The sequence below is a fragment of the Pseudophryne corroboree genome (genome assembly GCF_028390025.1).
Source record: "Pseudophryne corroboree isolate aPseCor3 chromosome 3 unlocalized genomic scaffold, aPseCor3.hap2 SUPER_3_unloc_73, whole genome shotgun sequence".
Lineage (NCBI taxonomy): Eukaryota > Metazoa > Chordata > Amphibia > Anura > Myobatrachidae > Pseudophryne > Pseudophryne corroboree.
In genome coordinates, this window is record NW_026967567.1 from 131,357 (window position 1) to 195,220 (window position 63,864).

Below are 63,864 nucleotides of genomic sequence, written 5' to 3' on the forward strand. Positions count from 1 at the left end.
AAAACACTCCAGTTCGGAAGATTTCACTCAGGTCCTGTTCAACTGGATCTTCTCGCATAGTGATCCGGCTCTCTCATCTACAAATTCATCAGATGGTGCGCTTGTCTCCAGGGACAGAGTATCACTACTCTTGTGGCTCCACATACACAATCTCACTGCGGGAAAAAGGTTCGGAGTCTGGAATTGGATCATTCTGATGACGGACGCAAGTCTCAAAGGTTGGGGAGCAGTGGTCCAACATTGTCAGTTTCAGGGTCCATGTTCAGACCGAGAAAGATTACTGTTAACCAGTGTCCTGGAACTCAGGGCAATTTACAACGCTCTGCGTCAGGCAGTTCACTTGCTCCTGTTTCAGACTGTTCAGGTTCAGTCGGACAACGCGACGGAATTCGCATACATCAACAAACAAGGATGGACTCAAAGTCGCATGGCCATGCGAGAGGTTGCTCGAATCCTCAATTGGGCCGAACATCACCACGTGATATTGTTGGTTGTCTTCATTCCAGGAGTGCACAACTGGAAAGCAGATTATCTCAGTCGGCAGAATTTTTCTCCAGGAGAATGGACCTTACATCCAGAAGTGTTCCAGATGTTAGTCTAGGTGGTGTTACCCAAAGGTGGATCTAATGGCTTCTAGCCATAATCATCAGACAGTTATGTGTCTAGAACAAGAGATCCAAAGACAGTTGCAGTGGATGCCCTCACCTTAGCGTGGCCGTATAGCCTTGTGTATCTATTTCCGTTTCTCCTGCTTCCTCGGTGGATCAAACGAGAGTTCACGACCGTCATACTAGTGGTGCCTCGTTGGCCTCGGAGAGTGTGGTTCTCGGATCTCCATGGTCTACTTGCAGATGATCCCTGGCTGATTCCGCTACGTCCAGACCTACTACAGCAGGGGTTGTTCCTTTACCCCGATTTAGCGTGGCTGCGTTTTACGGGGTGGCTGTTGAGACCACTTTCAAGACGAGAGGGCATTCCACAGTTGGTTATACCAACCATGTTACGTGCTAGGAAGCCAGTTTCAGCAGCTCATTATCACAGGATTTGGCGAGCGGTTGGTGTGAAGCTAGGATGTTTCCGACATATTCTTACAAGTTATCCCATCTTTTGCTCTTTTTACAGACGTGGTTAGATGGAGGACTACGTTTAACAACACTAATGGTGCAGGTCTCTGTCTTGTCAGTTTTCTTTCAAAGGTGTTTGGCTCTTTTGCCAACAGTTCACAATTTCCTGCAAGGTGTCCTTAGAGTTCAACTTCCATTCATTCCACCTACAGCTCCATGGGACTTGAATCTAGTTTTGTATGTTTTTGCAGTCAAGTTTTGAACCCTTGCAACACGTGGATGTTAAGTTTATAACTTGGAAAACAGTATTTCTCTTAGCCTTAGCATCGGCAAGGCGTGTTGTACAATTGGGTGCCTTGTCATGCAAGCCACTGTATCTGGTATTTCATACTGACAGAGCGGAACTTTGGACAAATCCTGCTTTTCTTCCACAGGTAGTATCTTCTTTCACATCAGACAGCTCTTCCGCCCAAGGGGGAAACTTTGTTACATCCCAAGAGTACTCCAGTGACCCCTAGTGGATTAGAAAGAAAACAGGATTTTGATACCAGATAAATCCTTTTCGTTGCACCCACAGGGGGCACTGGACACCCACCCAGAGCAGTTTCACCTGGCTGGTGGTAAGTTCAATAGTTCTTATGGTAACACATTTTCACCGACTTGTTCAAATGTTAAGGTGATTGTTATCTATTGTCGTGTCAACTTTATAATTGTCCGTTATGTTATAATGTTATATGTAATTCTCCGTTGTTCATCCTCTCTGTCGCTCCTATTTGGCTCAGCAAAAAAAACACTAAGGCATCTTGGGAGTATAGAGGGGGAAGGAGGGTTACACATTTACATTTTTAAATGTGCCTATCCCTGCTATCGCACCGTCCATATCCCAAGAGTACTCCAGTGCCCCCTGTGGATTCAAAGAAAAGGATTTATCTGGTAAGTACCAAAATCCTATTATCTATAGTAATAGTACAGGGACATGACTGTGGAGGTGAGGCGATATTTACAGTGATATTTATGTCTCCCCCATTTCACAGAGGTGTGAAGAAGACATCTGGTGAGCGTGAGACACCTAGCAGCCATGCTTATGTGTCAGGAGGACTGAGCAGGTCCCAGAGCCCCATCACGGTGCCTCCACCTCACTCACTGATACATGAGAGACACAGTGACCAGAAGATCCAGGAACTCACCAACAAGATCATTCCACTGCTGACTGGAAAGGTGACTGCTGGGAATGGGGCATTATACAGTAACACCAGGAGATGTGTCTGGTTGATGACTGGAGAGGTGGCTGCTGGGAATGGAACATTGTACAGTAACACCAGGAGATGTGTCTGGTTGATGACTGGAGAGGTGACTGCTGGGAATGGGGCATTATACAGTAACACCAAGGGATGTGTCTGGGTGATGACTGGAGAGGTGACTGCCGGGAATGAGGCATTATACAGTAACACTGTGGGATGTGTCTGGGTGATGACTGGAGAGGTGACTGCTGGGAATGGGGCATTATACAGTAACACCAGGGGTCGTGTCTGGGTGATGACTGGAGAGGTGACTGCCGGGAATGGGACATTATACAGTAACACCAGGGGATGTGTCTGGGTGATGACTGGAGAGGTGACTGCTGGGATTGGGACATTATACAGTAACACCAATGTATGTGTCTGGGTGATGACTGGAGAGGTGACTGCTAGGAATGGGGCATTATACAGTAACACCAGGGGATGTGTCTGGGTGATGACTGCAGAGATGACTGCTGGGAATGGGACATTATACAGTAACACCGGGGGACGTGTCTGGGTGATGACTGGAGAGGTGACTGCTGGTAATGGGGCATTATACAGTAACACCAGGGGATGTGTCTGGGTGATGACTGGAGAGGTGAGTGTTGGGAATGGGACATTATACAGTAACACCAGGGGATGTGTCTGGGTGATGATTGGAGAGGTGACTGCTGGTAATGGGGCATTATACAGAAACACTAGGGAATGTGTCTGGGTGATGACTGGAGAGGTGACTGCCGGAAATGGGACATTATACAGTAACACCGGGGGACATGTCTGGGTGATGATTGGAGAGGTGACTGGGAATGGGACATTATACAGTAACACCAGTGGATGTGTTTGGGTGATGACTTGAGAGGTGACTGCTGGAAATGGGACATTATACAGTAACTCCGGGGGACGTGTCTGGGAGATGACTGGAGAGGTGACTGCTGGGTATTGGACATTATACAGTAACACCAGGGCACGTGTCTGGGTGATGACTGGAGAGGTAACTGCTGGGAATGGGAAATTATACAGTAACAACAGGGGATGTGTCTGGGTGATGTCTGTATCACTGTTTGTGTCAGGTGCCTATAAGGTGTCAGCATGTCACTGTCTATGTCTCCATGCAGGAGGAGGAGTATATAGAGGAACACAGGGGTCTGTACAAGGACGTGATGATGGAGAATCACCGGCCCCTCATATCACTGGGTAAGAGGAGACTGTCATGTATTGTACAGGGGAGAGCAGGTATGGGGGCCCCTATATACACACATCACCTGATAATCACATATATACACTGTACTCAGTCACTGTGTGTCTCCTATAGATGGGCCCAGTAACAGAGATACCCCAGAGAGATGTCCCCGTCCTCTGTATTCCCAGGATTGTACAGAGTAGAATCGCAGGATCCCACAGGAGGATCAGGTAGGTGGGATTTAGGGTCTCACCAATATACCAAAGTGACTGTCACTATATGATCTGTAGAGGAGCTGTGTGTATTATACACTGATATTATACTGTTTCACCTCAGTTTAATCTGACTGTATGCAAATGTCATTATAATGTTTTTTGTTTTCTAGGTACAACATCTGTCTGATATTAAAACAGAAAATATAAAGGGAGAGGAAGAGACATATATGACTGATATAAAGGCAGAAGATATAGAGGGAGAAGAAGAGACGTATGTGACTGATATAAAGGCAGAAGATATAGAGGGAGAAGAAGAGACATATGTGACTGATATGAAGGCAGAAGATACAGAGGGAGAAGAAGAGACGTATGTGACTGAAATAAAGGCAGAAGATACAGAGGGAGAAGAAGAGACGTATGTGACTGATATAAAGGCAGAAGATATAGAGAGAGAAGAAGAGACGTATGTGAATGATATAAAGGCAGAAGATATAGAGGGAGAAGAAGAGACGTATGTGAGGGGTGATCAGCAGTGTAAGGAGGAGGAGATCCCTACAGATATCAGCACAGGTGAGTAATAAACACTTATTACAGAAGTCACATATTCTCATTGCTCAGTCACTACAGCAATCTCTTATCCTACACCCTCCTCCGCCATCAGCCCTGTTCTCAGTTGGGTGTTTCTAACACAAGGCTATCCATGACAAACATCACATGAAGAGCGTTATTACACACATCACTATAATGTTATTAGAAGTAACAAGCAGAAGTTTATTATTAGTGATTATATATAAATGTGTATATATGTATGTATATAATATAATTAGTATTGTTTTTTGTGGAGTGCCTAATTTATATTCATTTTGTTAGATGATGCAGGTATGAAATATTTCCTGCTAAACAGTAGACCTGAGATCACCAAATACAATTCGTATAAGATTCAGAAATAAAATGAAATTTGAATCTAGAACTCCAAGTAAAACAGAGTAAAAGCTTATCACAAGTACATATCTGTATAATCAGAAGACAAGCGTTTTGCACTTGTTGTCACCCTTGCATGGGTGGGCTTGTTCTCATCCACTCCAATTCACTCTAAATCCAAATTGCGTGTCATCCAACGCGTTTCGTCAATAGTGACTTCTTCAGGGGAGTTCTCTGTTAAAGGCTTTATTCTCAAATATCAGTGTAGACTTGAAATAATTGTGTAACCTTCAGATGGTAATTGTGGACTTGTTCATGATGAACACATTCCTAATTACTTGTGAATAATAGTTCCTGCTTTGTGCAGTTCTGAAGTTATGACTTTAGGGAATGTAATGGCCACATCCAATATTGCTCAATCTAAGGTCTCCCAGTAGCCTTACTACATACATAAATGTGTCTTGCACTCACTCTATTAACTAACAATAATAAACAGTGGAGTTTTAGTTCTTGTATTGCTCAGTGCATTTAAGCCTGCAGCCCCCGACAAGGGACCCCACTATACTGCAGGTGCTACTCTATTGCTCAAAATAATGACCATAAAAACAGCTATCGCATTAGTGTTACACTTTAGGTTTGCTCTCAGCAGCGGAACATTTGCCGAAAGGCTTGGATTGGTTTTCAGAGCACCAGTCTGACGTGTCACCACATCTCACGTGGCCCTCCAATTCACCAGATCTGGGACTGTGGGACTGTTTGGCTGGGTCTGGCATTGTACTGTTGGTGCAGTTCCTGATGCGTTTGGAATGATTGGTGGTTGCTAGGCGCCCTAAATGCCTGTGGTCCCGATTTGTCGTGATCTGCTTTCGCCCACTGTTCTGCCGCTGAGATTCTTGGTGTCCATGCTTCTTCCACTGTAGATGGATACTACTCACTGTCTACAAGGGATCACCAACAAACAAATGCCGGTCTCGGCCACAACCAATGGCTCCCTTTTGCCAGTCGCATCACGTGCACGACCCATGGTTCCATCTGAAAAAGAAACAATATCTTTTGCATTGTATCAATACATCAGACATTCACAATGATCATCCAGTAGTTGTAGTGTCACCATCTACACGCATGTGCACATCAGTTTTTTGTTTGGTGCGGCAGGAGCCAGACCACGGTCAGAGGGCTGCTGTTTTTTAGCAGCCATAAGTTTTCTTATTTCTCATATGTCCTAGAGGATGCTGGGGTCACTTCAGAACCTTGGGGTATAGACGGATCTGCAGGAGACATGGGCACTTTAAGACTTTTCCAGAGTGTGAACTGGCTCCTCCCTCTATGCCCCTCCTCCAGACCTCAGTTTAGAATCTGTGCCCAGGCAGACTGGATGCACTCCAGGGAAGCTCTACTGAGTTTCTCGGGAAAAGACTTATGTTAGGTTTTTTATTTTCAGGGAGCACTGCTGGCAACAGCCTCCCTGCTTCGTGGGACCTAGAGGAGGAAGTAGGAACCAACTTCTGGGAGTTTCATGGCTCTGCTTCTAAGCTGACAGGACACCATTAGCTCCTGAGGGGTACTGAACGCTAGCTGCAGCTATGTGCTCACTCCCACAGCCTGCCGTCACCCCCCTTACAGCGCCAGAAGTCAGAAGACAGGTGAGTGTAAGAGGAAAAGACTCTTCAACATCGGGACGGCTAGAAAGGTACCGCGCAGCGGATGGGAGCGCTGCGCGCCATGCTCCCACACACACAGGTACTGCAGGGCGTAAGGGGTGGGGGCGCCCTGGGTAGCATGAACCCTTATAGGACTGGCAGATTAGGGGCATAAGTTGCTGCGGCACAGTCCTACCCCCGCCAGTATAAACATGAGTCTAAGTCTGAGTGAAAGTGCGCCATTACGGGGGAGGGGCTTCTTCCTCAGACAGCCAGCACACTGCTCAGCAACATTTTCTCTCCCTCCAGGCTGCAGAGAAGACCGTTGTTCCCCCTCCACTGCTGAAACAAGTATCAGGGTGCAAAACGGGGGGCGCAGTGAAATTTGGTGCTATGTACATGTGTAATTATAAAAGCTCTGCAGCTCTGTAGGCATTTTGTGTTTCACAGACAATTTATTACTGGCGCTGAGTTGTGATCTGGCAATTCCTTCTGTATCCCTCTGACAGATGTTACTGTGGGTCTGTCCCCTATAAGCCCCGGAGTGTCTGTGGTGTGGTGTACATGTGTGTGGCATGTCTGAGGCAGGGAGTTCTTCCCCGGAGGAAACCATTATGGGGACACAGAGTGGTAATGTGGTGGCGCTACCGGCACACCATGAGCCTGAATGGGTGAAAGAATTACGTGATAGTGTGAATCATATCAGTAAGAGATTGGATAAGTCTGAGTCTCATGCAGAAACATGGAGAAAGTCTGTGGAAGATGTGATTTGTCAAAACTCTGTTTTCATCCACAGGGGATCCCTCTGGGTCCCATAAGAGGTCATTTGCTCAGGTTATACAGACCGACACAGACGCTGATTCCTGTGTCGACACTGGTGATTCCAGGTCAATAGATCCAAAATTAGCTAAAAACATTCAGTACATGATTGTGGCTATAAAGGAGGTGTTAGAGGTTACGGAGATCCCTTCTTTACCTCAGCAGAAGGTTTACCTTTATAAAGAAAAGAAAACTAATGTCACGTTTCCTCCTTCCCATGAACTGAACACTCTCTTTGAGGGTGTCTGGGCAAACCCTGAAAAGAAATTTCAGATCCCCAAAAGAATTCAGGCTACTTATCCTTTCCCGGTAGAGGACAGGACAAAGTGGGAGTCACCCCCCCATTTTAGACAGGGCCCTGTCACGGTTAACAAATAAGGTGATTCTCCCTGCACCTGGGACGGCTGCTCTCAAGGAGCCGGCAGAACGCAAGTTGGAGACTACATTAAAGTTTATTTATGTGGCCAATGGGACGCTACTCAGGCCTACCATTGCCTGTGTGTGGGTGAGTAGTGCTATTGAAAAGTGGTCAGATAACTTGTCTTCTGAAATTGACACTATAGATAGAGACGAGGTCCTCCTTACGTTGGGTCATAAAAAAGATGCTGCAGCATACATGCGTGAAGCTATGAGAGATATTGGCCTCTTGGGATCAAGAGCATCTACCATGGCAGTCTCGGCACGGAGGGCATTGTGGATTCGCCAGTGGAATGCTGACGCAGATTCCAAAAGAAATATGGAGTCCCTCCCGTATAATGGAGAGGCCTTGTTTGGTGATGGGCTAGATGCTTTCGTTTCTGCGGCTACCGCAGATAAATCAACTTTTTTGCCTTATGCTCCTACGCCGGCAAAGAAACCTCATCACTTTCAGATGCAGTGCTTTCGGCCCAATAGATACAAAAAGGCTAAAGGTGCCCCTTTCTTGGCAGGTAGAGGAAGGGGACGAGGAAAAAGGTCCTCAGCGTCCCCAGGATCACAGGAGCAGAAATCACCTGCTTCTGCCAAGTCTACAACATGACGCTGGGGCTCCCTTGCGGGAGTCCGTTCGGGTGGGGGCACGTCTGCAGCTTTTCAGTCAGTTCAGCCTAGACCCGTGGGTCTTACAAATTGTGTCCCACGGGTACAAACTGGAGTTTCAAGGCGTTCCCCCGCGTCGCTTTTTCAAATCGGCCTTACCAGTTTCTCTCCCCGACAGGAAGGTGGTAACTGCAGCAATACAAAAATTGTGCCAGGATCAAGTCATTGTCCTGGTTCCCCTCTCACAACAGGGAGAAGGTTTTTATTCAAGCCTCTTCGTAGTTCCGAAGCCGGACGGCTCGGTCAGACCGATCCTGAACCTAAAATCTCTGAATCTATACCTGAAAAGGTTCAAATTCAAGTTAGAATCTGAGAGCAGTGATCTCCAGTCTGGAGGAAGGGGATTTCATGGTATCAGTGGACATAAAAGATGCCTACTTACATGTTCCCATTTATCCTCCGCATCAAGCTTATCTGAGATTCGCAGTACAGGATTGTCATTACCAATTTCAGACGTTGCCGTTTGGACTCTCCACGGCACCGAGGGTCTTCACCAAGGTGATGGCGGAGATGATGGTCCTCCTTCGTCAGAAAGGAGTCATTCTAATTCCTTACCTGGACGATCTCCTAATAAAATCGAGGTCCAGGGAACGGTTGGTGCAGAACATTGCACTCTCCCCGACGTGCTTCAACAACACGGTTGGATCATAAACATTCCAAAATCATAATTGGAACCTACAACAAAGTTATCCTTTCTGGGAATGATTCTGGACACAGAAGTACAGAGGGTATTTCTTCCAGTGGAAAAGGCTCTGTAAATCCAGAAAATGGTCAAACAAATTTTGAAACCGACAAGAGTGTCAATTCATCAATGCATTTGGTTGTTGGGAAAGATGGTAGCGGCCTTCGAGGCCTTGCAGTTTGGACGATTCCATACCAGGGTATTCCAGTGGGATCTGTTGGACAAGTAGTCCGGATCCCATCTACACATGCACCAGAGGATAATCCTGTCATCAAAAGCCAGAATTTCGCTCCTGTGGTGGCTACACAGTGCTCACCTACTGCAGGGTCACAGGTTCGGGATTCAGGACTGGGTCCTGGTAACCACGGATGCAAGTCTCCGAGGCTGGGGGGCAGTCACACGGAGTAAGCTTCCAAGGAAGATGGTCAAGTCAGGAAACTTGTCTTCACATAAATGTTCTGGAGTTGAGAGCCATTTACAATGGCCTTCTACAAGCGGAGCATCTTCTTCAAGATCTACCCGTACAGATCCATTCTGACAATGTAACAGCAGTGGCGTACATAAACTACATAAACAGTCAGGGCAGAATGAAAAGCAGAGTGGCGATGGCAGAGGCGACAAGAATCCTCCTCTGGGCGGAAAAACATGCAAGCGCTCTGTCTGCAATTTTCTTTCCGGGAGTGGACAACTGGGAAGCAGACTTCCTCAGCAGACACGATCTCCATCCAGGAGAATGGGGCCTCCACCCACACGTCTTCACAGAGGTGGCAGATCTTTGGTGAGTCCCTCAAGTAGACATGAGGATGGCATCTCGCCTCAACAAGAAGCTTCAGAGATATTATTCCAGGTCGAGTGACCCTCAAGCAATAGCAGTGGATGCACTGGTGACACAGTGGGTGTTTCAGTCGGTGTATGTCTTCCCTCCACTTCCACTGATTCCAAAAGTTCTCAAGATTGTAAGAAGAACAAGGGTTCGGGCGATCCTCATTTTCCCAGACTGGCCAAGGAGAACTTGGTATCCAGATCTTCAAGAGTTACTCATAGAAGATCCTCGACCTCTTCCTCTTCGCGAGGACCTGCTACAGCAGGGGCCGTGCGTGTATCAAGACTTATCGAGGCTACGTTTGACGGCATGGCTGTTGAACGCCAGATCTTAGCCCGAAAGGGTATTCCAGAAAAAGTCATTCCAACTTTCATTTGGGCCAGGAAAGGAGTAACGTCTAAACATTACCACCGTATTTGGAGAAAATATGTATCTTGGTGTGAATCCAAGAAGGCTCCAATGGAAGAGTTTCACTTGGGACGTTTTTCTCCTATTTCTACAGGCGGGTGTGGATGCGGGTCTGAAATTGGGCTCCATTAAGGTCCAGATTTCGGCCTTATCAATTTTCTTTCAGAAACAATTGGCCTCCCTTCCAGAAGTTCAGACGTTCGTGAAGGGGTTTTGCACAATCAACTTCCATTTGTGCCTCCAGTGGCACCGTGGGATCTTAACGTGGTGTTGCAGTTCCTTCAATCACATTGATTTGAACCTCTACAGGAGATAGTTAAAATTTCTCACTTGGAAAGTGGTCATACTGTTGGCCTTAGCATCCGCAAGGCGGGTGTCTGAGTTAGCGGCCTTGTCTCACAAGAGCCCTTACTTGATCTTCCATGAAGATAGGGCGGAGTTAAGAACTCGGCAGCAATTTCTTCCGAAGGTGGTTTCCTCTTTCCATATAAACCAGCCTATTGTGGTGCCAGTGGCTACTGACACCTTCTCTGCATCAAAGTCCCTAGATGGGGTCAGGGCTTTGAAAATGTATGTCGCAAGGACAGCTCAAATTCGGAAAACAGAAGCTCTGTTTGTCCTGTATGCTCCCAACAAGATTGGGTATCCTGCTTCTAAGCAGACCATTGCGCGCTGGATCAGCGGTACGATTCAGCACGCTCATTCCACGGCAGGATTGCCGTTACCGAATTCCGTGAATGCCCATTCTACTAGAAAGGTGGGCTCTTCCTGGGCAGCTGTCCGGGGTGTCTCGGCGTTGCAACTTTGCCGAGCGGCTACTTGGTCGGGGGCAAACACGTTTGCCAAGTTTTACAGGTTTGATACCTTGGCCGATGATGACCTCAAGTTTGATCAATCAGTGTTGCAGGGTCATCCGCACTTTCCCGCCCATTCTGGAACTTTGTTATAACCCCATGGTTCTGAATTGACCCCAGCATCCTCTAGGACGTATGAGAAAATAGGATTTTAATACCTACCGGTAAATCCTTTTCTCCTAGTCCGTAGAGGATGCTGGGCGCCCGGTCCAGTGCGTACTTTACCTGCAGTTGTTAGTTGTTGTTACACAAGAGTTGTGTTACATTTCTTTTCAGCATGTTGCTGTGCATTTGTTCATGACGTTGACATGTGTAACGTTGAATGCCCTGTTGTACGGCATGGTTGAAGTGTGAGCTGGTATGACTCTCACCGTTAACTTTACAATAAATCCTTTCCTCGAAATGTCCGTATCCCTAGGCACAGTTCCTATACTGAGGTTTGGAGGAGGGGCATAGAGGGAGGAGCCAGTTCACACTCTGGAAAAGTCTTAAAGTGCCCATGTTTCCTGCGGATCAGTCTATACCCCATGGTTCTGAAGTGACCTCATCATCCTCTATGGACTAGGAGAAAAGGATTTACCGGTAGGTATTAAAATCTTATTTTTATTTTTATAGTATTACTATTTTTTTTGAGTGATCTTTGTAAAAAGCATCTTATATGCACCTTAGAGTCGCTCCAACAACTCCCCGCTGGGTCGAGACAACGCTTACCCACGTGTACAGTGAGGCAGGCAGAGGTTCTGGTGAACCTTCATGAGCTACTTTGCACAGACATTATCCAATGTAGCTGAGCAGTTTATACCAGCTCCTATACCAGTGATAGGTTTCCCTAATAACCCTTACATGCAACATTCATTCTGAGGTTTATACACATAGGGAATTGTCAGCCTCTCAAAAAAGCAGGCTGAAAGGCTGGTGGTAAGTAAATCACATAGACATGATACAACATCTTCACAGTCTACACATGTTTTAGATTTAGATTCGTTGGAGGATGAGGACTCATTGCACTTCGGAAGGTCTCAGCTCAGTGAACATATCATCTGAGCTAATTAGTGCTATGTAAGTCATTCTATCCTTAGAAGAGGCAGCAGAGCCTGTGTTAAAAACTAGGCAACTGTGTTTAAACATCCCAAAACAGCTGATGGAAATTTTTTGTTTACGCCCAGCAGGAAGTTAGAATTCCAAGAAATGGAATTCCAATTATCCTCGCCCAGCTGGGGAATGTTTAAAAAAAAAAAAAAGGGGAGGTGGCTCCCAAAGTAGATTCGCAAGTCTTAGATTGGTGCAAAAATCTACATTACTTGTATTTTCAACATCAATAAATGATGTCATGGGGGGTGTGACTGGAAAGGCCGCAGGAAGCAGGATAAAGGAGCTCCTGCTTATATAGGTCCTTTCTGCCTTTTACAGCTGTCCTACGGGCTCTTTCGGGACCTTTCTTGCCCCTCTGTGTGTTTTGTAGGTTGCGGAGCCGGGGAGCCATTCATTTGGATTTTGCAGGTTGCGGCGCACTCCCGGATCCGAAGCCGCGGACTGAAGTTGTGCAGTGATCCCACCACGGACCAGACCTCAGCGAGGTAGCGCTGCTACTGACCGAGGGCTGTGCGCCCTGTCCACTCTTGTGCCTAGCCGTGCTGTTGGAGCCGTGTGGAGAGGCTGACTGGAGATCAGCGGTGAGCGCGGCTGGAAACACAGAGCGGAGTTGCTCTTCCGGCATCTGATGCGGTGCATACTACGGGGATTGGTGGCCTCAGCAGGGACGCGTCAGGTTAGTCAGCTCACCTGCCCGCAGCCTGCCTTCTCCTACTGTCCGGCCGTTGAAGCCCTGAATCGTGGCAGCGGGGGAATACATGGAGCACTTGCCTGTCATCTCTCCAGCAGTGTCCCAGCATCTCCCCTCTCCTCGTAACCCATGGTGCTACGGGGGAAATCTGGTGGAGCTGTGAATTATAGAGGACATACAGGTGTGGTTCCTGTGCAGCCAAATACGCTACCCTGTGCCCCTGCATCCTAGTACCCTCTCCTCTCCTGCCTTATTACTGACCTGGTTCACCCACCATAGCCGGCCAGTTTCTTCTGATTTGGGCTTCCCTGCCAGAAGTGGCCATCTTAAAAACTGGCATATAGCCACATGCCCTCCTGAAACCAGCCGCTTCTCTGGGAGCTACAGACACTGACAGCCCATGATCAGTGCCCTTCACTACAGCCTTAGTGATTTATGGCAGGGACTTCTGCCGCTGCAGCCCTACCTGGGCAGTAAGTGGTCGCCTGAACTGCTTTTATTATTATTATTGCCTGGCCTCCACTCCTGCTCTGTTGACTCCCTCTGGTGGCAGACTGTGCTGACTACATACTCCATACTGTTTGACTGCTGCTGGGGTTTTTTTCCCTCCTGCTCCCCTCAATCCCCGTAAGATCCAATTAGAGCTCTTGGGGCATCAGTATAGCTACGGCGTAACAGTCCATGTGTCCAGGACAGTAGCAGGCTACAGTTGCTGGCTCCTATAAATTACTTTACCGCTCAAGGATGGCATCTTCTTGCTATTACCCATAAACAACTGACCTCACAATGTTTCTGTAACCGATGGCCACTGGGGGTCTATGCTCACTGTTGTCTCCCTATTTCCACACTTTAATACTTCTGCTATGTCGCTACTGGCCTCCTGACCTTGTTCTCTAATCTCTGTAATGTTATGCTGAAGAATGGGCAGAACTGGAAAATCATCTCATAAGAAAGCTAAACCTCGTCCTTAACAGGAAACCTCTCAACTAACATTGAGCCCCAGTCCTGATCATTCAGAATCTCCTCCCATTCCGTCTTCTCCAAGTCCTTCCATGATGGCTTAAACCCATTGTTTAAACCCATGGCAAGCCAGGTGGGCTCTCTTCTTCTCTCGGTTCTCCTTTAAACTATTAACCGCCCAGGAACCTTAAATTGAAGAGCAGATGCACTTTCTCGTTCTTTTCAAACGGATGATTCACTCAACTCCTCTGAGAAACAATTTATTCTGAATCCGGCTTCATTTGCTTCAACTCGTACTGTTCCTCTACCTCCTCCGGGGAGAACTTTTGTAGCACCAAAATTTTGCAGGAAATTGCTTACTTGGGCTCATTCTTCATCTTTCATGGGTCATACCGGTGGTCTTAAGACTCTCAAGTTCATTCAGCGATTCTACTGGTAGCCTCATCTTAAAACAGATGTCTTTGAATTTGTCGCAGCCTGTTCCAAGTGTGTTCAACAAAAAAGTCCACGAACATCTCCCTCGGGTCTTCTTCATCCACTTTCAACACCTCAAAAGCCTTGGACTCGCATCTTTATGGATTTCATAACCGATTTGACAGTCTCCAGAAGGCACAACACCATTTGTGTCATTGTGGAATGATTTTCGAAGATGGCTCACTTCATACCCCTCACCGGTCTTCCCTCTGCTCCTCGGCTATCCAAATTGTTTTTCTCATAGATTTTTCATTTGCATGGCCTTCCACAGGAAATAGTTTCTGATCGGGGTCCTCAATTCCTCGCCAAGTTCTGGAAAGCTCTCGGCTCTGTCCTAGGAATCAAGTTGAACTTCTCTTCAGCCCACCATCCCCAAACTGACGGACAGACTGAAAGAGTCAACCAAGATCTGGAAACTTTCTTACGGATGTTCATGTCCCCTGCTCAGGAAGACTGGATGGATTACCTCCCATTTGCTGAGTTTGCATACAATAACCTATATCATTCTTCTACCAATTCCACTCCTTTCTTCATTAACTATAGTTTTCATCCACGAGTTCCTTCCTTCTAATCTCTCCCACCTCTTGAGGTTCCTGCTGCTGAATCCGCTCTTCGTCAGTTCACTAAGATTTGGAGTCAAATTCATAAGGCGCTACTTAAGACTTCCCAGAAATAAAAGACCTATGATGATTGGAAACATACGGCTGGGAGATCGTGTTTGGATATCCACCAGAGACCTCAGACTCAAAGTTCCTACCAAAAAGTTTGCTCCAAGATTCATCGGTCCGTATCCTATTACGAGTGTTGTATCCTGTTTCTTACAAGGTGAAACTGCCTCCCTATTTGAAAATTCCCAATGCCTTCCACATTTCTCTGCTAAAGCCTCTTGTACTAAATCATTTTCGGGCATCTTTCCCTTAACCTCCCAAGGTTCAAGCTGCTCAAAATGAGGAATTTGAGGTTCATAAGTTTCTTGACTTCCGCAAGAGGTATGGTCGCCTCCAGTATCTCATAGATTGGAGAGGATATGGTCCAGAGGAAAGATCTTGGGTGGCTGCAGAGGATGTTCATGCTCCAAGACTTGAGTTTTGCCTTTCATGCCAAGAATCCCACTAAGCAGCGTGGGTGTTCGGAGACCACCCTAAAAAGGGGGGTACTGTCAGCATCTGGAGTCTTACCACCGGTTCTGGTCCCTGCGGCCTTCCTCTTAGCTGGCTGGTGTCGCTGCGATGGATAGGAGCTACAGCAGCAAGGTCTTCCGGTGCGGCTGCTGGGTGTCTGGAGGCCAGGGTCCGGGTCCTGGGGAGCGGAGCATGGCAGCCGGAGGTGTCTGTTTCCAAGTGTCCTGTTACTGGAGTGCGGCGTCTGGGAGGCTGAGGCCAGAGGTAATGGCTGTGTGCTGGTACCACATGTGTCCTCTGTGCAGGGAGCCACCATGTTGGAGACCAATCCAAGTCAATAGGTATCCCAGTTCGCTTCCAGCCAATCTGGTACAGGCTTCCCTTCTAAAAAGGGGTTAATGCTTAGCTATGTTGCCAGTACTTCAAGTTACTTGCTGCTGTAAGGTGCCCTGCGCTCTGCGCTTCCAGGTTAACCTCTGGTATCCTGGTTCTGTTGTGTCCGCCTGGTGGTCAGTTCTGTTATTGCAGTCCTTTGCTCCCAGTCCACCTGCTCTTGTGGTTTAACCACTGGGCCCTCTATCTTGTAGAGGGTCTCTGTTTGCTGATGGTGCTCACAGCAATCCTCTCTTCAGCATTGTTTAAAAATCACAAGTCACTTCTTCATTCAATATTCTTCAGCATCGTTTACAAGTCACTAACCTTTCGTCTTTCAGAATTCACTCAGACTTCTCTCCGAGTCGTTGTGTATGATTGAGGTCTCAAAACTGACTTCCTCTTTCTTCAGTGTATCATTCTCGGTCATTGACCTCATTGCCTACCCCTCTACATCTTCGGGCCTAAGTCTTCAATCCATGAGTAAGAACTACATTCAGCCACCTCGTTTCCTTCCTTTGCCGATAGCTGCTCCCTCAGTCAATTATCAGTCGTCAGATCCCCAACTCAAGCCAAGTGTGACATGGAAGAAGGGGAATTCCTGGTTTCTCTGGATATTAAGGATGCGTATCTTCACATCCCAATATGGCCACCTCTTCAGGCTTACCTCAGGTTTGCACTGCAGGACAGTCACTACCAGGTCCAGGCCTTGCCTTTCGGTCTATCAACTGCACTGAGGGTGTTATCAGGGGTGATAGCAGAGATGTTGCTACAACTCCGCAAGCAGGAAGTGAACATTGGGGGTAATTCCAAGTTGATCGCAGCAAGATTTTTTTTAGCAGTTATGCAAAACCATGTGCACTGCAGGGGAGGCAGATATAACATGTGCAGAGAGAGTTAGATTTGGGTGTAGTGTATTCAATCTGCAATCTAATTTGCAGTGTAAAAATAAAGCAGACAGTATTTACCCTGCACAGAAACAAAATAACACACCCAAATCTAACTCTCTCTGCACATGTTATATCTGCCTCCCCTGCAGTGCACATGGTTTTGCCCAACTGCTAAAAAATTTCCTGCTGCGATCAACTTGGAATTACCCCCCATTGTTCCATACTTGGACAATCTCATAATAGCTATATTCAGAGTACAGTTGATGGAAAAGATCAGCCTTCAAACACGACTACTCACGGATCATGGGTGGATTCTCAATCTGCAGAAATCCCACCTAAAACCTAGGCAGATGCTTCAGTTCCTGGTAATGATATTGGACACGGTGTCTCAGAAGGTGTTCCTTCCTATGGACAAGGCAAAGATAATTCAGATGATGGTATGTTCCATTTTGAAGCTGAACAAAATCTTGGTACATCTTTGCATAAGCTTACTGGGAAAGATAATGGCCTCCTACGACGCATTTCGGTAAGGAAGACTCCATGCATGATTATTCCAGCTGGATCTGCTGGACAAATGGTCTGGGTCACATCTGCACATACGCCAGATGATATGCCTTTCACCAAACGCCAGGATTTCCCTCTTATGGTGGTTGCTGATCTCCCTCCTGGAGGGTCGACACTTCAGAATTCAGGATTGGATTCTGTTGACAACGGATGCAAGCCTCCATGGTTGGGGTGCAGTGACCCTAGGGGTTCGGTTCCAATGAAGGTGGTCTGATCAAGAGGTTTCCCTTCCGATAAAAGTTTTGGAACTCAGGGTGATTTACAATGCCCTTCTGCTGACCTCTTTTATATCCTACAGTATCAGGCCATACAGGTATGGTTGGAAAACACACCAACTGTGGCATACATAAACCAACAAGGAGGTCCAAACAGTAGAGCTGCAATGAGGGAGGTGTCACAGATACTCCTCTGGGTGGAGCGGAATCCCAAGGCCATTTCCGCTATATTAATTCTGGGAGTAGACAAATTGGGGAGCAGACTTCCTCAGTAGACAAGATCTGCACCTCGGGGGAATGGGGCCTCTACCCGCAAGTGTTTCAGCAGATATTTCATTGGTGGGGCTACCCGCAAATCGACTTGTTGGTTTCTCAGCTTACCAAGAAGCTTCTGCGTTACTGTTCTGGGACGAGGGATCCACAGGCCGCAGCAGTGGACGCTCTGGCGACACCGTGGATTTACCGGTTGGTGTACTTATTTCCTCCAGGTCCTGTAATTCCAAGAGTTCTCAAAGGACTTAAAGGGACAGGGTTCAGGCAATTCTGATTGCACCAGACTGGCCCCGCAGGGCCTGGTATGTAGACATTCTAGCCTTATTACTCGTAGGCCCCTGGCCTCTGCCAATTCAGGATGATCATCTTACGCAAGAGCCGTTTGTCTATCCAGACTTACCACGGCTACGTTTGATGCAATGGAAGTATATTGGGAGGATTTTTGCCAGGAAAGAGATACCGGGCAAGGTTATCTCGACTATGCTCCAAGCCAGCCAGATGGTCGCATCAAAACATTACCATCGCATATGGAAGAAATGTGTCTCTTGGTGTGAGGGTCAACAGTATTCTGCTGTGGATTTTCATCTGGGACATTTCTTGCACTTCCTGCAGGCTGTTGTCGATGTGGGCCTACGTTTAGGCTCCATAAAAGTTAAAATCTCAGCCTTGTCTTCTTTTCTTCCAGGGAAGTAGAATATAGTGGTACTATATAAATAGAAGGTAGTTTCACCTCCAGGCAAATGCTTCAATTTAGTGTAGTGACCCCGGTCCAGCTGTCAGGACACTTATTTATATTAAACCTTATTGAAGGCAGAAGGCAAAGCATGTGATGGCCACGCACCAGGATGCAAAATGGCAGTCATCTCCCTCCCCAATATCACCGCTGGGCTCCGGTGACTGTGGGCAGCCCATTCTGTCCCCAGCAGTAGCGGGAGCTACGCACCTGTGTTACCTGGAGAGCAAGTACTCCCGTCTGAGCCAAAAGCTCCTTCAAGTCAGGTATCCGGAGCGTGCAGGAAAGTCTGGGCGCACATAGCCCCAGAATACAGCCCATGGCTTCATAGGCGTCACTAGGCTGCAGTAGTGAACGGTGCCCAGAGTGAGCGGCTTTAGGGCAGTAGGAGTGGGGGACTTAATAGATTGGGTCTTGGTCCCAGCGGCGGCTGAGAGCTATCAGGTAGGGTAGATAAGAAGCCACTTAGTGAGGAGAGCTCCAGAAAGCACGTCTGGATGGACCAAGCCCCTCTTATTTATTATTTTATATACTAACAGGGGTGACAGGTGTGGTACATCCCTGCAAAGGCAGATCTAGTCTCTTTCTCATCAGACTCTGCTGTCTTCCCTGCACTCTCACTCAGATGTTCACTGCTGCCAGTAGCACACGTATGAGAAGCAGAAGTATGGCGGCAGCTGTATAGATTCTGATATGTAATTCTCTATATCATGCCTACCGTGCACACATCATCTTTATTACTATTGAGAACATAGAGGTAAAACACTGATGATAGGGATGTAAAAATAGGATTTTAATTACCTACCAGTAAATCCTTTTCTCATAGTCTGTAGAGGATGCTGGGGTCCATTTAGTACCATGGGGTGTAGACGGGTCCTTTGAGACCCACTGGCACTTTAAGAGTTTAATAGTGTAGGCTGGCCCCTCCCTGTATGCCCCTCCTACCAGACTCAGTCTAGAAACTGTGCCCGAGGAGACGGACATACTTCGAGAGAAGGAAATACACAGATAGTGGTGAGATTCACACCAGCTCACACATAACAAAAAGCCAAACTAACCAACTTGGAACAATTCAGCAATGACTGATCCAACAATACTGAAGCAGGTAACAATGCAGTAATACGAAGCACAGACGGGCACCCAGCATCCTCTATGGACTACGAGAAAAGGGTTTATCGGTAGGTAATTAAAATCCTATTTTCTCTTAAGTCCTAGAGGATGCTGGGATCCATTTAGTACCATGGGGATGTACCAAAGCTCCCAGGAGTGAGAGTGATGAGGTTCCTGCAGAACTGATTGACCAAACTTGAGGTCCTCAGAGGCCAAAGTATAGAACTTGTAAAACCTAGCAAACGTGTTCGACCGTGACCAAGTAGCTTCTCGGCAAAGCTGAATAGCCAAGACACCCTGGGCAGCTGACCAGGAAGAACCCACTTTACGGGTAGAGTGGGCCTGAACAGATTTTGGAATTGTCAATACTGCCGTGGAATAAGCATGCTGGATAGTAAGCCTGATCGAGCATGAAATTGTCTGCTTAGAAGCAGGACACCCAATCTTGTTGGGATCATAAAGTACAAATAGTGCGTACGACTTCCTGTGATGAGTAGTTCTCTTCACATAGATTTTCAAAGCCTGCACGACATCCACGGACTTTGAGGTAATTGAGGTGTCAGTAGCCACTGGCACCACAATAGTTTGGTTGATATGAAAAGCCGACACAACCTTAGGGAGAAATTGCTGACGCATTCTGAGCTCAGCTCTATCCTCATGGAAAATCAAGTAGGGGCTCTTGTGCAAAAATGCCCCCAATTCTGACAGACATCTGGCAGAAGCCAAGGCCAACAACGTGACCACCTTCCAAGAAAGAAATTTTACGTCCACCTCCTGTAAAGGTTCGAACCAATCCGATTGCAAAAACTGCAGCACCACTTTAAGATTCCAAGGTGCCATAAGAGGCACAAAGGGTGGTTGTATGTGCAGCATTCCTTTCAAGAAAGTCTGAACCTCTGGGATAGCAGCCAATTGTTTCTGGAAGAAAATAGACAAGGCCGAAATCTGGAACTTGATGGAGCCTAAGCGTAGGCCAACATCCACACCCGCTTTCAGAAAGAGGAGAAAATGTCCCAGTTGAAACTCCACCGTAGGAAACTTCTTGGATTCACACCAAAACACATACTTTTTCCAAATCCGATGTTAATGCTTAGATGTTACCCCCTTCCTAGCTTGGATCAGAGTAGGAATAACTTTATTCGGAATGCCTTTCCAAGGTAAGATCTGGCATTCAACCTCCATGCCGTCAAACGTAGCCACGGTAAGTCGTGATAGGCGAATGTCCCCTGCAGTAGAAGGTACTCGCGAAGAGGAAGAAGCCTCGGAAGATCCGCGTGCCAAGCCTGCCTTGGCCAGTCCAGAGCAATGAGGATCGCCGGAACTGTTTATCTTTTTATTAGTTTGAGAATCCTTGGGATGAGTGGAAGTGGAGAGAACACATATACTGACTGGAACACCCATGGAGTCACCAGGGCATCCACCGCCACTACCTGTGGGTCTTGTGACCTGGAACAGTACCTCCGAAGTGCCTTGTTGAGGCGAGAGGCCATCATTTCTATCTGAGGTACACCCCATTGGCGTGTTACCTCTGTGATTACCTCCGGGTGGAGGCCCCATTCTCCTGGAAGGAGATCGTGTCTACTGAGCAATGAAGATCGCCTACAGCGCCAGCGCGTGTCTTTCTGCCCAGGGTAGGATTCTTGTTACCTCTGACATTGCAGCCCTGCTCTTCATTCCACCCTGCCTGTTTATGTAGGACACCGCTGTGACGTTGACTGACTGAACCTGCATGGCTCGATATTGCAGAAGATGAGCCACTTTTAGAAGGCCATTGTATATGGCTCTTAGTTCCAGAATGTTTATTGGAAGGACCGATTCCTGGCTTGACCACTTTCCTTGGAAGTTTTCCCCCTGGGTGACTGCTCTCCAACCTTTGAGGCTTGCATCTGTGGTTAGAAGAATCCAATTCTGAATCCCGAACCTGCGGCCCTCGAGCAGGTGAGAAGTTTGCAGCCACCAGAGTAGTGAAATTCTGGCATTCGGCGACAGACATATCCGTTGGTGCATGTGAAGATGCGATCCCGACCACTTGTCCAAGAGAATCCAGCTGGATGAAGCGTGCATGGAATCTTCCGTATTGTAGAGCCTCGTAGGAGGATACCATCTTCCCCAGAAGGCAAATGCACCGATGAACCGATACCCAGGGAGGTTTCAAGACATCCCGGACCATTGATTGGATCACCAAAGCTTTCTCCACCGGTAAAAACACCCCCTGCACTTCCGTGTCGAGTATCATCCCCAGGAAGGGCAGTCTCCTTGTCGGTTCCAAATGTGACTTTGGAAGGTTCAGGATCCACCCATGATCCCAGAGTAGTTGAGTTGAGAGCGAAATATTCTGCAACAGCTTCTCCTTGAAAGATGCCTCTATCAGCAGATCATCCAGATATGGAATTATGTTCACTCCCTGTTTGCGTAGGAGTAGCATCATCTCCGCCATGACCTTGGTAAACACCTTCGGTGCTGTGGAGAGGCCAAATGGCAATGTTTGGAACGGATAGTGACAGTCCTGTAGTGCAAACCATAGATAGGCCTGGTAAGGTGGCCAGATCAGAATGTGAAGGTACACATCCTTGATATTCAGGGATACTAGGAATTCCCCCTCCTCCAGACCTGAGATCACCGCTCTCAGAGACTCCATCTTGAATTGGAAAACCCTCAAGTAGGGGTTCAACGCCTTCAGGTTCAATATAGGCCTTACCGAACCGCCCGGTTTTGGTACCACAAACAGGTTTGAGTAATAACCCTTGATTTTTGGGTGAGGTGGAACTGGAACAATAACATTTGTTCGTACCAATTTTTGAATGGCTTCCTGTAGAATAGCACTTTCTGTCTGCGAACCTGGTAAGCCTGATTTGAAGAATCTGTGAGGTGGGAGTTGCTGAAACTCCAGTCTGTACCCCTGGGTAACAATATCTGTCACCCAGGGGTCTAGGCATGATGACGCCCAGTCGTGACTGAAATCTTTTAGTCTCACTACCGCCTGTCTGATCTCCAGGCTGAGAGGTCCACCATCATGCTGAATATTTGGAGGAAGCTGAACCTGGATTCTGTCCCTGGGAACCTGTTGGTGCAGGTTTTTTGGATCTTCCCCGACCTCCTGTAAAGAACGTGGGAGGGGGTTTGGATTTTTTAAATTTTGCGGTCCGAAAGGACTGCAGTGTAGGTGTAGGATAAGATTTTCTACCTGGGGCTGCTGCGGAGGGAAGAAATGTTGTCTTACCGGCAGTCGCCGTGGAAATCCACGAATCCAATGCGTCCCCAAATAGTGCCTGACCTGTGAATGGCATGTTCTCCACACTTTTCTTGGATACTGCATCCGCAGTCCATTGGCGCAGCCAGAGTCCTCTGCGTGCCGAGACAGCCATGGAAGTAGCAGGCCAATGTCCTTCATGGCCTCCACCATGAAACCTGCAGAATCCTGTATGTGACGTAAAAACAAGTCAATGTCACTCCTGTCTATAGTATCTAAGTCCTCTAGTAAGGTGCCTGACCACTTTACTATGGCTTTAGAAATCCATGCACAAGCAATAGTGGGCCTTAAAGCCACGCTTGTAGTAGTGTATAGTGATTTGAGCGTAGTCTTAATCTTGCGGTCAGCCGGCTCCTTTATGGCGGTTGAACCAGGGACAGGTAAAACCACCTTTTTAGACAGCGTAGATACAGAAGCATCTACTATAGGTGGGTTTTCCCACTTCTTCCTGTCCTCTTCAGGGAAAGGGAAAGCAATGAGAATTCTTTTAGGGATCTGGGATTTTTTCTCTGGGTTTTCCCAAGATTTTTCAAACAAGGAGTTTTAACTCCTTAGTACAGGGGTGGGGAACCTTTTTTCTACCAAGGGCCATTTGGATATTTAGAAAATCCTTAGGGGGCCATACAAAAATTATCAACTTAAAAATTAGCCTGCCTACAGTCATTTGTTATGCCTCAGCAGATATAACCCCAGTCACTTGTTATACCCCATTAGATATGCCCCCCGTCACTTGTTATACCCCATTAGATATGCCCCCCACCACTTGTTATGCCCAATTAGATTTGCCCCCAGTCAGTTGTTTTGCCCCATTAGATATGCCCACTGTCAGTTGTTTTGGCTCATTAGATATTCCCCATTAGATACTCCCCTGTAGTTATGCCCTTAGTAGTGCCGCTTACACACACACATTAAAAGAAAGAAAAAATAGGATTTTGGTACCTACCAGGTAAATCCTTTTCTTTGAATCCATAGGGGGCACTGGAGTACTCTTGGGATATGGACGGCTTCCACCGGAAGAAGGCACTGAATAAATTAATTTTTGAGACTACTCCTCCCCTCCATATCCTGCAGCACTTCAGTGTTTTTTACTGAGCCGAACAGGATCGATAGAGAGATTGACAAAAGGAGAATTACATATAGTCTCACAGACAACAATAAAGTTGACACAACGTAACAGACAACTAAACAGTTGACACCATAACTGATTAACCCTTGTTAAATTTAAACTAGTCGTGAAAGTGTGTTACCATAAGAACCACTGGACTCCTAAAACAGGTAAACTGCTCTGGGTGGGCGTCCAGTGCCCCCTATGGATTCAAAGAAAAGGATTTACCTGGTAGGTACCAAAATCCTATTTTCTTTTTCATCCACTAGGGGTCACTGGAGTACTCTTGGGATGTACCAAAGTCTCCTCCGTGGCGGGAGAGCTGTTTGGCACCTGTAACACTAAACGGCCAAAGCTAGATGCTGCTGCCGCGAACGTATCAAACTTGTAAAAGCGCACAAACATGTGCACTGACGACCAAGTAGCCGCACGGCAAAGCTGTGTCGTAGAAGCCCCACGACTCGCTGCCCATGACGTCCCCACAGAACGTGTGGAATGAGCTGTTACTGAAGTAGGTGGCTGTAACTTAGCATAAAGGTAAGCCTGACGTATAGTCAGTTTGATCCATCTGGATAAGGTCTGCTTAGAGGCTGGCCAACCCCTCTTAGCTGCGTCATAGAGAACAAACAACGTATCTGTCTTACGCACAGTAGACGTTCGGGAAACATAGATACGCAATGCGCGAACCACATCCAACGTTCCAGAGTCTCCTGTTAACACAGGAACTACTATTGGTTGATTGATGTGAAAAGACGACACTACCTTTGGTAGAAAAGCGGGATTCGTCCGAAGTTCCGCTCTGTCATCATGAAAAATTAAATACGGTGACTTGCATGACAAGGCACCCAAATCTGAAACACGCTTAGCCGAAGCTAAGGCTAAAAGAAAAATCGTTTTCCAAGTGAGAAATTTAATATCCACTTGTTGTAAGGGTTCAAAGTAATCGGACTGTAAGAAATCTAAAACCAGATTCAAGTCCCATGGTGCTGTAGGTGGAATGAAAGGAGGCTGTATCCTCTTTACACCCTGTAGAAACGTATGTATTGACTGCAACGAGGCCAATTTCCTTTGAAAATAAATTGACAACGCAGATACCTGCACCTTTAATGTGGAAAGACGTAGTCCTCCATCTAACCCCATTTGTAAAAATAACAAAAGACGGGATAATTTAAAAGACGATGTCGGAAATTTCCGAGCTTCACACCAACCTATATAAGTACGCCAAATTCTATAATAATGAGCTGCCGTAACCGGCTTCCTAGCTCGTACCATGGTTGGTATAACAGACTCAGGAATGCCCTCTTTCCTTAAGATGGCCTTTTCAACAGCCACCCCGTCAAACGCAGCCGCGCTAAATCGGGGTAAAGGAACGGACCCTGTTGTAACAGGTCCGGACGTAGTGGGAGTGGCCACGGATCGTCTGCGAGTAACCCGAGGAGATCCGAGAACCAAGCCCTCCGAGGCCAATGAGGCGCTATTAGAATGACTGTGACGAACCCTCTCTTGATCCGTTTTAGCACCAACGGGAGCAGCGGAAACGGTGGAAACAGATACACAAGGCTGTATGGCCACGTGGCTGTGAGAGCATCCACCGCCACTGCCCCTGGATCTCTTGTTCTGGACACATATCTTGACACCTGATGATTGTGGCGGGATGCCATTAGATCCACCTGAGGGTAACCCCACTTCTGGATCAACATCTGAAATACTTCTGGATTCAATGCCCACTCTCCTGGATGAAAATCCCGACGACTGAGAAAATCTGCCTCCCAGTTGTCCACTCCAGGAATGAACACTGCCGATAATATCACCTGGTGATATTCGGCCCATCTGAGGATCCGAGCTACTTCCCGCATAGCCATGCGGCTTCTCGTTCCTCCTTGTTTGTTTATATATGCGACTGCCGTCGCGTTGTCTGACTGCACCTGAACAGTCTGAAAACGAAACATGTACACCGCTTGTCTTAGAGCATTGTAAATCGCCCTGAGTTCCAGAACATTTATGGATAGCGATCTTTCGTGATCCGCCCAGAGGCCCTGGAGCCGATAACTCTGAACTACAGCTCCCCAACCTCTGAGACTTGCGTCTGTTGTCAGAATTATCCAATTCGCGACGCCGAATCGTCTCCCTGCAGATAGATTGTGTATTTTTAACCACCAGAGAAGAGACACCCTGACTTGTGGTGACAACCTCACCCTGTGGTGCAGCTGCAGATGTGATCCCGACCACTGTGCTAACACCTCCAGTTGAAACGGACGTGAGTGAAATCTTCCGAACTGAAGTGCTTCGAAAGCCGCCACCATTGTGCCTAGAAGGCGAATGCACAAATGTACTGAGACTGTGCGTGGCTTGAGCACTAATTGCACCAGATGACGAATGCCCTGTACTTTCTGTTGTGGCAGGTAAACCCTTTGTTTTACTGTATCGAGAATCATCCCTAGGAATTGAAGTCGTTGACACGGAATTAGATGTGATTTCTTTAAACTGACTATCCAACCGTGCTGAACTAGTACATTGTACGTTAGTAAGGCATGTTGGAGAAGCAATTGTTGCGACGGAGCCTTTATGAGTAGATCGTCTAAATACGGAACAATTATTACCCCTAGGGACCTGAGATGAGCTGTCATCACGGACATTACCTTGGTGAATACCCGAGGCGCTGATGAGAGGCCAAACGGTAGAGCCTGAAATTGGTAATGGTCTCGTCTTATCGCAAACCTTAAGAAACTCTGGTGAGGTGGCCAAATCGGAATGTGCAAATACGCATCCTTGAGATCTAGTGCAATCATGAATTCCTGTGGCTCTAACCCTGCAATTACTGACCTGAGAGATTCCATCTTGAATCTGTGGTAAGTGACGTAATGATTGAGACCTTTTAGGTTCAATATTGGCCTGACTGAGCCATCTGGTTTTGGTACCAGAAACAGACTGGAATAATAACCCTGCCCCTGTTCCTGCACAGGGACCGGAATTATCACTGCAGCATTCAGCAGAGACTGAATGGCAACCTGCAGAACTGCTTTCTTGTCGTCCGACACAGGCAGTCCTGTCGTGAAAAATCTTCCTGTCGGAAGATAATCGAACTCTATTTTGTAACCCTCTAATACTAAATTGCGGATCCACCCATCTGTGGACGTCTGCAGCCACGCCCCCTGAAAGCTCTGAAGGCGTGCTCCCACAATTGGAGATCCGAGATGGGCTGGGAGCCCGTCATGCCACTGGTTTGTTAGTGGTCTTGGTGTCTTGACGACGTGCATTGGATTGTCGGGCACTACGTCCCCGACCTCTTCTGCCCGGCGTGACTGCTCCTCCCTGCCCACGAAAGGGCTGAGTTCTAAAGGATTTGAACGCCGGACCAGAATATTTCCGTTTAGGTATAGTTGTAGGCGATGGAAGAAAAACAGACTTCCCTCCAGTAGCCTCAGAAATCCATTTGTCCAATTCAGGACCAAAAAGTTTCTCGCCATCATAAGGCAATGCCTCTATACCTTTTTTAACCTCCGTCTCCGCCTGCCACGAACGCAGCCAAAGTGCTCGTCGTACTGTGACTAGCGATGAGGACAGGCGAGAAGTAAGCTGACAGACGTCAGTAGAAGCTGTACATAGATATTCAGCAGCTTCCCAGATTTGATCCGCGAGAAGTATAAGATGATCATCTTGCAGAGCCGACTTGAGCTCTTTTATCCATACCATTAAAGCTTTAGTAACCCAAATGCCAACCAACCCAGGTCTTAACAGCACTCCAGATGCTGTGTACATGGACCTTAGCATAGCCTCTATTTTACGATCTGCAGGGTCTTTAAGCGTAGTAGCAGTTGGGACTGGTATGGTTAACTTCCTCGTAAGTTTAGATACGGATGAATCCACCAAAGGTGGGTTCTCCCATGTAGCTGTCATGGCCTCTGGAAACGGGTAACTCGATTTAAATCTACGAGGAATAGAAAACCGTTTGTCCGGATTTTTCCGTGACTCCAGTAACATTTTATTAAGAGATTCCGAGATAGGGAAACACATCGGAGATCTCTGTCGTTTAGTAAAGACTACCTCATCATTCGTCAGTGGCTCCTCAGTTTCCGTAAACTCCAGCGACTGACGAACTGCTCTGATGAGATTGTCAATACCTGGGCTGTCAAAGTCGTCACCTTCTGACTGTTGTTCTATTTCGCCCTCCTCGTACTCCTGTTCAGTGAGGTCTAGTATCCCAGAGACAGGAAAATTAGTAGGAAAAGGAAACTTATCTTTTCCACTCAAGGTGGACTTATGACCAGTTTGAGACTCCCCAGGTAACTCAAATGGTCTCATCTTAAACTCAGATCTTGCCGCCTCTCTTTCTTCACGAGAGGCGGCCAGTTCTGATTGTAAACCAACTAATACATCTGCAAGTAAAGCCCATGGCGGGTCCTGAGATGCCTTTACTTCTGGAATGGAAATCGTATTTATGGCTGTATTAACAACACATGCTGTACATGTGGTGGATCCATCAGGCAACACACTCTTACAGACATGACATGACAAATGTTTCTTAGATTTTGCTGGTGTCTTACTCATTATGAAGACAGACAATACAAACTCCACACAGACAGACTGCACGACTCAGTAATAACACCAAAGTTCCTGGTATATTCTAGGCAAGTGCAGTGCCTGCCAGAAATACGAAAACTGACCCCAAAATTCCTCTAGTACCACTCTTAGCCGAGATGTAAAAATAGGAAACCTGGAACAGACAGGAGAACATTCAAACATATTAAGCATTTCTTGCACTGCCAAATACTGTTAAAGTCTCCCCCCCCCCCCACTCCCACGACCTCCGTGTACAGCACCGGGTCTGGGCCTGTGGAAGTTTTGCAAAGGGCCGTGTGAGCGGCCTGTCTGTAGACCCCGGACAACGGAACTCCTCGGCTGCTGCGGGCGGATGGCGGAAGCAGAGAGCGTGCTGCATGGAGCCGTGGAGCGGCCCATGCACACGTGCTCCCGCCCGCCACACACAGCATAACGGCGTGTCTGTGTAGCCAAGCAGCGCTGCTGCTGCGCAGGGAGCAGCGGTCTTTTAGGATGCTGGGAGCCGGAGAGTGAGAGCGCGCCGCATGGACCGTGAAGCGGCCCATGTACACGCGCTCCGGGCAGCGGTGAGTACCCAACAATCCCCAACAGTGGAGCGGCAGCAAGCGCTGACCGCCCCAACCCAACATACCTGGACCGTGACAAAAGTCTATGACGGGGCCTTCATCCAAGCTCCGTCCAGCTTTCCTGCAGGCAGCCTGCAAGTGGAGTGAGGGAGCTCTTTACAGAGAGGTCCGACACTCACGGCTACTCAGCCGCTTCCACTGTCCCTGACCCACGCCTGTTAGAAGGGGGGAAAGGACGTGGAAATTGAAGAAAAAAAAAAACTTAGAAAAAAATTCCAATACTTTGTGGATGAGCTCCACTATGCCTTCTAACTGTGTCGAGCACAGAAAAAACACTGAAGTGCTGCAGGATATGGAGGGGAGGAGTAGTCTCAAAAATTAATTTATTCAGTGCCTTCTTCCGGTGGAAGCCGTCCATATCCCAAGAGTACTCCAGTGACCCCTAGTGGATGAAAAAGAAAAACCCCACAATACTCACCAGCCCTGCTCCTGCTTCCGGACCGCTGCCCTCCCTCTCCTCGAAACTATGGGAGAGATTTCATGACGTCTCTCCCATAACGCCGCACAGCCACACATGTACACTGCCTGCGACAGAAGCTGGAGCTCAGGCGTGAGCTCCGGCCGTGGAGCCGGGCGCCCGCTGGTGGTAAAATCTCAGCGAGCGCTCGGCATCTCCTCTCGTTTAGGTGAGCCTGGCTGGGCCGGATCAAGTGGCTTTGAGGGCCTTATACGGCCCTTGGGCCTGAGGATCCCCACCCCTGCCTTAGAAGCAGGGAAGGTAAGCGAGGATTTCTTATTTACTGTAAAATAAGATTCCTCTACTTGTTCCGGAACCTTCTCAGAAATATGCAAAACATCCCTAATGGCTTCAATCATTAGCTGCACCCCTTTAGCAAGGGATGTATCCCCCCCTGCATATCCTCATCACCGTCCCCTGTATCAGAGTCGGTATCAGTGTCAGTTTGCATTATCTGGGCAAGTGTACATTTTTTGGGGTATGTAGGTGGGGTTTTAGATGAAGTAGTGGGAGCTGAATACTTCATACCCACTACAGATTGTCTCAAAAACTGCGTCTCTTTCTCAGTATGTGACATCCTTGTTGAAATCTGGGATATCATTCCCCTTAAAGAATCCACCCATGGGGGTTTGGATTCAGAAGGCTGAGACAGCACATTGCAGTCCTGAGTACATGGAATAGACTCCTCAGGAGAATATACACACTCTGCAGCACAGGACACAGAGTCCTTAGACATAATAGGAGCCAGCCACACAGCGCCCCTGTAGGCAGTTATGATAAAAGCCCGGCGCTGACTAACCTTAATAGGGAGGGCAGCGCTCCCTGTCAGTGTCCTAGTTCCTATAATCTGCAGGGAGAAAATGGCGCTGGTAAGTGCTGGATCCAATCTGAGAGGAAGCCCCGCCCCTTGTAATGGCGCGCGGCTTCCCGCACTAATTGTTTATACTGGCCTGAGGATTTTAGTGATAACAGTGGGATTAGCGCCTGTTAGCTGCGTGACCAGTGTAGAGTTTATCCGCGCTGGCTCAGGACGCCCTTCAAAGCGCCTACACTGTGTGTTGCTGAGCCTTCCTGGAGTGCAGCCTGTCAGAGCTGCGCTTCCACCCTTGTGCCAGCAACCCACTAACCGGGACGCCAGCGCTGTACTCACCACTTTCTTCTGGCTTTGTTAGGGGTTGGCGGCCATGCTGCGGGAGTGAGCAGTTGCCTCGTGGACTTGCGATCAGCAACCTCAGGAGCTCAGTGTCCTGTCAGCGGAGTAGAGAACCATTAACTCTTCAGGAAGTTGGTTTCTACCCCCCCCCCCCCTGCTCCCCCTAAGTCCCACAAAGCAGGGAGACTGTTGCCAGCAGCCTTCCTGTAACCTAAATAACTCTAGAAAATAAAAAAACTAAGAAAACTCCTAGGAGCTCCCCTAGCTGTGACCGGCTACTCCCGGCACATTTTCTAAACGGAGTCTGGTAGGAGGGGCATAAAGGGAGGGTCCAGCTCACACTATTAAACTCTTAAAGTGCCAGTGGCTCCCAAAGGACCCATCTATACCCCATGGTACTAAATGGACTCGAGTGTCCTCTAGGACGTAAGAGAAAGTTGATTATAACCTAGCAGATGATGATGATGATTACAGGATATCATATGGTGTATTGCATGTAAAGTACCTTGTTCCACACCTACTCTGCTGTAGCAATATACCTTATATAAGGATGAGTAACACATGTACAGGCTTACCAGCGTATGAGCACACACATAAAGGAATGCTACCTTACCAATGCTTCCAGGAGTAACGTTAGGAGACATTTCTCTGATCCATCAGCTCATATGACTGATATTATTGTTCATCTAGAATCTCCAATTCATACGATATGTTCCCCATCCATTGTTCTACATTGGTGCTGACATAGGACTTGGCGAGTGACTATATCTCCATTTATACTTCATGGTTAGTTACCAGTACAAGAGAGAGATATATCTAAGTCTTATTATAATATTACATTTGTTATTGTGAGTGTTCTCAGGAGGGTGGACACAATGATAATCTGAGACACAATATTATAAAGCCTTCATTAAAAATTATGTTTTATTATACACACACATTTACAATTAAGTGTCCCAGAGAGTCGTCTTCTCATATTGTTTACAAGATTAATATTGTTACAGAAAATGTCACATTTCCATAATGTATTTTATTTCCAGCAGGTGGACACACAAGCAGGAATATCTCAGAAGGACATCTAATGTTATCCCCGGATTGTGACATAAAAGATAATGACAGTAGACAGGATTCTCCAGGAGATAATCCTATTACCCCAATCATACATCCAGCTTTATCAGCTGCTCCCTCTGATCCTGGGAAATGTTCTCCTCATCACTCTGATATTGGTGCATCTGATACAGCTCTGAGAGTAGATACAGTGTTTCCGTGTTCTATAGATGCCAAATGTTTTACACAGAACACAAAGCCTATTAACCCACACACAGGTAAGGTAGGTGAAAGGCCACTGATATGTTCTGAGTGTGGGAAATGTTTTACATACAAATCACATCTTGTTAAACATCAGAGAAGGCACACAGGTGAGAAGCCATTTTTTTGCTCTGAGTGCTGGAAATGTTTTGCACACAAATCAGATCTTGTTAGACATCACAGAAGTCACACAGGTGAGAAGCTGGTTTCTTGCTATGAGTGTGGGAAATGTTGTGCAAGTAAATCACACCTTGTAATACATAAGAGAGTACACACAGGTGAGAAGCCATTTCCATGTTCTGAGTGTGGGAAATGTTTTGCACACAAATCAGATATTGTTGTACATAACAGAAGTCACACAGGTGAGAAACCATTTTCTTGCTCTGAGTGTGGGAAATGTTTTACACAAAAATCGCAACTTGTTATACATCAGAGACATCACACAGGTGAGAATCTATTTATTTGCTCTGAGTGTGGGAAATGTTTTGCACATAAACCAGATCTTGTTATACATCAGAGAAGTCACACAGGGGAGAAGCCATTTTCTTGCTCTGAGTGCAAGAAAAGTTTTACCCGGAATTCTCAACTTGTTAGACATCAGAGAAGTCACACAGGTGAGAAGCCATTTCCATGTTCTGAGTGTGGGAAATGTTTTGCACACAAATCAGATCTTGTTGTACATAACAGAAGTCACACAAGTGAGAAACCATTTTCTTGCTCTGAGTGTGGGAAATGTTGTGCAAGTAAATCACATCTTGTAATACATAAGAGAGTACACACAGGTGAGAAGCCATTTCCATGTTCTGAGTGTGGGAAATGTTTTGCGCGGAAATCACAACTTGTTATACATCAGAGACATCACACAGGTGAGAAGCCATTTTCTTGCCCTGAGTGCAAGAAATGTTTTACACGGAATTCTCAACTTGTTAGACATCAGAGAAGTCACACAGGTGAGAAGCCATTTCCATGTTCTGAGTGTGGGAAACGTTTTGCACACAAATCAGATCTTGTTATACATCACAGAAGTCACACAGGTGAGAAGCCATTTTCTTGCTCTGAGTGTGGGAAATGTTGTGCAAGTAAATCACATCTTGTAATACATAAGAGAGTACACACAGGTGAGAAGTCATTTCCATGTTCTGAGTGTGGGAAATGTTTTGCGCGGAAATCACAACTTGTTATACATCAGAGACATCACACAGGTGAGAAGCCATTTTCTTGCCCTGAGTGCAAGAAAAGTTTTACCCGGAATTCTCAACTTGTTAGACATCAGAGAAGTCACACAGGTGAGAAGGCATTTCCATGTTCTGAGTGTGGGAAATGTTTTGCGCGGAAAACAGATCTTGTTATACATCACAGAAGTCACACAGGTGAGAAGCCATTTTCTTGCCCTGAGTGCAAGAAATGTTTTACACAGAATTCTCAACTAGTTACACATCAGAGAAGTCACACAGGTGAGAAGCCATTTCCATGTTCTGAGTGTGGGAAATGTTTTGCACACAAATCCAGTCTTGTTGCACATCAGAGAAGTCACACAGGTGAGAAGCCATTTTCTTGCTCTGAATGTGAGAAATGTTTTTCACAGAAATCAAATCTTATTAAACATCAGGAAAGTCACACAGGTGAGGGCCATTTCCATACTCTGAGAAATAAATCACTCTTGTTGCACACAATAGACCACTCAAGTGAGTAATCATTTTATTCTTCTGGATTATACTGATCATTGCCATGGAATGTTCTTCAAGGTTCTTATGCTATCTCCCATGCTTTTTGCAATATACATGATACCGCAGGGTGAAACAAAGAGATGTCATGTACTTGTCTACCACTGCTATGCAGATGACCTGTCTTTTGCTCCGAGTACTGAGAACTTAGTACCAATCCTAAATGGTTGTCTAGCTGAGCTCCAGGTGTGGGTGATGCCAGTTGGCTGTGACTCAGTCCTGGGAAACATGTCCTTATGATTGAAGCTCACCAACAAAGGGCAGGGCTACAGCGTTGCAAACCAACCAGACATACGCTTTGCGGTTCAGAGTTACAAAATGCTGATCCTGTGCGGAATCTTTGTGTCCTGGATGGTGGAGTGACACTTAGACATCAGTTATCAGCCACAATCAGATCCTCATCTGAGGAACATAGCCAGACTCCAGCACTTATTTCCCTCAGAAGATCTACCTAGTCATACATGCACTTGTATCATCACACATAGACTACTGCAATGTCCTCTACTTTGGTCTCCCAGCAGAAGAATTGCACCGCTTGTAGCTTGTACAGAATGCAGCAGCCAGGCTGTTACCTAACCAGCCCGTTCCTGCCACATAACACCCATTCTCTGCTCCCTTCACCGGCTGCCTGTAATATGGTGACTATTACATAATCTTATATGGGTGATTTTGCAAAGAAGCAAAAAAGAAGGGGCTAGTTGATATGTCTCTCTGGGGCACACTTTGTAAATTAATCAAAAAACAGTAGTGTGAAACATGAAATATGTATAAATCTTTAAAACGTAACTTTTAATAAATTATTCAGACGTCCAAATTTGATTATTTATGTGAAAAAATCTTTACTGTATAGGACAGCAAGGTAAGTTAAAACAAGTATTAAATAATGTGTAGAAGACGATATAGTAATTATATGTCACTCGCTTATTGAATGTGGGTGACAGAAAATTTGTCTGTACACCCTCTGGATTCTAGGCGAGTATTTATTGTTAGACATATGTCCACTGCGAAAATAAAGAGTTCTCGTTATCTCTATGAGTTTTTAATTGAAAGTACTGTATGTTTTCGTATGAGAGATACAAGAAGAAGAACCCGGCATATGGATGGTCGGACTCCTTTTGAGATGATCAACTGGACTGCGTATTCTTGCAGTGTAAGTTGATGTGTGGGTTCTGCTGGACAATGAAAGGTATATACCTTGGTGGAACTACAGTACCCAGTATTCCCAGAGGGTCACCCTTTCTGGTACTGACCGGGCCCAATGCTGCTTGGCTTCCAAGATCAGACGAGATCGGGCAGATCCAGCATGGTATGACTGTAGATGGTACGGTAGACACCTTTCAGCATATGGATTGAATGGTATTGGAGATAAGGTGTGATTCCATAGGAAGGGAATACAAATTGATTTGATACTTGCCAACTGATATTTGGCCAATTGGTGGCCCACTATGGACCAAGGATTGGATGATTGGGTGAATTACTGATAGAAATACCAGTATGGCCTGGATTAATAATTAGATAAGTACAAGGAAGGTGTCTAGGCAGCCCAGTGTCTAAGTAAAAAGAATGAAAAAGCAGATAAACTTGTTTTAAACACAGCACATAAGTTGCAGAAGGTAACTTCCTTTTGATACTGCAAATTGTAAATAATTATCACAGTATCATACTGCCAACAGATGTGTTTGTTGTGGAATCAACCACTTGAGCTGCGAAATGACAGTTACAATTGTTTTTAATACACCACATAAGTTGCAAAATGTTGCTTCCTTTAAATACTGAAAATTGCAAATTGCAAATAGTTATCACTGTAACAGACTTCAGACAGATGTATTTGTTATGAGATCGACCGTATGAGCTGCAAGAAGCAGCTGGATTCTATCACATATTCATCTAATTGTTTTTGTCACAGTGCCAAATCAATGAAGGAAATAGATTATGTATATAAATAGGAAATCACAGTTTATCACACGTAACTTCCTTTAAATACTGCTAGTTGCAGAATACAAACAATTATTACAGTAACAAACTGCAAGCAGATGTATTTGTTGTAAGATCCACTATATGGGCTGCAAGAAGCAGCAGAATTCTATCACATTCATATCTCATTGTTTTGTTATAATATAATAGTGTACAGAATAGGAAATCACAATTTGTCTCAATAACCTGATGTTGAGCAATTTACCAAAAAAATGACTCTGGTCTCAACAAGGAAAGAAACACATTTTTTAAAATTTGGGACCAGCAGAAAACAGTATAAGAACAGCTGGTGTTCTGTTAATGAATGATTTGTCCAAATGACACTGTTCTGTGGTAAGTATAGAAAAAGCTCTCACATCAACAGGAGTGCCTTTAATGAAGAGTAATTGCCTGGATGGTTTTAAGGGGATTTAGTATAGCACCAATATAATGCCAACTAATAGAAGGTATCTATGTTATGAGTTAGCGCTAAGTGTCCCTACACTGTTTGCACAGTTTGAGTGTTAAGCATTAAATGTCGTTGTATGCTTATATACCTGTGGATTTATATAGGGATTACCAGGCAATAATACTGGCTATGTTTTGCCAGGGAGACAGTCCGTGCGTAATGCAATGGGTTGGGGCAGCTTTTTCCCTTGAGAGTGCACTAGGCACATGGGGAGAGAGCTGACCTGGAGAGCCTTGGAACCGCTACAGTGAGCGGTATTATACTTGCGGCATTCGCTGACAGGAGTCCGACCGTCGGAGCCCCGTTGCCGAGGTCCCGGAAGTTGGATGCCGGACCGGAAGTGACGCGCGTTTCGCTGGGAGGAGCTTGTTCACTGGATCGTCTGATCTGTGAGCCCTCCGCGTGCGTCTTTTATTGAACAACGTAACCAATCTATTTTCTAATACAAATGATTGACTGATGGATGAGCCTATGAATAGCCGGAATCAAACTGCTGTTGTATTCTGTGATTGCTAATGCTGCGAGTACAGAGACATTGGGACTACTACTATTGTAATGGAATGCAAGGCTGGGGAATAATTAAAATGAATGGAGTAAATTATGAAAAGGAGAAAAGGATAAAAAATAGCTGTTTTGCGGTGTTAGACATTGTAGCAATGGGGGTATAATACTGGGGTGAAATTGCTGAAATAAAATACTGTTATGAAACTTGCTTACAACATATGGATAAGCAATCCTTATGATGAGGGATAATTATTGCCTGATGAGGGCGATATTAATTAATTGATAGGAATTGTATAAATTAAGGCTTGTGCAAATAAGAATAAATATAAGAAAACACCAACTTGTTATGTTGTAGAGAATTAAGGGTAAATGTAATGAAATTAATTGGATGGAATAAAAATAGAAATAAATATAAAAATAATAATAATAAATATAAATATAAAAATAATGATAATACTGATATTGTGGAAAGGATGCAATTTAAGATTAAAACGTTTCTGTGAGGTGCTAAAGGAAAAATAAATAATTAATTGTGAATAAGAACCACAAATGGTGAGAAGAATACTATAAAATTATTATTATTATTATTGGAGAAACTGTATGTCTGTGGGAGAGAATAAGAGATTTATAAGAATTGTTATAAAAATTGTAAAAATTATTATTATAAAAAATTGTTATAAAAATTGTAGTTGTGAATAAAGATGATTCCATGTTTGTGATGGGAGTGGTTGTGAATAAAGTGTGGAAAAAAATGTGGAAAAAAATGTGGAAAAATTTTTTTTAAAACATATTCATGATTAAAGGATTAAGGTTGTAAAGTGATTTATATTAAGGTGAAGTTGGGGGGGGGGGGGAAGAAAGGGGGGTGGTTTGGAAAGACAATAGGAAAGGGGAAAAAATGGCACAAAAAAAGTGGGGGAGGGGGGGGGTTTGGAGGCGGGGGGGGAAAGGGGGAAGGGGAAAGGGGAAAAGAAGGGGGGGAAGAAAAAAAAGGGGGGGGGGGGGGAAGGGGGGGAAAGGGGGAAAAAGGGGGGGGGGGAAGGAAGGGGGAAAGGGGGAACAGAAAGGGGCGGGGGGGAAAGAATGGGAGGGTGATAGTATGGGGGAAATTGGGTGAAAAGGTGAAGAAAGTGGATGTGGCAACTAGCCTGGGAGTGCTGGTGGAGACTAGGGTGGGGAATGTGGATGTATGTGTGGAGAAGGGAAGGGAGGGGGGGAGGAGGGATAAGTGGGGTGGGGTGTGTTATGGGAGGACGTGGGTGAATGTATATGTGGGGTGTGTTGGACCATTGGGGGTGAGTGGGGGTTAAACCGTGTGCATGGATGGGAAATGCCAATTTGGTGTGCATAGTGGTGGTGGAGAATGGGCTGTGGTGTATGTTGATGGGAGTGCGGTGTTGAGTAAAGAATTGGTGATGTTATGTGATGGATCCATGGTTGGAATAAGGACTAGGGTTGGAAGGGTGGGCAGGGAGGTGAGTGATGTGAGTTAGATGATGCAAAATATTAAAAGAACAATTGAATAATTGGCACCAAACAAATCTGAAAAGCAAAAATAATAATCATTACTAACTAGATGTGTTATTCAAGAAAGACACTGTAATTAATATGTTCATTAAGTCCATTGGGAGCTACTGTTCCGAGTTTGAATGTCCATTCACTTTCCTTCTTGAGCAGGGTTTTGGTTATGTTACCTCCTCTGATACCCAATTTTATTTGTTGTAGACCAAATATTTTGAGGTCTTTGGGTGAACCTGCATGGTGTAGGAGAAAGTGCTTGGCCACTGTGGTTAGCTGTTTGAATTTGTGTGAGTCTGCTCTAGCATTTCTCACTGATCCGATGTGCTCAAGCGCCCTTTGCTTGAGCATGCGGGTAGTCATACCCACATATTTTTTGTCGCAAGGACAAGTGAGGCAATAGACCACATTGGTACTTTTGCAATTGAAATAATTAGTGATTTTTATTTTGTTGTTAAATTTGTCTGTTATGTCTAGGTTTTTGGAGATATGAGAGCAGACTTTACATTCTCCGCAGGGATAGGTCCCTGTGATGGGGGGATTCCTTATCAGCTGTGATGTGTAGTGACTTTGGACTAGCTGATCTGACAAGTTGGGCGAGCGTTTCCAACTCATGTCAACTGTATTGTTCAGTCTTGTTGCTAGGTCACTGTCGGAAAGTAGTACTGGCCAATGTTGTTGAATGATTCCTTTGATGTCTTTCCATTCTTCACAGAATGTGCCCACAAATCTAAGGACATTATCCTCTTTTGAGGAGGGCTTCTGATGAAAAACCAGGGACTCTCTCGGAATTTCTTGAATGGATTTCTTAGATCTTGTGATAAGTCTTGAACTGTATCCTCGTTCTTTAAGTCTCTTGGTGAGGTCTTTACATTTCTCCTGGTAAACCTCCTTACTCGAACAGTTTCTTTTGAGTCGGAGAAATTCCCCTCTGGGTATATTTTAAATGGTGGGTGGAAAGTGGGAGCTTTGTTGATGTAGAAGGGAATTGGTGGCTGTTTTCTTTCTATAGAGTTCTGTGGCTAGTATGTTGTTTTTTCCTTTGTAAATCTTAAGATCCAGGAAGGAAATGCTTTCCTTACTTTGTTCATGTGTGAATCTTAAGTTCAGAGTGTTATTATTGAGAAAGATTAGGAATTGAGACAGTTCTTCTTGTGACCCCTCCCAAATCATGAGAATGTCGTCGATATATCGAGTCCAAAGGACGATGTGTTGTGTGAATTGGTTTTGGTCTTCATGAAAGACGACTTCCTGCTCCCACCAACAGAAAGAGGTTAGCATATGTGGGGGCACACGCCGCCCCCATAGCTGTACCTCTTTCTTGGGTATAAAAAAGGTTGTTGAACGTAAAGTAATTTTTTCGTAACGCAAAATCTAGTAGGGTTAGGAGGAATTCATGGAAGTCATCCATTCCTTTGGTCTGTAAAAAATATCTGACTGCTTTTATACCAAGATCGTGGTCGATACTTGTGTAAAGGGCTTCAACGTCAAGGCTTATCAGGAGATGGGTATCTTCCAAGGGTATGTTTTCAATTTTTCTTAGTACATCTGTGGTGTCTCGGGTATAAGAAGGTAAGTTTAATACAAGTTCTTTCAGATGGATCTCTAGGAATGTGCAGGCCTTCTCCAAGAGTCCTCCATTCCCCGAGACAATGGGGCGTCCTGGTGGTTTTAGTAAATTTTTGTGTACCTTGGGTAGCAAGTAGAAGGTTGGTACTCTAGGATTTTGAATTTTGAGAAAATCATATTCTGCTTGCGTTATTGTGCCTTGGTACCTAGCTTCCCCTATAATCCTCATATATTGCACCGTTAGATTCTGTGTTGGGTCAAACAGACTTTTACTGTAACAGTTGATGTCATTAAGCTGTCTTTTGGCCTCTTTTTCATAAAGGTCTTTAGGCCATAGAACCACATTTCCCCCTTTGTCAGACTGTTTGATTACTATATCTTGCCAAGATTTTATTTCTTTAAGGGCTTGTCTGGCTTGGGGGGACAGGTTTCCCGTGGTCCTGAGCCTTCTTTTCTTTATATACAGCTGGTCTAGATCCTTGGATACCAAATTGATAAAGGTTCTTACTTCTGGGCAGATGGAGTCATTGGGGAAGAACGTTGATTTTTTTCTACACATCTGTCGTGGAGTATGAGGACTATTTGTTGTTGTTGAATCAAGGAGTTCTTCCAAGTTGTTTAGAGCTTCCAATTCTTCAGGTGATTCCATGGTTGATATGGCAGGGATGATTTCACAATCTTTGCGGTGTTCTTGATTAGCAAAGAATTTTGTGAGTAATAGTTTCCGACCAAAGAGATTGAGATCTGTCTGCCATTGGAATCTGTCGAATTTCTTGGTTGGAGAAAATGTGAGTCCTTTTTCCAAGACTTCTTCATGTGTGTTGGACAGGGTGTGGGTTGAGAGGTTAATTATCTGGAGACGGTATGACTTCAGTACTGCTTTCGGTTCCTCCGTACTGGGTATCTGTTTGGAGAGGGGGAGGTCCATCTTCCTCTTCCTCTTCTTCTTGCTTCTTCGGGTTTTTCTTTTCCTTGTTTCAAACGGCCCCGAGACCGGCCAGTTTGATCTAAAAAATGAGCTGATGCTGTGTGTGGAATTCTTGCCGTTGAATGATTTCTCCGATCTGTGCTTTGTTCTTCTAGATCCTCTGAGCTGGATAATTCAACCTCTGAGGAGGAGGGGGTCCCCTGATAATTTGCAGGATTCTCACGCCTGACAGGTCTTGTCCACCTGAATATCCTCCCTGTGTTGAAGTCTCTTTTGTCCCTGGAGAATTTATTCCTCTTCTACATCAACAAAGCTCCCACTTTCCACCCACCATTCAAAATATACCCAGAGGGGAATTTCTCCGACTCAAAAGAAACTGTTCGAGTAAGGAGGTTTACCAGGAGAAATGTAAAGACCTCACCAAGAGACTTAAAGAACGAGGATACAGTTCAAGACTTATCAAAAGATCTAAGAAATCCATTCAAGAAATTCCGAGAGAGTCCCTGGTTTTTCATCAGAAGCCCTCCTCAAAAGAGGATAATGTCCTTAGATTTGTGGGCACATTCTGTGAAGAATGGAAAGACATCAAAGGAATCATTCAACAACATTGGCCAGTACTACTTTCCGACAGTGACCTAGCAACAAGACTGAACAATACAGTTGACATGAGTTGGAAACGCTCGCCCAACTTGTCAGATCAGCTAGTCCAAAGTCACTACACATCACAGCTGATAAGGAATCCCCCCATCACAGGGACCTATCCCTGCGGAGAATGTAAAGTCTGCTCTCATATCTCCAAAAACCTAGACATAACAGACAAATTTAACAACAAAATAAAAATCACTAATTATTTCAATTGCAAAAGTACCAATGTGGTCTATTGCCTCACTTGTCCTTGCGACAAAAAATATGTGGGTATGACTACCCGCATGCTCAAGCAAAGGGCGCTTGAGCACATCGGATCAGTGAGAAATGCTAGAGCAGACTCACACAAATTCAAACAGCTAACCACAGTGGCCAAGCACTTTCTCCTACACCATGCAGGTTCACCCAAAGACCTCAAAATATTTGGTCTACAACAAATAAAATTGGGTATCAGAGGAGGTAACATAACCAAAACCCTGCTCAAGAAGGAAAGTGAATGGACATTCAAACTCGGAACAGTAGCTCCCAATGGACTTAATGAACATATTAATTACAGTGTCTTTCTTGAATAACACATCTAGTTAGTAATGATTATTATTTTTGCTTTTCAGATTTGTTTGGTGCCAATTATTCAATTGTTCTTTTAATATTTTGCATCATCTAACTCACATCACTCACCTCCCTGCCCACCCTTCCAACCCTAGTCCTTATTCCAACCATGGATCCATCACATAACATCACCAATTCTTTACTCAACACCGCACTCCCATCAACATACACCACAGCCCATTCTCCACCACCACTATACACACCAAATTGGCATTTCCCATCCATGCACACGGTTTAACCCTTACTCACCCCCAATGGTCCAACACACCCCACATATACATTCACCCACGTCCTCCCATAACACACCCCACCCCACTAATCCCTCCTCCCCCCCTCCCTTCCCTTCTCCACACATACATCCACATTCCCCACCAGCACTCCCAGGCTAGTTGCCACATCCACTTTCTTCACCTTTTCACCCAATTTCCCCCATACTATCACCCTCCCATTCTTTCCCCCCCGCCCCTTTCTGTTCCCCCTTCCTCCCCCCCCCCTTTTTTTCCCCCTTTCCCCCCCCCCCTTTTTTTCTTTCCCCCCTTCTTTTCCCCTTTCCCCTTCCCCCTTTCCCCCCCCGCCCCCAAACCCCCCCCCCCACTTTTTTTGTGCCTTTTTTCCCCTTTCCTATTGTCTTTCCAACCCCCCCCCCTTTCTTCCCCCCCCCCCAACTTCACCTTAATATAAATCACTTTACAACCTTAATCCTTTAATCATGAATATGTTTTCAAAAAAATTTTTCCACATTTTTTTCCACATTTTTTTCCACACTTTATTCACAACCACTCCCATCACAAACATGGAATCATCTTTATTCACAACTACAATTTTTATAACAATTTTTTATAATAATAATTTTTACAATTTTTATAACAATTCTTATAAATCTCTTATTCTCTCCCACAGACATACAGTTTCTCCAATAATAATAATAATAATTTTATAGTATTCTTCTCACCATTTGTGGTTCTTATTCACAATTAATTATTTATTTTTCCTTTAGCACCTCACAGAAACGTTTTAATCTTAAATTGCATCCTTTCCACAATATCAGTATTATCATTATTTTTATATTTATATTTATTATTATTATTTTTATATTTATTTCTATTTTTATTCCATCCAATTAATTTCATTACATTTACCCTTAATTCTCTACAACATAACAAGTTGGTGTTTTCTTATATTTATTCTTATATTTATTCTTATTTGCACAAGCCTTAATTTATACAATTCCTATCAATTAATTAATTAATATCGCCCTCATCAGGCAATAATTATCCCTCATCATAAGGATTGCTTATCCATATGTTGTAAGCAAGTTTCATAACAGTATTTTATTTCAGCAATTTCACCCCAGTATTATACCCCCATTGCTACAATGTCTAACACCGCAAAACAGCTATTTTTTATCCTTTTCTCCTTTTCATAATTTACTCCATTCATTTTAATTATTCCCCAGCCTTGCATTCCATTACAATAGTAGTAGTCCCAATGTCTCTGTACTCGCAGCATTAGCAATCACAGAATACAACAGCAGTTTGATTCCGGCTATTCATAGGCTCATCCATCAGTCAATCATTTGTATTAGAAAATAGATTGGTTACGTTGTTCAATAAAAGACGCACGCGGAGGGCTCACAGATCAGACGATCCAGTGAACAAGCTCCTCCCAGCGAAACGCGCGTCACTTCCGGTCCGGCATCCAACTTCCGGGACCTCGGCAACGGGGCTCCGTCGGTCGGACTCCTGTCAGCGAATGCCGCAAGTATAATACCGCTCACTGTAGCGGTTCCAAGGCTCTCCAGGTCAGCTCTCTCCCCATGTGCCTAGTGCACTCTCAAGGGAAAAAGCTGCCCCAACCCATTGCATTACGCACGGACTGTCTCCCTGGCAAAACATAGCCAGTATTATTGCCTGGTAATCCCTATATAAATCCACAGGTATATAAGCATACAACGACATTTAATGCTTAACACTCAAACTGTGCAAACAGTGTAGGGACACTTAGCGCTAACTCATAACATAGATACCTTCTATTAGTTGGCATTATATTGGTGCTATACTAAATCCCCTTAAAACCATCCAGGCAATTACTCTTCATTAAAGGCACTCCTGTTGATGTGAGAGCTTTTTCTATACTTACCACAGAACAGTGTCATTTGGACAAATCATTCATTAACAGAACACCAGCTGTTCTTATACTGTTTTCTGCTGGTCCCAAATTTTAAAAAATGTGTTTCTTTCCTTGTTGAGACCAGAGTCATTTTTTTGGTAAATTGCTCAACATCAGGTTATTGAGACAAATTGTGATTTCCTATTCTGTACACTATTATATTATAACAAAACAATGAGATATGAATGTGATAGAATTCTGCTGCTTCTTGCAGCCCATATAGTGGATCTTACAACAAATACATCTGCTTGCAGTTTGTTACTGTAATAATTGTTTGTATTCTGCAACTAGCAGTATTTAAAGGAAGTTACGTGTGATAAACTGTGATTTCCTATTTATATACATAATCTATTTCCTTCATTGATTTGGCACTGTGACAAAAACAATTAGATGAATATGTGATAGAATCCAGCTGCTTCTTGCAGCTCATACGGTCGATCTCATAACAAATACATCTGTCTGAAGTCTGTTACAGTGATAACTATTTGCAATTTGCAATTTTCAGTATTTAAAGGAAGCAACATTTTGCAACTTATGTGGTGTATTAAAAACAATTGTAACTGTCATTTCGCAGCTCAAGTTGTTGATTCCACAACAAACACATCTGTTGGCAGTATGATACTGTGATAATTATTTACAATTTGCAGTATCAAAAGGAAGTTACCTTCTGCAACTTATGTGCTGTGTTTAAAACAAGTTTATCTGCTTTTTCATTCTTTTTACTTAGACACTGGGCTGCCTAGACACCTTCCTTGTACTTATCTAATTATTAATCCAGGCCATACTGGTATTTCTATCAGTAATTCACCCAATCATCCAATCCTTGGTCCATAGTGGGCCACCAATTGGCCAAATATCAGTTGGCAAGTATCAAATCAATTTGTATTCCCTTCCTATGGAATCACACCTTATCTCCAATACCATTCAATCCATATGCTGAAAGGTGTCTACCGTACCATCTACAGTCATACCATGCTGGATCTGCCCGATCTCGTCTGATCTTGGAAGCCAAGCAGCATTGGGCCCGGTCAGTACCAGAAAGGGTGACCCTCTGGGAATACTGGGTACTGTAGTTCCACCAAGGTATATACCTTTCATTGTCCAGCAGAACCCACACATCAACTTACACTGCAAGAATACGCAGTCCAGTTGATCATCTCAAAAGGAGTCCGACCATCCATATGCCGGGTTCTTCTTCTTGTATCTCTCATACGAAAACATACAGTACTTTCAATTAAAAACTCATAGAGATAACGAGAACTCTTTATTTTCGCAGTGGACATATGTCTAACAATAAATACTCGCCTAGAATCCAGAGGGTGTACAGACAAATTTTCTGTCACCCACATTCAATAAGCGAGTGACATATAATTACTATATCGTCTTCTACACATTATTTAATACTTGTTTTAACTTACCTTGCTGTCCTATACAGTAAAGATTTTTTCACATAAATAATCAAATTTGGACGTCTGAATAATTTATTAAAAGTTACGTTTTAAAGATTTATACATATTTCATGTTTCACACTACTGTTTTTTGATTAATTTACAAAGTGTGCCCCAGAGAGACATATCAACTAGCCCCTTCTTTTTTGCTTCTTTGCAAAATCACCCATATTAGCTCTTTCTGCTATAAATGTCCGGGAGCACCACCAACCATTGTTCTGCCCCAAAAGCCCTTTGAGGCGAAATTGGCAGCTTTATGTTGGTATAAATCAATTTTGAATCTCTATGCTTACTACCATTCATATCAGATAATGTACAATCGGTTCCAGTGCAGATCTCAACAAAACCCACCCAATATATTACATAATCTTACTGACTCTCCCAGGCCTACATGACCAGGGTCCATGGTACCAGAAGCAGCTTCTGCCTCCTTACTGCCACCTGCAGATGAAGGACTGTTACCAGCAGTACCAAGAATCCCCAAGCAGTGCTGAGATGTCAGGTGGGAGAGGGTGGTGGCACTATTGCTGTAGCGGGGGCTTCCTAAGACACTGTCATTGGGTAATATCCCCAAGCAGCGCTGAGGTGGCACAGGGTAGATGGCAGTAACGTCGTAGCGGGGGCTTCTGGAGGCAGTGTCTCTGTGGGTAATGTTGTCCTCAAGCTGCACTGAGGTTGCACAGGGGGAGACAGGGTGGTGGGGGGAGATAGGGCGGGTGGCAGTAGTGGGGGGAGATGGGGCTGGTGACAGGATGGGTGGCAGTAGTAAAAGGAGACAGCAGTGGTTGGTAGGGGCGGGCGGCAGTAGTGGAAGGAGACGTGGCAGTAGTCGATAGAGATGGGGTGGGTGGCAGTAGTCGGGGGAGATGTTCGGGTGGCAGTAGTTGGGGGTGACAGGATCGTTGGCATTAGTAAAAGAAGATAGGGCAGTGGCATTAGTTGGTAGAAATGGGGCATGTGGCAGTAGTGGGGGGAGGTGGGGTGGGTGGCAGTAGTGAAGGAAGATGGGGCTTTGGCAGTGTGGGGAGATGGCGGTGGGGGTAGACAGGGTGGTAGTAGTGGGAGGAGATAGGGCGGTGGCAGTTGTGGGGGGAGACGGTGGTGGCAGTAGTGGGGGGAGACAGGGCGGGTGGCAGTAGTGGGGGGAGACAGTGCAGTACCAGGGGATGCTGGAGGCAGTAAAGAGGTGTATGTGTTCCACACACAATCAGTTGATAATTAGACTTAATGATTATTATTCCTTATTTCTAATTAATCCCTTATATGTGTTATTGTTATTTGCTGTGTCAGCCTTTATGTGTGTTCTGTGTAATAATCCTGAAAGTAGTGCTGCTACCGATCTCATATCATTGAGGTAACTTGGAAAAGATGAGATATGAGGTGCACTCTGGAAGCTTATAATAAGAATTTACTTACCGATAATTCTATTTCTCGGAGTCCGTAGTGGATGCTGGGGTTCCTGAAAGGACCATGGGGAATAGCGGGCGGCTCCGCAGGAGACAGGGCACAAAAGTAAAGCTTTCCGATCAGGTGGTGTGCACTGGCTCCTCCCCCTATGACCCTCCTCCAAGCCAGTTAGGTACTGTGCCCGGACGAGCGTACACAATAAGGGAGGAATTTTGAATCCCGGGTAAGACTCATACCAGGCACACCAATCACACCGTACAACTTGTGATCTAAACCCAGTTAACAGTATGATAACAGCGGAGCCTCTGAAAAGATGGCTCACAACAATAATAACCCGATTTTTGTAACTATGTACAAGTATTGCAGATAATCCGCACTTGGGATGGGCGCCCAGCATCCACTACGGACTCCGAGAAATAGAATTATCGGTAAGTAAATTCTTATTTTCTCTATCGTCCTAGTGGATGCTGGGGTTCCTGAAAGGACCATGGGGATTATACCAAAGCTCCCAAACGGGCGGGAGAGTGCGGATGACTCTGCAGCACCGAATGAGAGAACTCCAGGTCCTCCTTAGCCAGGGTATCAAATTTGTAGGATTTTACAAACGTGTTTGCCCCTGACTAAATAACCGCTCGGCAAAGTTGTAAAGCCGAGACCCCTCGGGCAGCCGCCCAAGATGAGCCCACCTTCCTTGTGGAATGGGCATTTACATATTTTGGCTGTGGCAGGCCTGCCACAGAATGTGCAAGCTGAATTGTATTACACATCCAACTAGCAATAGTCTGCTTAAAAGCAAGAGCACCCAGTTTGTTGGGTGCATACAGGATAACAGCAAGTCAGTTTTCCTGACTCCAGCCGTCCTGGAACATATTTTCAGGGCCCTGACAACATCTAGCAACTTGGAGTCCTCCAAGTCCCTAGTAGGTGCAAGGCACCACAATAAGCTGGTTCAGGTGAAACACTGACACCACCTTAGGGAGAGAACTGGGGACGAGTCCGCAGCTCTGCCCTGTCCGAATGGACAAACAGATATGGGCTTTTTTGAGAAAAAACCACCAATTTGACACTCGCCTGGTCCAGGCCAGGGCCAAGAGCATGGTCACTTTTCATGTGAGATGCTTCAAATCCACAGATTTGACTGGTTTTAAACCAATGTGATTTGAGGAATCCCAGAACTACGTTGAGATCCCACCGTGCCACTGGAGGCACAAAAGGGGGTTGTATATGCAATACTCCCTTGACAAACTTCTGGACTTCAGGAACTGAAGCCAATTCTTTCTGGAAGAAAATCGACAGGGCCGAAATTTGAACCTTAATGGACCCCAATTTGAGGCCCATAGACACTCCTGTTTGCAGGAAATGCAGGAAACGACCGAGTTGAAATTTCTTTGTTGGGCCTTCCTGGCCTCACACCACGCAACATATTTTCGCCACATGTGGTGATAATGTTGTGCGGTCACCTCCTTTCTGGCTTTGACCAGGGTAGGAATGACCTCTTCCGGAATGCCTTTTTCCCTTAGGATCCGGCGTTCCACCGCCATGCCGACAAACGCAGCTGCGGTAAGTCTTGGAACAGACCTGGTACTTGCTGAAGCAAGTCCCTTCTTAGCGGCAGAGGCCATAAGACCTCTGTAAGCATCTCTTGAAGTTCCGGGTACCAAGTCCTTCTTGGCCAATCCGGAGCCATGAGTATAGTTCTTACTCCTCTACGTCTTATAATTCTCAGCACCTTAGGTATGAGAAGCAGAGGATGGAACACATACACCGACTGGTACACCCACGGTGTTACCAGAACGTCCACAGCTATTGCCTGAGGGTCTCTTGACCTGGCGCAATACCTGTCCCGTTTTTTGTTCAGACGGGACGCCATCATGTCCACCTTTGGTATTTCCCAACGGTTTACAATCATGTGGAAAAAACTTCCCGATGAAGTTTCCACTCTCCCGGGTGGAGGTCGTGCCTGCTGAGGAAGTCTGCTTCCCAGTTTCCATTCCCGGGATGAAACACTGCTGACAGTGCTATCACATGATTTTCCGCCCAGCGAAAAGTCCTTGCAGTTTTTGCCATTGCCCTCCTGCTTCTTGTGTCGCCCTGTCTGTTTACGTGGGCGACTGCCGTGATGTTTTTCCCACTGGATCAATACCGGCTGACCTTGAAGCAGAGGTCTTGCTAAGCTTAGAGCATTATAAATTTACCCTTAGCTCCAGTATATTTATGTGGAGAAAAGTCTCCAGACTTGATCACACTCCCTGGAAATTTTTTCCTTGTGTGACTGCTCCCCAGCCTCTCGGGCTGGGCTCCGTGGTCACCAGCATCCAATCCTGAATGCCGAATCTGCGGCCCTCTAGAAGATGAGCACTCTATAACCACCACAGGAGAGACACCCTTGTCCTTGGATATAGGGTTATCCGCTGATGCGTCTGAAGATGCGATCCGGACCATTTGTCCAGCAGATCCCACTGAAAAGTTCTTGCGTGAAATCTGCCGAATGGAATTGCTTCGTAGGAAGCCACCATTTTTACCAGGACCCTTGTGCAATGATGCACTGTTTTTAGGAGGTTCCTGCCTAGCTCGGATAACTCCCTGTCTTTCTTTTCCGGGAGAAACACCTTTTTCTGGACTGTGTCCAGAATCATCCCTAGGCACAGCAGACGTGTCGTCGGGATCAGCTGCGATTTTGGAATATTTAGAATCCACCCGTGCTGTTGTAGCAGTATCCGAGATAGTGCTACTCCGACCTCCAACTGTTCCCTGGACTATGCCCTTATCAGGAGATCGTCCAAGTAAGGGATAATTAAGACGCCTTTTCTTCGAAGAAGAATCATCATTTCGGCCATTACCTTGGTAAAGACCCGGGGTGCCGTGGACAATCCAAACGGCAGCGTCTGAAACTGATAGTGACAGTTCTGCACCACGAACCTGAGGTACCCTTAGTGAGAAGGGCAAATTTGGGACATAGAGGTAAGCATCCCTGATGTCCCGGGACACTATATAGTCCCCTTCTTCCTGGTTCGTTATCACTGCTCTGAGTGACTCCATCTTGATTTGAACCTTTGTAAGTGTTCAAAAATTTTTTTAGAATAAGTCTCACCTAGCCTTCTGGCTTCAGTCCCACAATATAGTGTGGAATAATACCCCTTTTCTTGTAGTAGGAGGGGTAATTTAATTATCACCTGCTGGGAATACAGCTTGTGAATTTTTTCCCATACTGCCTCCTTGTCGGAGGGAGACCTTGGTAAAGCAGACTTCAGGAGCCTGCGAAGGGGAAACGTCTCGACATTCCAATCTGTACCCCTGGGATACTACTTGTAGGATCCAGGGGTCCTGTACGGTCTCAGCGCCATGCTGAGAACTTGTCAGAAGCGGTGAAACGCTTCTGTTCCTGGGAATGGGCTGCCTGCTGCAGTCTTCTTCCCTTTCCTCTATCCCTGGGCAGAAATGATCTTATAGGGACGAAAGGACTGAGGCTGAAAAGACGGTGTCTTTTTCTGCAGAGATGTGACTTAGGGTAAAAACGGCGGATTTTCCAGCAGTTGCCGTGGCCACCAGGTCCGATGGACCGACCCCAAATAACTCCTCTTCCTTTATACGGCAATACACCTTTGTGCCGTTTGGAATCTGCATCACCTGACCACTGTCGTGTCCATAACATCTTCTGGCAGATATGGACATCGCATTTACTCTTGATGCCAGAGTGCAAATATCCCTCTGTGCATCTCGCATATATAGAAATGCATCCTTTAAATGCTCTATAGTCAATAAAATACTGTCCCTGTCAAGGGTATCAATATTTATAGTCAGGGAATCCGACCAAGGCACCCCAGCTCTGCACATCCAGGCTGAGGCGATCGCTGGTCGCAGTATAACACCAGTATGTGTGTATATACTTTTTATGATATTTTCCAGCCTCCTGTCAGCTGGTCCTTGAGGACGGCCCTATCTATAGACGGTACCGCCACTTGTTTTGATAAGCGTGTGAGCGCCTTATCCACCCTAAGGGGTGTTTCCCAACGCGCCCTAACTTCTGGCGGGAAAGGGTATACCGCCCATAATTTTCTATCGGGGGGAACCCACGCATCATCACACACTTTATTTAATTTATCTGATTCAGGAAAAACTACGGTAGTTTTTTCACATCCCACATAATACCCTCTTTTGTGGTACTTGTAGTATCAGAAATATGTAACACCTCCTTCATTGCCTTTAACGTGTGGCCCTAATAAGGAATACGTTTGTTTATTCACCGTCGACACTGGATTCAGTGTCCCTGTCTGTGTCTGTGTCGACCGACTAAAGTAAACGGGCGTTTTAAAACCCCTGACGGTGTTTTTGAGACGTCTGGACCGGTACTACCGTGTTTCCCCGATAATAAGACCTATCCCGAAAATAAGCCCTCCCCTTACTGTGTAAGATTCCTCTAAAATAAGCCCTCCCCCGAAAATAAGCCCTATTGAGATTGCTACTGTAGTGAAGGTGAAGGTGATCCCCTGCGCTACACGCGACATTATGGTACCCTCTGTATGCACCGTCCCCCCCCCCCCCCCCGGGTGAAACGAACGCCGCGCTCCGAGCTGCATCCAATCAGAGCTGCAGCAGTGAGTGCGTCATCCTGTTCTTCCCCAGTGATTTGCTTGCTGGCGCCATTGAGAGCAGTGCCGCGGAGGAGAGTTGAGGCAGGACAACATAAAAACCCGGTATGTAAGCGGGAGTGAGGGGGCATGATGGAGGATAAAAGGGGCATGATGATCATTATTGAATAAAGGTACATTTTTTTTGTTCACATTTACCTGTTTATTAAAATTGCTGTCAATGTTCATTAAAATAAGCCCTCCCCTGAAAATAAGCCCTCTGGTGTTTTTCTGTCCAAAAAAAATAATAAGACAGTGTCTTATTATCGGGGAAACACGGTAATTGTTTGCCGGCCGTCTCATGTCGTCAACCGACCTTGCAGCGTGTTGACATTATCACGTAATTCCCTACATAAGCCATCCATTCCGGTGTCGACTCCCTAGAGAGTGACATCACCATTACAGGCAATTGCTCCGCCTCCTCACCAACATCGTCCTCATACATGTCGACACACACGTACCGACACACAGCACACACACAGGGAATGCTCTGATAGAGGACAGGACCCACTAGCCCTTTGGAGAGACAGAGGGAGAGTTTGCCAGCACACACCAAAAACGCTATAATTATATAGGGACAACCTTATATAAGTGTTTTCCCTTATAGCATCTTTATTATATATTTCTAACGCCAAATTAGTGCCCCCCCTCTCTGTTTTAACCCTGTTTCTGTAGTGCAGTGCAGGGGAGAGCCTGGGAGCCTTCCCTCCAGCCTTTCTGTGAGGGAAAATGGCGCTGTGTGCTGAGGAGATAGGCCCCGCCCCTTTTTCGGCGGCCTCGTCTCCCGCTCTTAACGGATTCTGGCAGGGGTTAAATATCTCCATATAGCCTCCGGAGGCTATATGTGAGGTATTTTTAGCCAAAATAGGTATTCATTTGCCTCCCAGGGCGCCCCCCTCCCAGCGCCCTGCACCCTCAGTGACTGCCGTGTGAAGTGTGCTGAGAGGAAATGGCGCACAGCTGCAGTGCTGTGCGCTACCTTTAGAAGACTGAGGAGTCTTCTGCCGCCGATTCTGGACCTCTTCTTACTTCAGCATCTGCAAGGGGGCCGGCGGCGAGGCTCCGGTGACCATCCAGGCTGTACCTGTGATCGTCCCTCTGGAGCTGATGTCCAGTAGCCAAGAAGCCAATCCATCCTGCACGCAGGTGAGTTCACTTCTTCTCCCCTAAGTCCCTCGTTGCAGTGATCCTGTTGCCAGCAGGACTCACTGTAAAATAAAAAACCTAAGCTAAACTTTTCTAAGCAGCTCTTTAGGAGAGCCACCTAGATTGCACCCTTCTCGGCCGGGCACAAAAATCTAACTGGCTTGGAGGAGGGTCATAGGGGGAGGAGCCAGTGCACACCACCTGATCGGAAAGCTTTACTTTTGTGCCCTGTCTCCTGCGGAGCCGCCCGCTATTCCCCATGGTCCTTTCAGGAACCCCAGCATCCACTAGGACGATAGAGAAAGGGGGTTAATCAGAGATGAACGCAGATGTGACATCACGCAACCCCTGGAAAATGGTCCCGGCCCACCCGCGTTCACCCCTCAGGGATGTGATCACAATGTGTGTCTGCGCGGCTGCTGCCACTACCAGCAAACTGCTGCGGGCCGCTATTGCGGCTGGGTCTGAATGACCCCCATAGGCTGTGCATAGAGTAAAGTATTTTTTTAAGTTTAAACCATAGACACAAATGTGTGTTAAAGATATGAAATAAAGTAGTTTAAAAGTAAAAGATTTCCGGTGTGATTTTGCCTATGTCCTTATTTGAATAGTGAGATGATATTACTGTGTGTTAATAAATAGTTTTATTATTTGTTGGATTGAAATAAGTTGTTGATTTTTTTTGGGAAGTGGACTAGGGTTGTTGTATTTTTTAAAATAAACTTACTTGACCCTGGCCTGGAAATGTCCATGTATGAAGGTATGGGAGATACCTGCTGCAGTCCCAGTGCCGTTTCTAGGGGCGGGCGAGCCGTGCAACCGCACGGGGCGCCCGCCGCGGCACTTTGTTAATCCTTGTCGCCTCTCCCGAGCGCTCCTGCTCGGGGGGCGGAGTTTCGCGTAATGACGCGTTGCGTCGTGACGTCACGACGCAAACGCGTCATTCCGCAAAGCCCCGCCCCCCGAGCAGGAGCGCTCGGGAGAGGCGACAAGGAGAACGAGAAGCAAGAAGGAGGAGGCGGCCGGCGCGAGGGACGTGAGGCGGCGGGACCGAAGAGCGGGAAGACGTAAGTATTCTCTCTCTCTCCCCCTTCCTTCTCCTCAGCTTGAAACCTGCCTGCCGCTGCCGCACTGTGTAAAATGGGGGCACCTGCCTATGGGGATACCTGCCTGCCACACTGTGTAATATGGGGGCACCTGCCTATGGGGATACCTGCCTGCCACACTGTGTAATATGGGGGCACCTGCCTATGGGGATACCTGCCTGCCACACTGTGTAATATGGGGGCACCTGCCTATGGGGATACCTGCCTGCCACACTGTGTAATATGGGGGCACCTGCCTATGGGGATACCTGCCTGCCACACTGTGTAATATGGGGGCACCTGCCTATGGGGACACCTGCCTGCCACACTGTGTAATATGGGGGCACCTGCCTGCGTACTGTGTAATATGGGGGCACCTGCCTGCGTACTGTGTAATATGGGGGCACCTGCCTGCGTACTGTGTAATATGGGGGCACCTGCCTGCGTACTGTGTAATATGGGGGCACCTGCCTGCGTACTGTGTAATATGGGGGCACCTGCCTACGTACTGTGTAATATGGGGGCACCTGCCTGCGTACTGTGTAATATGGGGGCACCTGCCTATGGGGATACCTGCCTGCCACACTGTGTAATATGGGGGCACCTGCCTATGGGGATACCTGCCTGCCACACTGTGTAATATGGGAGCACCTGCCTATGGGGATACCTGCCTGCCACACTGTGTAATATGGGGGCACCTGCCTATGGGGACACCTGCCTGCCACACTGTAATATGGGGGCACCTGCCTGCGTACTGTGTAATATGGGGGCACCTGCCTGCGTACTGTGTAATATGGGGGCACCTGCCTGCGTACTGTGTAATATGGGGGCACCTGCCTGCGTACTGTGTAATATGGGGGCACCTGCCTGCGTACTGTGTAAAATGGGGGCACCTGCCTGCGTACTGTGTAAAATGGGGGCACCTGCCTGCGTACTGTGTAAAATGGGGGCACCTGCCTGCGTACTGTGTAAAATGGGGATACCTGCCTGCGTACTGTGTAAAATGGGGATACCAGCCTTCCGCGCTGTGTAAAATGGGGACACCTGCCTGCCGCGCTGTGTAAAATGGGGACACCTGCCTGCCGCGCTGTGTAATATGGGGACACTTGCCTGCTGTAATGTGTAAAAAGGGGACTTTTTTATTTTTATTTTTTCCCCACTGTGGTGGGTGTGATGATATTAGATGAGGCCATGCCCACTTTAATGAGACCACGCCCATCTTAATCAGGCCACACACCCTTGTCGGGAGCGCGCGCGCCTACGGCGCGCGCATGCTTTTTCTTTTTATGGCTATATGGGGGGGGGGGCACAATTTTTTTTTTTTTTTTTAGAGCAATGGGGGGGGGGGGGGGGGGGGGCGCATTTTGAAATCTCGCACTGGGAGCCAAATTGTCTAGAAACGGCCCTGTGCAGTCCCTTCTACTTACATTTGGGAGGAACGGTTGTTTTTGGGGAATTAGCAGCAAATATTGAATGATACATTGGCTCCATAACATCTCGCTGACCCTCTGATTCTTACAAAAATATGTCACACAAAATGACATTTGCATTAACAACCATTAATTAAACAAGAAAAACAACAACGCAATGAAAAAAAAAAAGCTTTATATATAAAAAAAATTATATACGTTATGGTAAGAACTTACCGCTGATAACGGTATTTCTCCCAAGTCCACAGGTTCCACAGGATAACAATGGGATATGATGGAGCGACAGCGGATTGGCACCAAACGATCACAAGCTTTCAGGCCTCCCAGGATGCAATGGGCCCGTCCATATATCCCTGCCCACTGGCTCAGGCAAATCAGTTGGATTCCAAAGTATCTAGGCAGGAGCATCATGTAGAGCCCTAATCAGGCGAGAAGAACACACATGCACACCCTTCCATACAAGAAGGAAGAGGTTAGTGAGTAGCAAGATCCTCAAATCAAGTGCGTCAGGGTGGGAGCCCTGTGGACTTAGGAGAAATACCGTTATCAACGGTAAGTTCTTACCATAACGTATATTTCTCCGGCAGGGTCCACAGGATAACAATGGGATTTCCCAAAGCAATTTTAGTGGTGGGGACGCTCCTGAATTCAGCGTCATGAGATGCAAAAGTATCCAAGCATAATGTCTAATGAACGTGTTAATGGAAGACTATGTGGTTGCCTTACATATCTGTTCTGCTGAAGCACCATGTTGTGCTGCCTATGAAGGACCTACCTTACGAGTAGAGTGAGCAGAGACATTAGCCGGAACAGGGAGATCTGCTTGAGAGTACGCTTCCGAAATCGTAATTCGAAGCCCTCTAGCCAGCGTTTATTTAGTAGCAGGCCATCCTCTCTTGTGAATTCCGTAGAAAATAAAGAGAGAATCTGTCTTTCTGATGGCACTAGTACGATCCACGTAGATCCTTAATGCTCGGACTACATCCTGCGATGCATCTCCCACAGAAAGTCCTGATAACTGAAAAGCTGGGACTACAATTTCTTCATTAAGGTGGAATTTAGAAACCAACTTAGGAAGATACCCAAACCTAGTTCTGAGAACTGCTTTATCTGGATAAAAAAAAACACGGAAAAGGAGAACAACATGACAGCCCTCCTAAATCTGACACTCTTCTAGCTGATGCCATATTCAGTAGAAAGAGAACTTTAGTTGTCAACCATTTAAGATCAAACGGAGCAACTCGAAGAGCTTTGAGGACTAGACTTAAGTCCCAAGGCACTGTAGGAGGAACAAAAGGAGGTTGAATGTGCAGCATTCCTTGGAAAAATTATGCACATCCTGTAAATTGGCAATTTTCTTTTGGAACCCTACTGTCAATGCTGATACTTGTACTCTCAAGGAACTGTTTGAATTTACCTGTAGCGAGAATCCTCTTGACTTCAGGATAGAGGTTTCAAGAGCCACACCGTCAACGATCATCGATCCAGATGCCTGTGATAACAGGAACCCTGCATTAGTAGATCTGGGCATTGAGGGAGCAGACGTGGAGCATCAATCGACATTCTCTGCAGATCTGTGTACCAATGCCTTCTGGGCCAAGCTGGAGCCATTAGAATCACGGCACCTTTGCTTCTTTTATCTTCCTCACCACCCTGGTAGCAGGATGATCGGAGGAAATAGATACGCCAGATGAAACTCCCATTTCACTGATAAGGCGTCCACAAAGATCGCTCCGGGATCCTTTGTTCTTGTCCCGTATGCGATCTATCTATCTCTGGCAAACCCCACTTGTCTACCCGAGTCTGAAAGACTTCCGGGTGTAGATCCCATTCGCTTGCTTGAATATCATGTCGACTGAGAAAATCCGCTTCCCAGTTTAGGATTACCAGAACGAATACTGCGGACAATGCTGGAAGATGGAGTTCTGCCCACTTTGGTATGTGACATTGCTGTTTGGCTGCGCATTCCTCCCTGATGGTTTAGGTATGCCCCACCGTTAAATTGTCCGAGCGGATCTGGACTGGTCTTCCTTGAAGAGGGTCCTTTGCCTGAATCAGTGCCATGGAACCATAGTCATCCAGACACTGCTCCCCAGTTCTGAAGACTGACATCTGTTGTCAGGATCTCCCAATCTGATATCCAAAAACATTCTCCCTTTGTGTAGATGGGATATCTGTAGCTACCAGGCTAATGACATTCTTACCTTGTGTGACAGTACCGTAGTCTGTTTCTTTATTGTCTGATGTATTCCATTCCATCTAGCCAGAATTAGACGCTGCCGAGGTCTTGAGTGGAATTGTGCATACTCCACCATATCGAATGTTGACACCATCAAACCCATCAGTCGCATAGTTGCGTGGGTTGATATCGTTTGACTGTGTATCAACTCCTGAGTACTTCACTGTACTTTGGATATCTTGCTCAGAGATAATCCATTTTCCGCAGACTTGAAATCAGTACAGCCCCACAGTGAGTCATCCGCTGTGATGGAACCAGAGATGACTTTCCCCAATTTATGAACCACCCTTGCCTCTGCAGACAAGTCATTGTCTGTTGGAGATGGCACAGAAGCCTTTCCTGTGATTGTGCCAGGATAAACAAAGTGGTCGCGGTATGGCAATTTTCTTATCCCCTTCATGCGGAGATAAGCTGCCATAATCATCCTAATTTTGGTAAATTTGCTGGAGGCTGTGGCTAGCCCAAAGGGTAAGATCTGGAACTGAAAATGTTGCTGGAGGATGGTGAACCCTGAGATAACATTAGGTAAGCATCCCGACTATCCAGGGATACCATGTAATTCCCAGGCTCAATGCCAAAACTATGGAGCGCAACGTCTCCATGTGAACTGTGGTACCCAAACTTATCTGTTTAGGGTTTTGAGATTGGGGTGAAAGGATCCTTCTGAACCCAAACCCGGTTAGAGTAAAAACCCCAGTCCCTATTGTGCAGGGGTTACTGGAATGACTATTCCTGACAAAAGTCATTTCTAAACTGCTTCTTGCAAACCCCTGTCCTTTGCCTCTACCCGAGATGGACTGGAACAGAAGAACCTTCGAGGAGAATGCTTCTTGAAGAGAAACGTAACCTAGAGATACCGCTTTTTGTACTCAGGCATCTGTTTATAGGCCCTCATTCCGAGTTGATCATTAGCAAGCTACTATTAGCAGCAATGCAAACGCTAAGCCGCCGCCCTCTGGGAGTGTACCTTAGCTTAGCAGAAGTACAAACAAAAACATTGCAGTATGGCGGCAAAGATTGTGCAGTTTCAGATTACGTGCAGACCTACTCCTTCCTGGCGATCACTTCAGACCATTCAGTTCCTGATTTGACGTCACAAACATGCCCAGCGTTCTCCCAGACACACCTGAGTTTCTACAGGCACGCCTGCGTTTGCATCTGTCACGCCTGCGGTTTTCAACACACTCCCCGAAAACGGCCAGTTTCCGCCCAGAAACACCCACTTCCTGTCAATCACTCTGCGGCATGCAGTGTGACTGAAAAGCATCGCTCGGGCTTCAGTAAAAGTACTACGTCTATTGTTAAAGTATGCCGCGCGTGCGAATTGCCGATTTTTGCCTTTATAGCAGAACAGCGAAAATCGGCATCTAGCCATCAACTCGGAATGACCCCCATAGACTGTTACCAGATCTGTGCAAACTGAAGAAGTCTGCTCCCTATCCTGGGGTTCCCCAGAAGGAGGCCCGCACCATCATGCTGATCGCCTATCCTCAAGTTTGGAAGCTGGCTTTCTGTTTGCCTTTGATTCTTTGCCTTACCAAACTTATTGTATTGGGGCTGTTACGTTCCTTTGTGACCGGCAAGGCCGAAAACCGGACCCCTAAGTTTGGAGTTATATGTGGAAGAAAACGTGACCTTCTTGGAGTCTGATTTTGACTCCAGAATATCTGTTATCTCCTTACCATCCAGAAACTTACAGCCAAAGGCAAAGTTTCCAGAACCTTCTATGATTCTAAATCAGCTTTCCATGTATGCATGCAAAACTACTCTGTGAGCAGCTAATGTTAATGCTGATGCCCTAGAACATTAGTGTCCATATGAGCTATATGAGGATTTTGCTCCCTTGCAGGTGCTGAAAACCTGTCTTCCAGTACCTCAGCCCCATGTACCTACAGCACCTGGTATTCCAAGGTGGTCTCCCATCCAAGAACTAACCAGGCCCAACACTGCTTAGCTTCGAAGATCTAGTGAGATTGGGCCTATCCAGTGTGGTGTGGCTGTAGATTGCAAGGTGAAGTCATGGCTGGCCTTATGACTGCCCCAGACAGAAACAATATGGTTTTCAGAAAACCATCCCTCTTTTGACTTTGACAGCAAAGGCCATATATATTTTCGCACTATCAAATGATATGCATATCTACTTTAGGAGGCATTTCCCTTTTTTAAACAGTCCCCAGCTGGAAAAGGATATTTGGAATCCCATTTATTGGGAACTTATATTATTCAGAATCAGCTTTATTGGCCAGGTATACTTGCGTATACTAGGAATTTGTCTTCTGTTTGCTATACAACAGCCATGTAGGTAACAGATAAGCAGATGGGAGGAGGGGGCAAGTAAAGTCACACAGATAGGTATACCGTAGGGACACAAGTGAGTCACACGTACGTCTAGTCAGTCAATGTTTAGGAGTTCAGCAGGCGGACCGCTTGGGGAAATAAACTTTTGAGGCTTCTGGTGGACTTGGTGGGGACAGCCCTGTAACGCCTGCCTGAAGGAAGCAAGTTACACATGCTGTGGCCGGGGTGTAGCTGGTCTTTTACTATCTTCATTGCCCGCTTTTTAGCTCTGGACAGGTACAGGTCCTGCAAATATAATTTTCAATATACACTCAACGTTACTTGAGTGTATATGAATATTTGATCGGGCGCACAAAAGCAAATATATCTACCTGTAAACACACGGAAAAAAGGTTTTATCTTTTGTCAATACATATAATAAATAGCTTCCAATAGCAGCTCCTATGGGACAACTGGATGTCAAGATAAGATAAATATATAAATCTCTGATAAACTAGAGACAAACATAAGGAGCGCTGGTTTAAAATTCAATTCATAAATTTAATATCAATTTAAACACACATAGTATAGTAAAAACTCAATTGAGTATCTATATAAGCTGACGCTTCAATAAGCTCATAAAAGTGCACATAGGGCACATAAGGGCATTGAGCACATAGAAGAGACACCAAGAGGTGGCGATAGGTTCAATCGCCTCTGCAAGCGAGAGGCGTATTGGATCTGTTCGCTCAATACCCTTGTTCCAATGGGTTTGAACGAAAACATTGAAATGAACAACATATGACAAATTAGTCTATGGCCCAATATTGTATGACTATGTATCTATAGAATACTATTACTTTTTTCTTGTGGGTGTCTGGTTATATATATATATTTTATAAAAAAAATTTAAATTTTTTTTTATATATAAAAAAAAAAACTTTATTAGTCTAGGTCTGGCAATGTTGAAATATTGTCTACTTAAAAAAGCTAAAGTAAATAACTATATAAATTAAGGTTGTGATCTGATTTTGTTGTGGTTCTCGCTGTGGCTCGATCCTGTGACCTTGGGAGCTGAAGTCCTAGAACTTACCTGATGAGCTATTGAGACTTATGCTTAAACCAAAGCTCTTAGTAATATTAGGAGTGCTATAGGCATTTTCTGTTTAAATGATACTTATGTTCTCTGTGATGCCATAAATTAAATAATAATGAAATAAGGAAATGTTGTTATGTAGAATACTATAATTTATATACCTGTATGCAATTATTGATGTCAGCAAAGAATTTAGATACATGTAATCTCCCTTAAGCATGTTTTATCGATTGATAGAGTTTTCCCTATAAAGATAGATAGGTTTATTTCCTCTGAATGAATTAAGCTGGTGCATCAATTAAATACAGGTGTAGTCCAAATGAATGAGACTTTCTTATTGGCTGAATGGACTTTATAAGCATACCTGCTATGGACACCTGTATTAACCTCCTGAGGAAACCGCTTACCACTAGAGCGGAGAAACGCGTAGAGGACGCTCCATTGTGCACCGTGTATGCTACAGTCAGCCTGGTTCCCTGCCACTCGTTTCCTCCGTGTGCAAACCTTTCAGTGCGTCTACCAGTTGTGAGGACCGAACGCCGTGACCGCCATATCCGGCAAGCCCTCCCGGGACATCCTGACCGCTGGGTCCAACACCGTTAAGTATCCATGCAGTGTCAGCTTGAAAAATACTAGCAATTTGGTGGAGAAATTTCCGTGACAGCCTGGTCTGGTAATTCCATCTTCTGCATTGTCTGTGTGATTATACTAAACGGATAATTGAACTGCTATAGAGCTCTAATCTGAATTATCATAAAACCATTCTATGCTCTCTAATCATCTGCGCACTTGGAGGACATAATTACAACTGAAAGGCAGATAAAAGGAACCCTGGATTGCTAATTAAGCTTTGACCGACAATTACCAGCTGATTTCTGTTGCTGTAGATCATGATTGGAATCTATCTTTGAACTTTTAAATACAGTTATGTGCACTTTTATGAGCTTATTGAAGCGTCAGCTTATATAGATACTCAATTGAGTTTTTACTATACTATGTGTGTTTAAATTGATATTAAATTTATGAATTGAATTTTAAACCAGCGCTCCTTATGTTTGTCTCTAGTTTATCAGAGATTTATATATTTAGGTACAGGTCCTGGACTGAGGGAAGGTCGGCCCGATGATCTTCTCTGCGGTTCTGACCACCTTTTGGAGCCTGCATCTATCCCTCGCGCTGGCGGAGCTGTACCTTACGAGTATCGAGGAGAACAGTACCGACTCCACAATCTGTGGGATGTTGAACTTCCTTAGCTGCCTGAGGAAGAACAACCTCTGCTGCACTTTCCCAACAGTGGCGTCAGCGTTGGACTCCCATTTAAGGTCCCGGGAGATTGTGGTCCCTAGAAACTTGAAGGAGTCCACTAGCGATACCACACTGTCAGCAATCGTTAGCGGAGGTGCCCTAGATGACTTCTTCCTGAAGTCCACTATCATCTCGACAGTTTTGAGGGGGTTGAGCGTAAGGTTGTTGTGGGTGCACTACTGGGCCAACCGGTCTACTCCCTGTCTATAGGCCGATTCGTCCCCGTCCTTGATGAGGCTGATGACGGTGGTGTCGTCGGCGAATTTGATGCTCTTTACTGATTGCGCCTCTGAGGTACAGTCATTTGTGTACAGGGAGAAGAGTAGGGGTGAGAGGACACAGCCCTGAGCGGCCCCTGTACTAATGGACCGCGCTTGAGAGGTGAATTCCCCCACTTTCACCACCTGTGTCTTATCTGTCAGGAAGTCTACTATCCAGGAACAGGTAGCTTCTGGGACCCCTAGGCGAAGTAATTTGGGGTGGAGGATGCTGGGGACGATTGTATTGAAGGCTGAGCTGAAATCAACAAACAGGACCCTCGCGTAGGTACCGGGAATGTCTAGGTGCTTTAGAATGTAGTGCAGGCCCAGGTTGACTGCATCCTTGACACACCGATTCGATCGATAGGTGAACTGCAGGGGGTCCAGTTGGGGGCCAGCCACAGTTTTCAGGTGATTCAAAACCAGACGCTTTAACGTTTTCATGACCACAGACGTCAGTGCTATCGTCCTGTAGTCGTTCAGGTTCGTGATAGAGGGTTTCTTGGGGACGGGACGATGGTAGGCCTTTTGAGGCAGGAAGGGACTTTCTGTAGCTCCAGCGATTTGTTGAAGATCTTGGTGAATATGGGGGCGAGGTGACCCGCACATGCTCTTAGGGCAGATGGTGACACTTCGTCAGGACCCGGAGCTTTCCTGGGTTTGGCCCTTTCGAACAATGCCTCCACCTCTCCTTAGATGACTTGCAGTGCCTGGGGTTGCCCATCGGTGTATAGGGTATAGCCCAAAACTTTTCCATGATTTTCATCAGCTGCTGGGTTCCCCCATGAGGAGGTCCTATTTTTTGGGTCGTTTAAACATAAGTACCTTATCTTAAACACAGGCTCTGCTGAATCCTCTAAGGACAGAAAAGCCTTTACTGCTCTCATTAATTCAGCTACATTCACTGAGCTGATACATGTTCTATGTATGCCGAAGAAGAGTATATAGAGCTTTCATAGTCTGATGAATCATCCTGTGTAGCCTGTGCAGTTGATGATTAATTTACACTCGGTTTCTCAGCTTGTTTTATGTTGGGGATACCGTAGGTAGAGAGCTGCCTGTATGGGTTAATAATGAACCCTATTCCTGGTATCGAAGCTGTAGGATTTAACCTTTCAGTTATATTGGACAAGGTCTATGCAAACATCGCCCAAAGGGGATTTATCTGTACTTGACGTAGATCAGGGATCTGCCTTGTATTATACTGAAAAGCAAACATTTTACACATAAACCATCCTGTACCAGATCAGAGAGGATAATACAGTTATTACAAGACAACATGATATGAGTGTTGGTGTTACTGTAAGTGTACTCTCGTTACCTTTGCTGCTCTTAGACATGATAAACAATCAGCACTTTTACAGTGTGCTACACAATTTGTGACTGTAACCACTTTATCGTTCTAAAGTGATATCAATCTGACCCCTACCCATGCACCAGCATTGAGGATCAGAAGACCAACTGACAAACATATATTAAAGTCAGCAATCACACTAGCAGTCAGTCACATGTTATATATTAGTCATATGAGCACATAA

The 63,864-nt window shown here is 45.7% G+C and overlaps 1 protein-coding gene and 3 pseudogenes across 1 annotated transcript; 2 read left to right on the top strand and 2 right to left on the bottom strand.

Annotated features, from left to right (window-relative positions):
• The first annotated feature begins 31,690 nt into the window (after positions 1-31,690).
• Positions 31,691-38,618, top strand: LOC134984686 (gastrula zinc finger protein XlCGF17.1-like). The gene is made up of 6 exons (XM_063950210.1): positions 31,691-31,835; positions 32,082-32,257; positions 32,435-32,572; positions 32,771-32,867; positions 33,120-33,398; positions 38,563-38,618. Exons 1-6 carry the CDS (start codon positions 31,691-31,693, stop codon positions 38,616-38,618), a joined length of 891 nt encoding a protein of 296 aa, XP_063806280.1.
• LOC134984690 (5S ribosomal RNA) lies at positions 34,843-34,961 on the bottom strand (annotated as a pseudogene).
• A 6,344-nt stretch (positions 38,619-44,962) lies between the features above and the next one.
• Positions 44,963-45,081, top strand: LOC134984692 (5S ribosomal RNA; annotated as a pseudogene).
• Positions 45,082-59,274: 14,193 nt separating this feature from the next.
• Positions 59,275-59,393, bottom strand: LOC134984693 (5S ribosomal RNA; annotated as a pseudogene).
• Positions 59,394-63,864: the final 4,471 nt, after the last annotated feature.

What these genes read in the sequence shown, in the direction of transcription:
- LOC134984686 (XM_063950210.1), top strand. Translation starts at nt 31,691, where the DNA reads ATGTTATCCCCGGATTGTGACATAAAAGATAATGACAGTAGACAGGAT. An exon ending in CACACAAATCAGATATTGTT is followed by an intron (nt 32,258 to 32,434) that starts GTACATAACAGA and finishes GTTATACATCAG; the next exon opens with AGAAGTCACACAGGGGAGAA. An exon ending in ACATCAGAGAAGTCACACAG is followed by an intron (nt 32,868 to 33,119) that starts GTGAGAAGCCAT and finishes GACATCACACAG; the next exon opens with GTGAGAAGCCATTTTCTTGC.